The sequence below is a fragment of the Tachysurus fulvidraco genome, chromosome 6 (assembly GCF_022655615.1).
Source record: "Tachysurus fulvidraco isolate hzauxx_2018 chromosome 6, HZAU_PFXX_2.0, whole genome shotgun sequence".
Classification (NCBI taxonomy): domain Eukaryota; kingdom Metazoa; phylum Chordata; class Actinopteri; order Siluriformes; family Bagridae; genus Tachysurus; species Tachysurus fulvidraco.
The window spans coordinates 29,889,345-29,956,130 of NC_062523.1; the positions used below are offsets into that span (position 1 = coordinate 29,889,345).

The window sequence follows — 66,786 nt, forward strand, 5'->3', positions numbered from 1 at the left end:
TACGCTGGCACTGGGATTTAACCGTGTTTGTTTGCGTTGGGTCGCCGCGTCTCAACTGCTCTTGTATCGGTAATGAAAGCGGGCCGTTTTATAATCTCCTGAAAAACTGAGCAAAACACAGATGGATTAAGGACTTGCAACATGCGCGTTTTATAAACGCTGGAGCTGGGCCGAGTCAAATTAGGGTTTACACAGGGCCAGGGCAACTGGTTTGTAAAAGAAGCTTGGATTATCTGTATGATTTAAGCTTTGACACAGTGTGTACTCTGTGTCTCACCCCTCTCTTTTTCGCTAAGCTTGTTTTTTTTTTTTCCTCTCTCATCACTTGCTTACAGATTGTTAATCTGTTTGTGGCCTGGTTAGGCGTTCATCCTGGGCCGGATTACAGCGCCGTCTAATTGCAGGCGCCGCCTGGGACCAATCAGATCAGAGATCTGCAGTGCAGGTGTCGATGAAACGACCGCCGAATCAAATCAAGGGTTAGCGAGGGACGAGCGATCACGACGCCAGGCTTAACTGTCAGAATCTGTTTGGGGTAAACAGAGACATAGTTGATGTTTCGTCAGCTTGATAGTCGATTGTGTAAAAGCTGCTTAGAAATGATTCTGACTTTTAGAACCTCTCACTTATCACTATGTATGACACGTTACAGTTCTTCTTGTTTATAGTCTGTAATGAATTCTCATATAAACGATTAAATGTGTTTCTTATAATAATGCATCTTCTGTCAGGCCCCATTACAGCCAGCCTTGCAGAATTTTAGAGCCGGTGCGAAGCGGATGTGTGTTCTGTCGGAGTTTGGGGAGAAGAACAAAAAAAAAAATTCTCCCTCACACACAGCTCTAAGAAATGTGGCACAGGGCTATAAACAATCCCGCGCTAATATCGTGATGGCAAAGGACTGAAACTCATTTCCGAAGCTGTATTGAAGCTCTCACTATTTAGTGATAAAACTGGACAGTTTGTGCTTCTGTAACATATCCAGCACAGCGGAGGTTCCAGCTCATGTCTGGATGTTTAATAAGCTCCTGCTTTCTTGCTTATTTAGCAAAATTAAAAAAAAATTCGAACAAAAATCACCAAACAAAACGGTAAAGGTAATGAGGAATCGATATTATTATAAAAAGTTAAAGTTATTATTATTATTATTAGTAGTAGTAGTATTAGTATTATTATTAAAATTATTATTTTATTATTATTAAAATTATTATTTTATTATTATTAAAATTATTATTTTATTATTATTAAAATTCTTATTTTATTATTATTAAAATTAGTATTAAAATTGTTATTATTATTATTTATTTTTTATTTAATTTGTTTGCACTTTTTATTTTACTTACTTCATTAGTTTTAAGTATTGAAAAGAGCCATTAACAAGACTTGAAGATTCCTGCTTGTGAAAATGCTTTTATACCTTTTTTTTTTCTCAGGTTAAACAATAATTAACACCGATAAAAGCAGCTCTATAAATAGTGTTTAGCAATTTTTTTGATATTTTAGATGATTATAAGCAGAAAAGGAAAAAAAAATCCACCTGGACCTGTGCTGTGTTCTTCCTACTGGGAATCCAGACATATTTGTGCATCACTCAGTTTTTCCTTTAAAAAAAAAATGTAAAAAAATATTTACCGCCCCCCCCAGTCCGCTCTCTAGGCGCTAATCAGCGAGTGTAAGAGACGTGGGCACTGACGCATCACCACACCACGCTGGCACTGCCCCTGAACGCTCCTCTGGCACCACCGTCTCCCCCGAGCTCACAGCCAAAACTCTGCCATTTCGGAGTGACTGCGCATCGAAGAGCATGACGCACACCAGACTAGCAGCTTCGACAGCACTTTCCCAAAAACCCAAATTAGAAAACGTTTTCCTTTCCGAAATACGTAACATATTAGACAACAGTCTGAGTCCAGTGTTCAGGGATGTGAAACAGATAAGAAAAGAGTTGACGTTCGCCGCTCGATCGGAAACGGCTCCATCCGGATCGAGTAGCCGAGGTAGAATCGGAAAAAATCCGAACGATACGTTGTTTACATCTTCCTCCTATCTGTTAGATATGCGCCGTATCTTCTGTATGGAATTCTAACGCATACAGAAATACTCTCACTTTGAGGACCATTCCCTCCTTCCCCCCCCTGTCTGTTTTATCAATCCCCTGATATCCTGCGCGTGGGCTTTCGAACATCAAACATTAATTTAGCACTTTTCACTTTCTCCCGATTCCAATCCTTTTAACGTTCGCTGTAAATATAGTTTGGGATTTTAAATTTTTTTTTTTCTTGGGTGCGACTTAAAGGGGAATATTTAATCATGGCTGTCTGAACGCGAGGTCGATCGTCTTTTAAGTGCTAAAGGACGCCGCTAATGAGGGTCCCCGCTGAACAAGCTTTTCTTGATTTGTTTTATTTGTGCTGCGTGTCGTAGCGCGGTTCGGCCGATCGAGCCGCGTACGGGCGAAGGCTGTTTACAGGAACGGTCGAAAAGGGAAACGAAACCAAAACAACAGGCTGCAGAAATCTCTGCCTTATATAATGCTCCTGATGTTTCTAAGTAACCGAGCAGCAGATATTTTGGTCTGGGTTCAGACTTAATGCTGCAAATGAAACCCTGATCTGCAGGACTGGCAGTAACATTCTGCTATGTTCTTTCGTCTGACTGACTCCCAAAGTGCCAGCAACACATCGAAGCCTCCAGCAATCCCGGAGCAGCGTAGCTGACATATTAATTAACCCTGGGCTTGGGTGTCAGTAGGGAATAAGGCTTCACGTCGTGTACAGATTACATTTTTATTTACTCCGCTGACAGGACGGGTAATAGGCGCCATGTCACCTCACCACGGGTCAACCGTGCTTAGACCGGAGGAGGTTTACATTCACATGTTCAATTCAAAGAAGATGTGAAATTAATGAGGGAATCAGCGCCGAGCCACAGGGGGACGTGGCAGCATAAAAGAAGCGGAAATGAGGATAAATAAGCTTTGTGCTAATACCTCATCTAAAGAGCTTCTGCCCAGGCGGGGTGGCATCTTTTGTCAAGCGCTTCAGTAATCTGCCTTCGACCTTCAACAAACGTCACTTTTGGAAAGGAAGGCCCTTTTTTTTTTTTTTTGTTTAAAAAACGGGCTCAAAGAAGGAAATGAGCTGCAAAATGAAAAGGCTTTGGCAGCACTCTTCGAGTGTGGAGCGTACCCCGTGTGCCAGGCCTTTGGCTCACTTCTGGACTGTGTTACAGGCAGAGATGGAAGGACCATTTGATATTTATTTCCAGCTCATGCGTTTCGATTGAAATTTTTGGGCGTGTGGCCTTAGCAGGAGATGGTTTGAGTTATTACTTTAAAGGACAGAGTGAGAGAGAGAGAGAGAGAGAGAGAGAGAGAGAGAGACAAACAGACAGACAGAGACAGATATATATAGAGAGGGTGAGAGAGAGAGAACGACAGTGAGACAGAGAGAGAAAGTGAGGGGGAGAGAGAGAGAACGACAGTGAGACAGAGAGAGAGAGAGAAAAAGTGAGGTAGAGAGAGAGAACGACAGTGAGAGAGAGAGAGAGAACGACAGTGAGACAGAGAGAGAGAGAACGACAGTGAGACAGAGAGAGAGAGAAAGTGAGGGAGAGCGAGAACGACAGTGAGACAGAGAGAGAGAGAGAGAGAAAGTGAGGTAGAGAGAGAGAACGACAGTGTGTGTGAGAGAGAGAGAGAGAGAGAGAGAGAGAGAGAGAAAGTGAGGGAGAGAGAGAGAACGACAGTGAGACAGAGAGAAAGTGAGGGGGGAGAGAGAGAGAGAAAGTGAGGTAGAGAGAGAGAACGACAGTGAGAGAGAGAGAGAGAGAGAGAGAAAGTGAGGGAGAGAGAGAGAACGACAGTGAGACAGAGAGAAAGTGGGGGGGGAGAGAGAAATTGAGAGAGAATGACAGTAAGACAGAGAGAGAGAACGACAGTGAGACAGAGAGAGAGAGAAAGTGAGGTAGTGAGAGAGAGAGAGAAAGTGAGGTAGAGAGAGAGAACGACAGTGAGACAGAGAGAGAACGACAGTGAGAGAGAGAAAGTGAGGGAGAGAGAGAGAGAGAACGACAGTGAGACGGAGAGAAAGTGAGGGGGGAGAGAGAGAGAGAGAGAAAGTGAGAGAGAGAGAATGACAGTAAGACAGAGAGAGAGAGAACGACAGTAAGACAGAGAGAGAGAAAGTGAGGGAGAGAGAACGACAGTGAGACAGAGAGAGAAAGTGAGGGAGAGCGCGAACGACACAGAGAGAGAAAGACAGAGAGAGAGAGACAGAGAGAGAGAGAGAGACACGTACTTATCTGTTTTCTGAACACTGCGTGTTTGTTGCTATTAATATTCATGGGTTTCTGAAATCTACAGCAAAAGCAGGTTTTATTTAGGTTCTCTTCCTGGCACAAGTTTAACCACGTCTTGTTTTAATTTTGCTCTCCTTTCATATTGTAGCACCAATGAGACATATTCATATTCGTTTTTTTTTCTTCCTTTGAAGGGAACATGACAAAGACCCCGAGCTGTTTTTCCAGACATTGCTAAAGCTGGCGGAGCGAGAGCTGAGCTTCGAAGTGTCCGTCCTCGGGGAAACGTTCACGGACGTACCAGGTACAGTACGCTGACCCCATGGAGATACGTAAAGGGGAGCTAGGAAGCAGGAGGAACTCGGTTTATCTTTAACTTAAGATCGAGAACGTTGCTTTCAAACTGCACGTGCAAAAGGATAACGAATCAGGAAGTAATACCTCGTTTGTGCGTCCTTCAGGCTTCATCTAAGCCGTCGCTAAACGGCGACTAATTTGTCAAACAGACAAAAACGTACGAAGGTCACAGATCATCCATTAGTCGTGTATGGCTTGTACTCGTACCGTTTTTATTAGCAAAACATGCTTCCATTAGCAGATGATTATGCTTTAATGTCTTTTGGACAGACTTGGATGTTTATAGTATTTCCTTAAGTTAATTTATACACACGTCCCAGCCTAACAGAATCACAGTCTCTTCTGTCGCGTTCGAAACTTTTATAATAGCGTAAAGAGCTAACGGGGGTGGGGGGTGGGGTGCTGGAGGACAAGGCACCGTAAACGTTACTCATATTTTGAAATAATGTTTACGGTTGCTCGGAAGGCAATCATGCTAAAAACTCTCTTAATCCATTTTGATTTCAGTAATAGGATCGCTATCGATTATTTTTGCCCTTTCCCGTTTTATGTACGTCCGAACGTTACGACCGCCCCTCGCGTCTTTTCCGTTCTCGAGTCGCAAACTTGCCTCTCTCTGTTAATTACCCCCGTGTTTGACGCTGAGCTCTCGAACTTTTCAGACGTCTTCGCGGAGGCTAAAGAACGCTTGGCTCGCCACATCCGCCACTGGGGTTTCATGCCCAGTAAGGAGGACTACCTCAGAACGCTGTGCCAAGCAGATGTTGTCGTTTCCACGGCCAAGCACGAGTTCTTCGGCGTGGCCATGTAAGTCTGCTAATGAAGGGCGTTTTCTCTCTTACAAACGCAGTGGCCCTACTGTGAAAATTCAGGAAACATCCAGAACAGCAAGACTCACCGAAACCGACTAACGTTAATGGATTTTTTTTTTTGTTTGTTTGTTTTCGGTCCGTTAACGAAGGGCGTTTACTCGACATTTAATAGTTTATTAACATTTACAGAACGCAGGGCCACGGTGTATCGGGGAAAAGATGTGCCAGTATCAATTCTAAACTGGGTAAGCTTCTTTAGACATGCACAGAGAATAAGCTCGAGTGGTTTGTGGTTGCATCAGGGAAGGCGGAGATGGAATGGGACATGTCTGGTTAGGGTGAAGTATAGTTTGTATCCAGAAAGTTCATGGGCCTGTTGGAGACTAGATTACTAGGAATATACTCTGAGGTATTTTTTGTGTAAGCCATACCTTTTTTTTTTTTTTTAGTGTAATACAGATCCATGGTTCAAACCTGAGCTTGAGTTTGTCACAGTGTCCATTTCCTCTGGTTTCCCAGCTCCTTCTTATTCACAATTTTTAAATGACCAGTCCAGTTTTGACATGAATAAGTGTGTGAATGTGTGTGCACGCTGCCAAACCCATCCGAGGTGTATCCCGGCATCATCCACTGTGACCCTGACCCATAAAACGCTTTCACGAGATTGATGAAGTTCACGCTCGATGATCGCTCTGTTTGTGAGTGCAGCTCTTCATCATGGGATCAGGGATGTGGTTAAGATGTTGGGCTACCAATAGGAAGGTTGTGAGTTCGATTCTTATGTCCACCAAACTGCCACTGATGGGCCTCTGATGTGCCATGCACGTCTGCTAGATGCTGTAAATGTAAATACATCACCGCCGCATCATAATCACAGTGTTAAGGAACGGTAATTAAATAAACTAATTATTTTTTAATAATGCAATGAAGCACCTGCAGATTTTATAGGTTTGAGACCCCGAGCTCCTGCTTTTACTTTGTCGAGCTGAACAACATACTTTATAAACCGAAGAACCGCAGCCGATCGGGTCACACGTAACTTTTCTCAGTGCCGCACCACATGAGGAAAAGCACCACACCCACACGAAGGGACTTTCTCTACCGCACTCTGTCTTCGTTATTGTGGAAATGAACCTAATCTAATTAATTGGCGGCAGACACCCATCCATGCCCGGCAGAAAAACAGCGAGGCCGCCGAGCAGAATGATCTGCTAATTATATTTGAGATGAAATGCCTGATAAGCATTTGTGCGCTCGCACATTAACTGCGTCGAAATGGAGCTGATCTTAATCGGTTGCCATGAGACCGAGGCCAAGCGCCTACAAGTTTCCACGCTCACGCGGCGGTAGATCAGCGACGGAAACGTCGTCGGTTGCACTCAGCGGTTATGTAGTTTAGAGTTCTGGTTTGCCGTCTAGCGCTCGATGGAAAACAGATCGGCCGCCTTGCGTAAGACTACGGTTTGACTCGTAGGGTGAAACCATCTTAGGTGTTTTCTTCCTATTCCTATGAGACTCATGGGGCGGTTTGTTAAAAAAAAAAAAACAAAAAAACAGAATCGATATATTTTCTTTTGCGTGCTGTGAGATTGTCAGCGTTCACGTGTCACTCCAAACCCCCTCCCAGGATCGACATTAAAACCGACGTTAAAAAAAAAAGTTTTCCGAGAAAGGCCCGTCCCGTCGCTCAGTCAAATCTACAAATTCCGAGCCGAACGTCAGCCAGCTAATCGGATATTAAAATATGCATGGCTTTAGCATGGGGAATGAGATGGTGATCTGATGGCGAGGCGAGTGATGCATGGACTCGTGAAATATTAACGCTCATTCTACAAAATATTTAAACAGCCAGTCATTTTCCTGCTGGCAGCTAACAGGGCGGGTTCGGATCAGGCGAGTCTGTCGGGAGCGAAGTTTGCCCCAGATTTAACTCTTCACTGAGGTTTTGTAGTTTTGTCTTGAAGTCTGAATTCCATCCGTTCCTGAGTTCGGCCAAAACTTTGACCGACCGAGCAGATCCACACAGAGGAGGAGTCCTCCGTTCTGGTATCGGCTCCTGTTCCTCGCGTCTGTTTACCGAGTGTTTTTTTTTATTCTCCTCCTTTCGCCGCAGTCACACTCGTCATGCTCGTTAGGAGCCGGATTATGGAATTGTGTAAAGGCGCTTTGTTACAGTGACCACCATGAAACAGATAGACTGTCAGATAAATTCCGAAAATACACATTTACAGTGTAAAAATATATACAAACTTTTGTTCCAACTTGAGGAAATCTTTTACTCAATATGTGTATATGTGTATATATGTGTGTGTGTGTGTGTGTGTGTGTGTGTGTGTGTGTGTGTGTGTGTGTGTGTGTGTGTATTTAGTAGTTTAAATATTTTCTGTATGTCACAGAATGAATGCCTCCTAACATGACCTGTTGTTACAGGTTAGAAGCAGTGCATTGTGGTTGTTACCCACTGTGTCCAAAGGCTCTTGTCTACCCAGAAATATTCCCTGGTAGGATCTCGATCTCTCTCTCTCTCTCTCTCTCTCTCTCTCTCTCTCTCTCTCTCTCTCTCTGTCTGTCTGTCTGTCTGTCTGTCTGTCTCTCTCTCTGTGTCTGTCTGTCTCTCTCTTTCTCTCTCTCTGTGTCTGTCTGTCTCTCTCTCTCTGTCTCTCGCTGTCTGTCTGTCTGTCTCTCTCTCTCTCTCTCTCTCTCTGTCTGTCTCTCTCTCTCTCGTTCTCTCTGTCTGTCTGTCTGTCTCTCTCTGTCTCTCTCTCTCACTCTCTCTCTCTCTCTCGCCCTCTCTCGCTCTTTCTCTCTCTCGCGCGCCCTCTCTCTTGCTCTCTCTTGTGCCCTCTTTCTCTCTCTCTCTCTCTCTCTCTCTCTCTCTCTCTCGCGCTCTCTCTTTCTCCCTCTCTCTCTCTCACCCACTTTCTCTTTCTCTCTCTCTCTCCTTTCCCCTTTTGAAGAATTTGACATTAAAGATGACACGCTGACAAAATTACGTAGTCTTCCATACACCGTAAAATACTAATTGTCACAGACTAAAGCCACGAATTATGTCAGAGTAATAAGTAATTCCTCTTAAAGCCGAGAGCATCGGGCAGAAGACATTCTGGTGTGCTTTATATAAATAAAAAAAAAACTCCAAGCCCAGTTGAATAATGTAAAACACACCACAGCATGGAGTCGGGTCTGCTCTCTGCTCCATGCTCCAGGCTTTGACATTTATTGTTATTTATTTATTTTTTCTTTCTTTTCTTTGTTAAAATGTATTCCTTTTTATTCAACGTAGGTTCCTATCTGTACTCAACACCTGAGCAACTGTTTAAGAGACTTCAGGGTTTCTGTAAGCATCCACATTTAGTGAGACGACATGTCATTCAGGTAGGACTTGTACCTTATATCTACAGATAAGATAACGTCCCTATCATAATGACCCGTTATAATCGGATACGGAGGGTCCCAGAATTAATTTTTTTTTTCTTGATCACAATTTCCAACCTCCTTCGGTTAGAATTCGTTCTGCATCCCGATCACATCGTCATCTCTCTGTTTTAGGTGAACGTTGGAAGGTTTTCCTGGGACACTTTGGGACACGAGTACAGATCTCTGCTGGCGACGAGTTCCGGGAACACGTCGTGACGCTTATTCACAGTACAACACGAACCTCGCTCGGGATCGACACGCTTCAATTAAGTGAAGCGACGTGAAAGGACGATTTCAGCAGCACTTTACGAGCGGCGTCCCGTATTTCCGGATTTTAGCAAGTTTATTTTTTATAAACACTTAAAGCCGATTTCACCCAGTTCTATTATTAAACTAGAATCCCGGGTAACCATTAACAGGTAAGTTGCAAATTATAATAACGGCAAATAAAGAAAGTACAAAAGGAGGACAAGAATAACCAGGAATACAAGAAATCCCCCAAACGTGTCCTACAGTCAACTAAAATAAAGTGTTACTCATGACTCTCATAACAGACACAGCCACAAACCTACCTCGGCCTCACCACCTCTCCACTAAAACAACATCCACAGCACAAGGGCCTCAACACTGAGCACTTTTACATGCATAGTTTTAAGGCAGAGGAGAAAAAAAAACAAGAAGTAAAAAATAAACAACCTAGAAACCTGCGACCGCCGTCCGTGTTTTCCGCTTAGGCGGTGCCACCTCACATTTCGGTTCGGCTCCATTTTTATCCTTTTTGTGCCGGAGCTGAGCTGCACGGCTGGAATCTTCGCTTCCCACTCGGGCTGAGTGGCGGCCAAAGTTGTGGCTTGAAGCTCTTGTGGGCTCCACCTGGGGGTTGCCAGGTTGTGACAGAGTCCCCCGAGGCTCAGAAAAGGTTAATAGGAGGCCTTCACAGCACTGTGGTGGAGTCTAAATATATTCGTAGTGTTTGCGTTCGAAAATGAACCGCCGTATAATTAGGGGGCCCAGGAACTATGTATTTATAAGTAGTCAAGAAATGTAAAGGGGAAGATGAAAAGCCAGATTTCCCTACAAGTATGTTTGCTTGTCAACCCTACGTGAGTGCTTGGACCCTTTGATCGCTTCTCCCTTTTAATCTGTCATGCTGAAATCATTTAAGTCGCGCAATAGTAAAAAATGACTGCAATATATCCATTTCTATTCTGCTACCTCACCTCGGTGACTTGTTGTTAATACAAATGTATCGCTAATGCAGGTGCAGCAGATGTGAGATTGGAATTAAAGAAAGAAATGAAATCATTTTGTTATATAACTCCTTATTTCCTGAGAGCAAAACGAGGCCCATCGTTCTTGCTTTTGGCATCGGACCTGACCAACCTCCGTTTGAAAAATGGCTCCTAATATCTTCTATCAGCATTCCTCATGCGCAGCTATGATTTCCCTTCCTCCAGAAGAGGCAGAGACGTTAGCAGCTTGATATATGTGTTATTTCAGGGACGTTCCCACTCACGGATTCATGTCCGATGGTTACAGTATCATAACCGAGCATGTGCAGGATACTGAGCTTTAAGCGAGATAGTGTCGTTTATCGCATTTCAGTTTGGCGAAAACCGACACCGTGGCTTACCGTGGTACGTTAAGCCCGAAGACGGATTGCTTTGACCCCCGAGTGCCGTGACCGGTCTGCTGTCGTTTGAGGATCCTCTCCCGCAGAGTCAGACGAGTCTGGCCGACCCGAGGTCAGGACCTAATGACGCCGTAAAGCTTATAGCGCTGCCGTTTCACCACTTACAAAATGTCACCCCACAAATAAAAACTTAATAGCAACCTCTATAAAGCACAGTAGGCATTAAGCCCTTTTTCGCTGGCCTTTTTAATTGATGTTCCTGCTTCTTACTGACAGTGTCGGAGGAACCCGAAGTGACACAAGCAGACCTAATCTCAAAGCCTGGTCGTGTGAAATAGACATGTTTTTTTTTAGGGAATCATTACTAGTCTTTACTGCAGATTGCGTACAGTGATTCGTAAGAACTCTAGTTACTATATGCGGTTTCTTGATTGGTGCTCGAACCTCTAGCTGTCAATCCAGCATTCTGTGTGATGTGGCAGTTAAGAGCAAATGGGTAGCAACATTAAAACTGTGGACTAGAGGTCTTCTCGAGTCTAAGAAAGTGTACCCGACCCGAAGTGACCCAAATCACAATTTACCCGAACCCGATGTGCATATAATGTGTGTGTGTATATATGTGTGTGTGTGTATATATATATATATATATATATATATATGTATAATATTTTTTTTTTTTAAAGAAAGACCTGACCCGAGACAAACCCGAAAAAATTAGATCCGAGTCCGACCCGACCCGTTGGCATTTTTTTTAACCCGACTGGACCCGAATGTTAATTTAGTGTAACCGCTACAGGGTGGATTCAAAATTGATTGACAGGTCTGTTTCAACGAAAATTTGCTTACCGCCAGTCACACGATGTCGCAAGCGGTCTTGGCAAACAGAGGAGAGGTTGGAAAAGGACTCGAGTCGATGAACACACACGAGATACAGTAGTTCAGGTCTTCTCGGGTCCGTTCGGTAAAAACACAATCGTTTTAAATTACCCGAGACCCGACGCCGCTATTATTAAACCCGACCAGTGTCCGAGGTACATGTGAAACTTTTAGACCCGAACCTGCTCGGGCCTCGGGTCGGACCTCGGGTTTTCGGATCTAAGTGGACCCGTGAAGACCTCTACTGTGGATACGGCAAAAATAACTCACAAAAAATTCAGAAACAAGTCCAGCGATAACTGCCGTTCCTCCCACTACGCCGAACGTCTGCCAGTTTAATCCCTCATCCGTTCTCAGTCTTAACAAGAGATTTGCAGCTTTCGGTTAAAAATGTGTTTATCTCCGACATACCGGTTCACCTTTCGCAGGACACCGGATAAAGGGTTTTAATTTAAACTTTACTACAGCTGTGGGTTTTTTCCACAGTATCTAATAAAGTCGACTACTGTGTAAAAAATACAACAGCCAGCAACCCAGAGTTACACAGAAAGGTGTTGATTGAGAGCGTGAGGAGGTCCGGGGGGTGTTTTTAAATTGGTTTATCGACGAGAAACAGTGGCATTAATTTCACAGCCCAGCAGTGATCCTTCCTGTCTCTGTTTGGCTGTTGTTCTAAACCTGAAAGAGAAAATGCAAGAATGAAAATCTCTAAGCGATGAATACGTTGTGTGTGTGTGTGTGAGTGTGTGTGGGTGATGAAGTAATGTTCCTCTGAAATAAAGGAGTTCTGAGGCTAGATTGTACATTTAATTGTGATTAGCGGTGATTTTGTTTTCCCGAATGCAGCCGCCCTGTTTTGTCGGATATTAGTTCGAATATTCAGAACCTTTAAGTGCTACTGGGAATGCCAGGCACTTTATTAAGAGTTTCATGCTAATACCAGTTAGGACCTTATGTGCTTTCAGAACAAACTATTCTCTTGGTGACGTGGATTTCCCAAAATGTTTCAAAGATTCCGGTCCATGTCGGTGTGATTCCACGTCACGATTGCTGCAGATTCACACGTTCAGTCACACGTTCGTGCTGAGAATCTCCAGTTGGAACACGTCCCAAAGGTGCCATATAGGAGATCTGGTGATTGGGCCATTGAAGTACAGTAATCCTTCGCCACTTCGCGGTTCAAGTTTCTTCGGCCTCGGCGCATCGCTGATTTTTCAAAAATATTCAGAGAAAAATAAAAATAAAAATGGTTTCCCAGGATTCCAGACAAAGAGAGAAACTCTCTCAGAGGCTTTGTACATACCCACGGGCACTCAGACAAGGCACATGATTGGTTCCCGGCACGAGATCTGAGCTGATTGGCTGCGCATCATCGCATCCTCTACCAGCTTCTTCCCTTGTTGTATCTCGCCACTCTCGTTCACGCTGTCAACTCTGTCTCGCGTATCGTGTTTGAAATTAACTTTTCGTTAAGCCCTTACGATGCCTCCTAAGCACCGTGCCCCTGGGAAAGATTCCTCTAGTGAGCCCAAGAGGAAGAGAAAGATGATGACCATCAGTGAAAAGGTCAAACTTAGGGCCAATCCTACTTCGCGGATTTTCACCTATCGCGAGGGGTTCCGGCCCCCATTAACCACAATAAACGAGGGATCACTGTATATTGACTTCAGGCAAGCTGGGTCTGTGGAGTCATGCTGTGTACACCAAAATCCGACTTTACAGAATCTCACCAAGCCGTTGTGAGCTCTTCATGTGCCTGCTGTAGCCACAGATTAATGTGCTTGGTGGACAAGAACGGATCTCGATCTTATCTTCTGCCGTTGTTGCGATCACGCCTCACAGTTTGATACGTTGTACATTCTGAGATCTTCTTTTCTGCTCATCAATCGAGCGTATCGTGTAGTCATTAAAAATAACTCGCGCTTTTACCCTAAAAATTCTGAAATGGAAAAACAGAGATGACCAACTCACTCAGGTAACAAGAACTAAAACTTTTCAATTCTAGCGATGACTGCTTTTTCCACCCGCTACACTACTCCCACTTGTTTTTTGTTTTCCACACCAAATCTGTGTAATCTCTCGAACCTGTTGTGTGTGAAAATTGCAACTCATCAGTTTCTAAAATACTCACAACAGCTCATGTATCATCACCGTTCATGTCAAAGTCAGAGAACACACGATTTTTTTGCATTGTGTTATCGGATAAATGCACGAATGTTTACGTGTGTGGTTTTTTTTTTTTATTTTTTTTTTTTATAAAGTTATCTAAAACATGCAAATCCTATAACGCATATTCAGTGTACTTCTATTAAAGCCTTACAAGTAGTTAAGAGCTGAGGCTAAGCATGCCAGCGTTCCTAATGTAAAAACAAGCCCAAGACAGAGCCGCTGTCCTTGTGTGACACAGTCATATGCTATCAATATGCTGCCATGTTCTCTTGGAACATGCTCCACCTTTTAATAGGGTCTGGTGGTTAGAACATGGCAGGCGGTTCACAAGGACACAGCATTGTTATGCTTTCATTTACTTTTTTTGAGTCTTTCTTTTTTGTGAGAATTCAACTTTTCTTTCTTTTTTTTTTTTTTTTTTTTTTTTTTAGACCTTACAAAGACACCCATTTCCATGAAGCTTTGCCAAGAGGGATGGGAAAACAAAAGTGTGTGTTGAGTGCGAGGTGGGGGGGCGGGGGTTCTCCGTAGCGCAGTGGTCTTCGGTTAGAACATGAAATCGTTAGACGGAGAGTGCCTCAGCCCGCCTAGGGAAAACACGAAGCCCACAGATTCCATCTCGTCCTTCAAGTCTACACGGCGTCGGCCGGTCTTCCGCACGGCCCCGACGTTTACGGGACGCCGGGATGCGATCCGTGTTCTTATTGCTTTTGGGTGCATAAATTTTTATTCTTTTTTTTTTCTTAAATGTTGATTAGCATTTACAGTATTGTTTTTGGCCACAAATGAGCCATGTAATGCCAAGAGGAAGTATAAGACATGTATATATACTGTATATATTCATCGTTACATTCCGGATGTGGAAAAGACATGCTGAAAGACAGATTTACATATTTATTAAAGCTCCTTTTGAGGTGTTATTAATCCGCTATTAAGTCCGTCCAAAGAAACCTTTCCAGGAGAGAGAAACATTTAGTCAGCACTTCAAGCCTGTATAGTGTGTGTATGCACGTGTGAGAGAAACCAGAACATCATGCCGAATGTATACGGGATCAGCAGAGCACCTTTATTTGACATTTGCTTGACGTGCTCCGTAATATTTGGATAGAATCAGTTCATTTACATACTGTACAGTTTACTTGTGGTGAAGCAGTGGATGTCCCAGTGGCCCGTCCCAGAGATAACCCACCGTGCCAGGAAGGTCACTCCAAGCATCCAGAACATTTCTCTCTTTTTTTATTTCCACAATGGATTTTGTGAAACTTGCAAGCTGGCGTATCTGGTTTGTTTTGCCCATCCCCCCCTTCCTCGTTCTCCATTCCCCTTCATCGTTCCTCGACTCAATGCCAAAAAAATGAAGTGTCTGATTTAGAGCACTGGCTCTCCACGTAATTACAGACTCCGTCTTATCTCTGGGATGGAATAAAAAACACATTCATGCAGAGCGTCTCGGCGTCGGCTTGCGGAGAGCGAATAAAAAGACGCCGCTGTTGGGGAATTGGAGAGGACTTTTGGCAGTTTGATTAGAAACCGATGCGATTGTGGCCATCGCATGTTCACTGTGGCAGTTCTGAAGATCACTGGAACTATTTTTCACGACAGTATACCGGCTCGAAGCTGAATAGCGAGTGGGGTTTTGACTCGGGTTGACCAATATATGATTTCTAAACTCCAGCAAAAACATGTAATCCAAAATGTAAAAAAAAAAAAAAGGGGCACTTGTATTCAGTACATAAAATTGTTGAACCTGAAGAAATGTACAGCTAAGACTGCATTTAAACATAAAGTTTCCTTTTTATTTACAAGAGTACACAAGAAGACATGTCCGTATGACACGACGACAGTTACAAAAAATGCTATTTGACTAATACTATTATACTATTTTTTTTTTTACTATAAAAATCAAAAAAGGCACAGATCAGGAAGTCAAGTTAACCTTAATTGAGTAAAACTCACAAGAATTCCTAAATGTAAATTTATCCATTCAGGATCGCTTACCCCCTCCCCACAGAAATGTTTGGGGGTGCCAATAAAATGACAACATGGACTGGCCATTCTGAGATGATGATGATAATAATAATAATAATAATAATAATAATAATAATAATAATAATAATAATAATAATAAAAAATGGAATGCTATTTTTTTGACCTACAGTACAGACCAAAAGTTTGGACACCCCTACTTCTCATTCCAAGAGTTTTCTTTATTTTCATGACTATGAAAATTGTAGATTCACACTGAAGGCATCAAAACTATGAATGAACACGTGTGGAATTATATACGTACATAACAAAAAAGTGTGAAACGAATGAAAATATGTCATATTCTAGGTTCTTCAAAGTTCTCCACCTTTTGCTTTGATTACTGCTTTGCACACTCTTGGCATTCTCTTGATGAGCTTCAAGAGGTCGTCACCTGAAATGGTCTTCCGACAGTCTTGAAGGAGTTCCCAGAGATGCTTAGCACTTGTTGGCCCATTTGCCTTCACTCTGCGGTCCAGCTCACCCCAAACCGTCTCGATCGGGTTCAGGTCCGGTGACTGTGGAGGCCATGTCATCTGGTGCAGCACCCCATCACTCTCCTTCATGGTCAAATAGCCCTTACACAGCTTAGAGATGTGTTTGGGGTCATCGTCCTGTTGAAAAGGTGGTGTGTCCAAACTTTTGGAAGGTGTGTCCAAACTTTTGGTCTGTACTGTATATGTTAGCTTTTCAAGCCTGTACGATGGGTCAGGCATGTAGGCTGGTAAAGTTAATGTATGTTAATTAATGGAATTCATTTATATTGATGTTTGTGTATTATGTTATAATGTATCGTATATAATATTGTATATTACTATTATAATCCTAATGGTGTAATTAAGACAAGTGTCATAGCAAAGAAATTTTAAACATGTTTTCTGACTTTTCTGTCAGAACTTTGGCTCAGTTTTGGTCACAGTGATACTAAATTTGCCGGAGCTGATCATTTCACATCACAGGTTTTTTTAGACCACAGATTTCGTTTACATTGTACGATTTACGTATGCGACAGTAAACCCGAAGCAAAAATCGCACAAATCAAACCTGGCTCGAGACCTGAATATGAAGTGCAACAAGAGGAAATACATTTGCTCAAAGAGCAACAAGCAACATCCCACCAGTTCCTATTAGCTTTTCTTATTTTCATGTAAAAAAAAAATGCACATGTAGTCCTATCATAACATTTGGAGTCCTATCATATGTAGTCCTATCATTACATTTTTTTTTTGTTTGTTTTCTTTAAGATTTAAACACTTATTACTTGGATTCTGGTCCAAAGATCTCCACACATTCAGTAAGCATGAATTCCACAATCTGGTTCTGGTACAGCATGTTGACTGCCATGTTTCCTGCATCCAGCTCTGGCCACATAAGAGTCGGTCCAAAAACGATGCTGACGCCTTGGCTCGACATGCGGTTTTGCTGTGACTTTGTCAAAACTCTGCAAAAAGAAACAGACGAGTGGCACGTTAAAGCAATGGCACGTAGCAATGTCTTATCGGTATACGCGTATCGAGGTAGTTCTGAGCTGTTACCGATCTCGCCATTCGTGTGCTGTATAGACTGTCATGAAAAATGGGGATCTACGATGGCTGGAGGATATAGTCTAAGATAGCTGAGGTATGTGTAACATTAGCAGAAAGTGGTTTTAACATCGACATGGAGGATAAAAACAAAGAAAGAAAGAGAAGAAAGGCTTACGATAAGGCAAGAAGTAGGACGTGTTAATATAGGACCAGCTTTCCAGCGCTGGAGAGAACTGAAGGAGCAGGAAGTCGGCCACATATTCACAGGTTGGAGTTTCCCGAGTCAATAACTCCTGAGCTAAACGCTGTTACTACACAAATAACACCTCTTTTCTATCGTAGTAATGTAGAGAGGCAGCTACAACCGCGTTTTGTGTAGTAACAGCGTTTAGCTCAGGAGTTATCGACTCGGGAAACTCCGACCTGTGAATATGTGGCCGACTTTACTTAAGACGCCGAGGCGCTTTTTTCCTTCTCGATAGGTGAGTAACGTTGGTTTTGCTTTGTTACACAACTAATATATGCCTTTGTCCTTTACATCATTATGCTTGTGTGGCATTTTTGCTTGTTTGTTTATCTACTATCGTATTGTTCTTCCCTTCAGCTATGATAAAGACGCGTTTCTTTCTGTTAGTCGCCTGGGTTACATATGTATGTATATGTGGGCGGAGCTATCGATACAGGGGTGGGACCCATTTGGGTTAGGGGCGTGTTTGTTTTGGTGATTTCAAATGTCAACATTGGCTTTCAAATATCGGAGACCCCACCTTTATGCTTAGTATTTTGGAGGTATCTACCAAGAACTGAGGTTTGGCTGGAACACACAAAAACGCGACTAAGCTACCAGAGGCCTTTTAGGACGAATCAGGACAGAGCCTTAAAGCTCGGGAATGGGATGAAGCCTGGAAAAAGAGGGTGGAACTGTGGCTGAAGGCTATACTCCAAGTTGTCAATGGGACCATGACTAAGAGCTCTGAGGTGGACTGGAGGCTTTAACATTCTGAATAAAAAAAGTGTCTTGTGGCTTTTCAGTGGCAAAAAATGTTTTGCACTCTACACACTTGCATGTAGTTCTGATGATACCTTGAAGCTCAGTAGTGAGAAACCAACTGTCCACAGATTCACTCGTTTTTTTTTCCATCAGTTTGACAAACGTTCTGTGCGTTCTGCAAACAATGAGCCTAATGAGAGAGACAAGTAATGATATGGCTCTTCATGATTGTTTTGTTGTGTGTTCCTGCACTATAGAGACCCATTTAATCGGAGCAACATAACCTAAAAGGGCAGCCAGAGCACTTCCAATAATTCCCTCTTTTAATGCGTATAATTAACCTCGGCCATTTCGTTTCCCTTGTACATCATAGCCAGACACTCGTCCTGCCACCAGCATTTTAACCTAATTAGCACAGTGTGATGTAAGGATCTTGGCTGCCATTGCTAATGGCTTGCTAATGATCTTAAAGAGGGAAAGACTTCATTTCCGAAGTGATTTTTTAAAAGGTTTAATGTGAAGCATTTTTTTTTGCCTCGCTTCCTAATCCTGTAGTATATTGTTCTGTAATTATTTCATTATGTTATCCCTGTACCATCGTTGTCCCCTACATCATTTGAATTTGCATTCGTCGTAGCCGAATTAAATGAATACACTGACCCGAGCTTTGATCATGTTGCTTAGTTCGTTGGTGTTGGACGAGCACAATAAGAATTTATTGTACTCAATATAACGGACACCAGCAAGTATAAACGTTGTTTATTAAAAGAATTCGAAAGGCACCAAGATTCTATTAAATATTAAACTTTTGCTAATTCTTTAGTAAAATTACCCATTTTCTTTTTCTTGGTATAGGCTTCAAATCCCAGCACTGCAAAGTTGCCACCGTCGGCCCCTTGAGCAAGGCCCTTAACCATTTCTGCTCCCTAGCTGACCCTGCGCTCTTCCTAACAGAGATACGTGGGAGGGGGAAATAAAGAATTTCACTGTGCTGTAATGTATACGTGATGAATAACGGCGTCTTCTTCTGCTACTTCTATTAATATATATTAGCTTATAGCAGATTGCCCTCATTAGACTATTTCAGTTGACTGAAGCATGAAGAGAGTGGACCAGCTTGACCAGGGGGTGACTGCGCCGCGCTCGATCGAATCAGACCAATCAGAGATACCAGCACGAAGGGCAACAAGCACTGTTCAAGATGCCAATGGTTATTAATTAGCATCTTGTTTGGGAACAGTACTTGACATGAAATGGAGGACAGCACACAATTGCCCTCCAAACCCCACCACTCCCCAACCCCCATCCGCCTAGGAAGCTCATGCTAATTGGGTCAGCCTCGTTCGGTCCTTAAGGACGAGTAGAATAATAAATTAGGGGTGGGATGGGGCGCATGAGAGGAGGCATCACTCCGCGCTTTGAATGATGTCATTAGTAGAATGTGGACAGAACTGTATCACTGAGTAGGCTTAGTTTCTTTTTTTTTGGCTTGGTTGAATGCTAAATGTGCTTATCAGGAAGATTGATTTTTAGATTATCTACGGTATAAGCAGTACTGACTGGCCAGTTTATTAGGAACACAAAGTTTAAAGTTTGTATGGTGTTGGTAAGATTCCTTTGAGATTCTCTTCCATTGTCAAAGTGACTGGATCACATCGGTCGGGTCCATGGATTGATTTTGAACCCGTCCAACGTCAGCAAGACAGAGCTCGGTGTAGCCTCGGATTCCCGTTGTGCATTCCGACATGCTTTTCAGCACACCACAGCTGTAAAAGTGGATGTTTGAATTACCTCAGCCTTCCTGTCAGCTCCACCTAGTCTGGCCATCGTCCTCTGACCTCTCTCATCAACAAGGCAGCTGTAGAAATGCCGTGCACTGAATTTTTTGAAGCTCAAGAGTTTCTGAAATACTTCAACCAGCCCATCTGGCAGCAACAACCATGTCATGATCAAAGTCACTGAGCTCACATTTTTCCCCCCTTTCTAATGTTTGATGTGAACAATAAGCAAAGCTTTTGCTCTGTGTCTGCATGATGTACAGGTGCTCCTAATAAAGTGACCGGTGAGTGTATATCCCATTTCTTTTTTTTCCCCATACACACACATGATGACTGAATTTCATCTGAATATCTTTGTAGAAACTGACTTTTTAACCGATGTGAAGAAAAAATGCATTCACCAACCTGCCGTCTCAGATCGGGGGACCTGACATATGCAACCCGCACAAACTTTATCACTTGAGCCAAAAAAAAGGGCATGTTCCATTTGGAGATCTTGGAGACAGGGGAGGCTCATCAATCTGAGATGAGTCCTCCAGCCCTCCTGTGCAGGGTGGTAAATATGCAGGAGGGTAAAATGGGATGGAACACCCCTTCTGGGTGATGAGGACTAGCCATATGGCCTATTGATTATTTTTTTTTTTTTTTGTAATATTCCTTCCGACTTTCTCCGATATCCTAAACGTCCGGCACGATTCAAGACGTGCATCTTTCTGCAAAAGAACTGGCTCTCTGGAGAAATCTGTTTGGTGCAAACAAGGCTGAATGATCACATGTATCCTCTAACAAACGTTGTTATTTTTTTTGGGCTATTCATTTGCTGACAGCATTCCTTCCCTGTTTGAGACATCAAACCCAGATGAGAGACAAACATTTTTGGGTATATATATATATTATTTAGATTGTTTTAATTTCAGCTTTCCTGATCAGCTTGCTCTGGCCACGAAGGTCAGTCCAGGTTTCTTCGGAAGAAAAAAAAAAATAACCTTGAATTACCAACAAAAATGCCAAAACCTACCATCTTTTAAATCACTTGCGGCAAATGGGAAATATGAGTGGCGGTGACAAAAACACCCACAAGAAGAGACGTAAATAGCATGGCTGAGCGAATGCAAGCTCGAGAGAGCCGGTTGCCTTGACCACATCATCACAATGCGAATACACAACTGCTTTATTGAACACAGGCCCCAATGGGCCAGAGGAAAACGGGAACATTGGTTCCACACGGGCATACCACGCACCCACAACAAAGGGTCCTCGACTTCATAAGGCTCTCCGCCGCTCCGCGAACGAGCCAAGCCAAGGAGAAAATGTAGCCCACAACACAGGCATAGCTGCAAGGGATTCTGGGTCACACTTAGCTGCTGCATACCTGTTTTGCTAAAGGAATAATTTCTCAAAAGTCCGACGTGATAAACAACGAAGGAAACAGAGATAATGCGAAGCAGTTTAGTTCAAACTTGTTCCTGTTGGCTTCAGCCTGGTATTTGAGGATTTTGGTTACGGCAGATTTGAAACTATGCCGAAATCACTATTACTTTGATTGGCGTTCGTAGATTTATAGATCGAGGAGGCTGTTTTTGTTTGTGTGTTTGCAGTTTCAGCCAAACCATTTAGCATTTAAGGTTTTACAAATGAAGGGAAATTTTGCATCTTTATTGACAGTTAGACTTGGAACGGTGACATGCCAACCGAATAAGTACAATGGAAACATGCATTCAGACTTCATTTGGTACTAAAAGTTTCCAAACAAGATTCAAATGTTACTTATTCACCCTACTGAATCATTCATTTAGCGCTAATACTTCCCTAGCGCTTCATCTGAATAAACAGATTTATTGTTATTGTTGTGCGCTTAACAGCCATTAGATTATCTGTCCTGTCTGAGATAACAAAAAGCCGAGCGAACATTCGACCGCACATTTTACGCTTACTCGACTAGGAGAGAGCTGTTCTCAGGGTGAGAGGTAAAGGAAAAGAAACAAAAGGAGTGAGAAGTATAAAACCTCCAAAGTGAGAGTTATGTAGGAACCACATCAGTCGCCCTGGGTGCGGCCCCACAGCGCAGAGAGGCCCGACGTTCCCCCACGTAACACTAATGCTACAAGAGACGGCTGGTAGCGTACAGCAAAGGGCAGAGGATAGACTTGGTGGCACTGCAGGGATTTTCAGCAAGACCACAAGTCCCACTATAACAGCAAGTCAGTCAGCAAAATAAAAGTTCAACGAATTAAGGTCTGCTTTCAAAGAATTAACGGCTTGCGCGCCTCGCTCGTGACTGCACCCGATCGGAATGCAAATTGTATTGTGCTAATAGTCTTTTTGGACCGTTCATTAACACATGAATTTTGGCTGCAAATATGGTGACTAACTGGCCATGTCTTGTGCTGCGATCATGCAGATCACGGGACAAATCTATTTTCATATTAGACCGTCTCGTCCGTCTGGTGTGTTACTCCGAGGCTCAATATGCTCATTAATATGCATTTTTTTAGTAAAGACAATAACGACAACTATAATGATGATAATATTAATAATAATAATAGTCAGGTATGATTAGTTAGTTGTGGAATTCTTTTCTGTACCGCTATAGGTTACGTGGGTTAAGATTCACCCCTCAGCTTACCTGCTCAATCTGACATATGCAACCCAACAAACTTTATCACTAGAGCCAAAAGGGAATGTTCCATTGGGAGAGCTTGGATGTGGTGGGGGGTGGGGGGGGGGAGCTCATCAATCTGATCTGAGTCCTCTAGCCCTCCTGTGCAGGGTGGTAAATGTGCAGAAGGGTAAAGTGGGATGGAACACCCCTTCTGGGAGATGGAGACTAGCCATATGGCCTAGTGACTGTGCCAGCTATGTTAGCATTGACAGGGACTTGAGTGCTCCAGTTTGCATTTTTCTGTGCACAGGGTTTTCTCTGTCCTGGGGTATTTAACCACACACCAAACGCTCATAGCTAACATTAACCGGTGGTCCTGTTCTGTTCGAACCTGGTGAAAGATCGATTACAGATGAATGTAAATATCATTGTGCAGTGTGACCAACCTCTGCAGGTGATGGAACAACAGTTTCATGGTGTTATGGTTGGGTTTAGGGAGTTGATGGACCAGCTTCTTCAGAGCCTGCACCTTCTGCTTTTGTTCCTTATTTTCTGTTCAGCAAAAAAAGAAGAGGAAAAGAAACAGGTTGAGACATGTTGAGTCTGGGTTTTATGATGATACAATATTGGTACTGTGAGATATCGTGATATCTTTTTCTAACTTGTAAAATGTGCGAATATCGTATAAGCTCTTTATCTTTCATCTCGTTCATATGAGTATTATTCAGAGTGGAATTCTGATTGTTCTGGTCTTTCAGGTGCTCGCTCATAAATCATTTCATTGATGCTGTGGTGGTTGGTTAATGGTGTAACAGACCTGTCGTCCTTTAAAAGCCCTCGTGATGTAACACTAGCCCTAAACTCTCACCTTTTGACCCTCATACTCCTGGCATGTCAGATGGCTCGGAAGCCTGGTGAAACTCCACAGAGAAGCCAACCTGCATGTTATCTACAACACACAACAGCCCTGTTGACCTGAAGAGGGTCCCCCCCCCCCCCCCCTTCTGTCATCTGTCAGGCTGATATTCTGTACCTTGGGAGCGTATATTGAATGACTGGAAATCACTTGTAAAAGGTTGATGGAGGTTAGCCGGCTCTTGCACAGGAGATACGTTGAACGTTAGGATCAATAACTGTACATGCATGTAATAATATCTCCTATCATGAGGAGAACAAGCCATCTGATCCCTAGGCAGATGTTTGGGAACAGCTTTTGCTTGCTGAGGAACACCACCTGCGCGTGTGTGTGTGTGTGTGTGTACACCGACATGCTGAGCCACTTATGGGCAGGTCAGATGCCTGCACCACATTAGCTATTTTCCAGCTTTTTTTTTTTTTTTTGCTTTTTCATCGAGGGTTTACACACACAGACGGACACACAATCAACATCTCCAGAGTAAGAACTTGAAGTGACCCTATGCATACTGGCCCACAAATTTTAAATATTAATGCTGCCGGCTGTAATAAAATGCGCTCGTTCTGATCCGTTATGGTTTCTATAGTAACAGCTGGTGACTGTCACGCACATTTAATCAAATGCGTTATTTAAAAATGTGGAATGTGGACTCATTAAAATTATGAAGCTTCCTGTAATTTAGTCTGTTTAACATTTTAAGAAAGGAGTCTCCAGTGTCAGTAAATTCTGTTGCTGGATTTCTTACTAGAAAGCTAATTTGTGACAAACGGCTGTTGTTAAATGGTATAAATAAAATTTGAATGAAAGAGCAAGATGCATTTTTATATCAGTAGAGAGAAAAAGAGGGAGTAGTGAGGCATACATGGATATACAATAATATTGTAGTATAATACAAATAAACTTCAAGATGTTCTATCTATCTATCTATCTATCTATCTATCTATCTATCTATCTATCTATCTATCTGTCTATCTATCTGTCTATCTATCTATCTATCTATCTATCTATCTATCTATCTATCTATCTATCTATCTATCTATCTATCTGTGTCTTTCTGTCTGTCTATCTCTCTGTCTCTCTGTCTGTGTCTGTCTCTATCTGTCTGTCTGTCTGTGTCTATCCATCTATCCATCCATCTGTCTGTCAATCTATCTGTCTGTCTCTCTGTCTGACTGTCTGTCTGTCTGTTTCTATCCATCCATCCATCTATCTATCTATCTATCTATCTATCTATCTATCTATCTATCTATCTATCTATCTATCTATCTATCTATCTATCTATCTATCTATCTATCTATCTATCTATCTATCTACATCTCACATTTCCCTATGTATGTATGTATATAATTTTATTCTTCCTGCTTTGCAGTGTAAAAGAGCTGGCAGTAATCATGGCCCTGGTCTACTGTACTACCCGGGATGCCCCCTGGGCACTAATGGAGCAGATGTCTGCATGTATTCACCGTGCTGGCACGGCCCTTGCTAGCAGATGCCCCTGTCAGATGCCAGGTTTTCCAATTAAGCACAGACAGGGAACAAGTTTTAGGACTGAGAGTGGCCATGACCCAGTGCTATAAGTGCCAATAGTGCAGCATTTAGGTACAGATATAATGATGCAGCTCATAAGCAGAAAAAAATGTGATTAATAAAGTGTTGAGAGAGATGTAGGGGACTCGCTGTTTATCATCGTAAACCCCGAAAGACATGTTCTCATTCTTTAAAAAAAAAAAAACAAAAAAAAAAAGGGCATTTAGACCAATTTTCATCCTTTACCCAATCTGTGAAAGCCTCAACACTTATTTGGCTTTGACAACTGCATGGCAGTCGGCCTGTGAAATATTTAATCTAGTCATTATTGCTGGCATTATTGCTGTCATTAATTACTTTGCCTTTGGTGGTGAGCATATTGGAGATGGTCCCTCGTTCTGCATTGTGGACAGATGGTGCGGACAGTGTCATTAATATATAACAGAGTAAAAATGCCTGTATCTAAATCAGTGTGCACTTATACATCACGTCCTTTAACACAATCGTCCCTGGCTGTCAGTAAACGTATACGACTGAGCTACGGTAACCTTTTATTTGTCATACGTACAATTTATTTACAGTAGTGTCTCAACGTGCAACATCATAATTCAGCTCCTGATGTACGTATAAGGAAAGACAGATGACAATAACGATGTATGATCTATATAAAAGATCTATCGTAGCATCCTCGGTTTGTTTGCAGGAGCCGTGGATGTGTTAATCAGACTCGCGTTCAGTTCTAAACAACTGTGAAAGTAATCCACAAACACAGACGCCTACTTTGTTCAAATAAAGCTCGCTTCGGAGTCTAAGCTCATCTCGGGGCTTTTGTCTCCTGACTTCTGTAAGCCCTGTCAAGGCAAATATTAGCACACTGCAAATAGTCCTGCAGGTTATGATTAAGATTTTAAATGTATCCCAATTGAATGCTTTGCTTTATGAATAACAAAGTCTTAGTGGATCGGCTTCTGTAATTTATTAAACATGAAAAACTCCTTGATGAAATATAGAGACTGGGAAGCATTTTATGCGTTTGAAAGTCTTTCTCTACACCAGCGTTGCATGCCAATGAGTTCACACCAGAGAAATTAGGCAGCCTTCGTAGAAGGCATCATTTTTAAGACTAAGTGAAAATCTGAATAATTCTAAAACATACCACGGCTCATATAGAGAGGTGTAGATTATACAGAATTCGGTAACGTATTCAGTATCGAGTGAATGGTGCCGCGTAGGCCGTCACGTTTGAACACATCACGCTGCCATATTTTTGTAGTATCTCCGTGCTAACATGGAACAAAGGGAACTTGGGAGCGTGCACACACACACACACACACACACACACACACACACACACTTTAGTCAGATTCTCTGCTTGTCAACTCAAAGAACAAAACCTCAATTTGTCACTGAGCACACATTCACTGGGAACAACAAGGCACGCTTGTGCACGAGACAGGTGGTGGGACAATGTCGCTAAGACACCAGGCAAGATGAATAATAGATTTGAAGCCATCATGAGCCAAGAACTGCTCGCTTGCCAACCTTTGCACTTCATGCACAGAATGAGGGAACGGAAAATAAGGCCGAGTGTCTACCTGAGGACAGGAAAGTCTAAATCGTGGACCAGGCATGACGGATTAATAACGACGTAAACGTGCGTGACGGGGGTGTGTTTCCAAAACGAGTGGGACGACGCATCGGTAAACAATCGAGCAAAGATGCATTTAGGTCATTGTACTGTACAAGGGCGTTCCATATTGTAACTATATATTCAGAAAGCTATGAGATGTAATGAGTAGGTCTATTATAAATAAAGTTATAGTTATACCGCAGCCTGTTCTAATCACAATGTGCTTTTGGGCATGGATCCTAATTGAACCGACTATGATCCAAAGCGCTCTTCCAAAGACCTTTAGCTAATGCCACCCATTTAAAGGGCAGTCATGAGTAGGAGTGAGCTTGTTTTAATGATGCACTCTGGCCAATGTCACTATGAGAAACATATCCTTGTTCTGTCGAATGATCTTCGGCTGCCAGGTGAAAAAATGTACATACTATTTTTTTATTTTTTTTACAGATCGAAAAAAGAATCTGGAAGAAAGAACGTCAGGGATCCAAACTCGGATGAGACGTGAAAGTCATACGAAAGCAAACGTTCCGCTTTCTCTCGTCAAAATTTGAGCTGGGATGATGAATCATGGCGCAGCTTGTGTGATTATTATTATTGTACTTATTCCCGACTGTTTATTCGTCTCTGGCCTCCTTTCCTTTCACTTCTGTCTTTCCCATTTCTCCCTCCAAAAGCTCCATTTATCACGAAGCGTGTTGCAGGTCGAGCTAATTATACCTCCTGCTGCGATGTGCCTTATACCGTATTAATTAGTTGTCTAAACATTATCTGTAAGCGATCAGGCGCCTTTACTCGTTAAGCGAAATTAGTGGTTAGCACTTTCGCCTCACACTTCCACTGCTTGTTCTCCCCGTGCCTCGGGGGTTTCCTCCGGGTACTCCGGTTTCCTCCCCCGGTCCAAAGACATGCATGGTAGGTTGATTGGCATCTCTGGAAAATTGTCCAGAGTGTGTGAGTGAATGAGAGTGTGTGTGTGTGCCCTGTGATGGGTTGGCACTCCGTCCAGGATGTATCCTGCCTCAATGCCCGATGACGCCTGAGATAGGCACAGGCTCCCCGTGACCCGAGAAGTTCGGATAAGCGGTAGAAAATGAATAAATGAATGAAAAAGTTTCCAGGACTCATATTTGCAGTTTGATTATGAACTAATATTTTCTGGTTGCCTTTCAGATCGTGATTAGAGAGAGACATCCAGCAGCAAGACCACCACCAAAATCAGACAGAAAAAGTGGACCGGGGTCTCGTGAGTTGGCCGTACGTAATCTTTCCTTCGTCGATCACGGTTACACTCGCTGCGAGCATCTGTGAGCTCATGTATGTAGAAGAAGGTAGATAACATTCTTCTACAGAGTTTTTTTTTTTTCTCATTTAAGCATGTCAGCTTTCAGCCTCAGGAGTCGGTCGCCTTCAAGCGATACATGAGTAGGAATTGGCCAGGATGAAATTAAAGAAGTCGATGGAATGAAAAAACAATATGCGTTGCCAGATGTAGAAAAATGTAATCTATAAGCAGGAGATCATTTTACAATGAAAAAAAAAAGATAATAAAAATAAACATCTAATAGAAATGAAGTATATTACCAGTCTATTGCTGCTTGAATAACTTATTCATGTAGAAAAAATAATCTTTCCCTAGATATCCGAACAGCTGAGTCTTTAAACGACGGGTAAAGACCTTTCTCATCCTGAAGCACTTAAGCTAGCACTTACTTTCCCTGTTTGTTTTATATATTTAAAATGGTATCCTACGTCTGTGACAAAGTGAACCAGTGGTGATGTTTCATCAATAATGGCTTAATAAAGCATAAGCGTTTCTGCCAAATGCCATAAACGTAAATAACCAGAATATGAATGATCTCATTACCTCGTACCTCGTATTACTTTGTGAGTTGATTTTATGTCATGTCATACACCAACGAAACCATGAGATACTAAGTTGAGGTCATGACTTCATCATTTGTGTGTAGCATATAATCGTGCTTTTCTTTTTCTTTGAAGCATCTTCTACAATATTTTATTAAATTAAATAGCTACGTATTTACAGATCCTTATAGATAGACGCTATTAGAAATTGTATTATAAAAGATACGTCCTGACGATGAAATAGTTCTAGCAAGCATGAATGGAGGTTAGCAGCCACACGTTGTATGTCACACGTGGCGGCTAAACGGTTTCATTTACTGTTAACTGTTGGCACTTCAGTCTGGACTGTTCTTTTAAAGTGGAAAAAAAACAATCCATTATAAACATTTAGCACCCATTGAGGCACGCTGAAATAAGAACATGCCACCTTATGAGGTAGAGTGCCCAAGAGGACCAGCATGGCGTCAGTTGGCCTGCTGATATGGGGCCCAGTGTTCCCTCTGCATTGGTGTTGGTGTGATATTAAAGCTGATCTGGTGACAGCTTCAGTCTGCAGTTCAGGCTTTGGCTTTGCCCCCTGGCCTAAGGAATTCCTCTGCTCCCTAGAGAACGGTTTAGGAAAACCAACCTCCCTGTCAAAGAGTGCCCCCTTTTGGCTGGCAGGTGTGTCAGAAACGGCCATGAAGTGTGGTCAGTTTGAACAATCCTATTTCTACATGGCTTTAGGCCAAGCATTTAAGTGAAAAGTTTCCAGAATCAGACACTATTAGAAATGACAAAACGGTTCTCAGGTTTCAGAAACTCACAACCGCTGGTCATTGTCTTTAAGTTTACTGTTGAAAGTTTATTTTTAATGGCTACATGCGTGGAATAAGGCGCCACTAGGAATCTATCCTAAATGTTTCAATATGTGCTTGCAGCTTCAACGAGAGAATTGTAATATATGTTTTAAAGGGAAAGGTTCCAGGGAAGTAATTATGCTCTTTAAAAACTTCCAGAATGGTGACCAGATTTCCCCAGAATTGTTATTTAACAGAACAGCACTGGCTTCCAATGAGAGAAATGTGATAGAATGCAGTGTCACTTACTTATGGCATCTACGAACATATCGAAAAAGCGAAAGGGAAACAGAGGCTCTGGCAGTTCACGGAAAAACAGCTTCAGCGCACCGGTGATGACATGAATGTCCTCCCATTGGCTGTCACCCAAATTCAGCTCCTCCTCTGTGGGGGGGGGGGCAAACAGAAGGCGGAGGCAGGAAACAATTACAACATCAGTCTTTTGATGAGCAAATTAGAGAATGCTAATCATGATGTCAGTGTTCTTTTGTTCCTGCGATAGGACGCGAACCTGTTAATTTGCCCCTTGAGAACTCAGAGACGTTGTTCTTTGTGTCTTTCAAATGTACTGAGAATATCTTTGAATATCATTGACGGCAAAATACAATGAAAAATGAGCCTCTGGCAGAAAGACACGATTGTAAATAGAAAAGACTTGTGCGAATCGTGCATAAACTTTCCATTAAAAAAAGAAAAAGAAAAGCTGTTTAAGTGAAGGGTACCTTGGTCAACTAGGAAGCGTAGTTTCTGAACAGTGGCCAGGTTGGCACTCACCCTGTATATCCCATCAACCTCAAGCCCTGAGAGAAACAGATTTAAAAAAAAAAAAAAAAAGAAATGATTTGTTTATTATGGTGAGCTATTAATAATTGCAGCACTATAATTATTGACTTTTCTCCAAAAGCTACATACCTCGTTTTTCCACTTCCTTGACACACAGCTGGACAAATCTGGGAACCGTGGTCCCTTCACGCTGACACAAATTCAACATGTGACATCCAAAGACGCAATCTGCAAGAGGACTTTTCTTTTAATCATTTCCATTGAAATTGGCATGGTGGGTTTAAAAAAAAAAGTCAAGCATTTTAATTTCTCGCACGTCATTTTTTTTTTTTTTTTTTAAATTTGAGCACATTTCTGAAGCCGCCATCAGACGTAGACGACCCGCGGTCCTGTGACACAGTTCTATCAAACTGCGACTGTCAATATGGAGTTACTCACAGTCTATTAACTTCCTCATCATTCGCCGTTTGAACTAATACGCGGCCAGCCAAGCGCTCCCCGAGGCTTATGGAACATCAAAGATGGCCTGCTCTCGTTTGAGCACTTGGCAAAGGGTGGGGGGTGGAAGAGGAGCAAGAGGAAGAGGATGGGAGGCTGCGCTGAATGCAAAAATGACTGCAAGCAAGCCACCTTTGCATGTGAATTTCTATTTGCGCCACTTAGTGGAGAGATATACCGAGGTACGGTCTTTTTATTAAATAAATTACCCTGTAATGGTGCGTCTGCGAGAAGAAGGGAACTGAAGAGGAATATGGTAAGAGATCTTCTTCTAAATAGCTTGCCTTGGAGCTCTGCCAGCGCTGTGAGTTCAAGGGCCACCTGTGCTATTTCTTACTCCAATCCAAGACTACTTTTATTTATCTCCTCATCATCGAACACTTCGATCATTAAAAAGCATGTCGAGGAAATTACAATTTTCATTATCTTCAGCTAAGAATTCTAAATATGTGCTTATAATTTGTCCTAGGCTCAAGAAAGGTTTCTCTCTGCTGGCTTGATTTGTTCTGTCTAAAAATGGGAAAATACCTGGAAAATGACATGAAGTAAAAACCCGGAATTCCACCTGGATTATTACTAATGGCTTTAACCGGGATATTATGGTGGAAATCCTACTAAATGTTGTAAACCCCTGACACTGGAGAGTTTCACCATATCATATCAACAGTTTATGATACAATATGGCCAAAAGTATGTGAACACCCAATCAGACCATCCGTCCATCCATCTACCGCTTATCCGGGGGCCGGGTCGTGGGGGCAGCAGTCTAAGCAGGGATGCCCAGGCTTCCCTCTCCACAGACACTTCCTCCAGCTCTTTCGGGGGAAAACCGAGGCGTTCCCAGGCCAGCCGAGAGACATAGTCCCTCCAGCGTGTCCTAGGTCTTCCTCGGGGCTTCCCCCGGTTGAACATACCATTCCAAAGCCATGGTCTCCTTTACTTTTTTGGGAAGTGTTTACACTAGATTTTGCATTGTGTTTGTTGGTGTTTGCATTCAGTTCCATACAGGATACTCCAGATCCAGGTCTTTGTGGAGATTTGACATTGGCATTAACACATATGGATGCGATGGTCAGGTGTCTACATACCTTTAGCCATACAGTGTATATAAGTGTATACACATCCCTGTGAACGGGTTGTCAGACTGATATAAACCTGGGACTCAAATTACAGCTAAAATGATGAAATTGAATTAGTATCGTCTGAGTTAAAAAATTGTATTAGATGTTTTTGAACTTCACCTTTAATGAGGCCTTTCTCCTGTAGTGTTTTCATGGAGGGCCTTCTGGAGATGAACTTCTTCAGGCGATTCTTCACGCCGTTCTTATCCGCGCTGTCTGAGGCACTGTAGTTCAGCTTGAACACTGCCAAGGTTATAGGAAACAAACCCGTGTTATTAACCGTGTATGACTATGATTGTTAGTTTGTGTGTTTTCTTTCTTTATGAAAACATCTTGGAAATTTCAATTGATGATCTTTTAGAAATTATTTGGATTTGGAACTTCTCCAGAAAGCAAATTATCGCCGATCGTTTGATCAAGTGCAAATCCGAGGTTAGCGAGTTTGAAGGTCCTCTAGGACTTCTTTTTTTCCTCAGGAAAGCTTTTGACCTTTTGCAATTCTGGGTAATGAATAACGTATAAAAAAGTTCATTCATTCATTTTCTACCGCTTATCCGAACTTCTCGGGTCACGGGGAGCCTGTGCCTATCTCAGGCGTCATCGGGCATCGAGGCAGGATACACCCTGGACGGAGTGCCAACCCATCACAGGGCACACACACACTCTCATTCACTCACACACTCACACACTACGGACAATTTTCCAGAGATGCCAATCAACCTACCATGCATGTCTTTGGACCGGGGAAGGAAACCGGAGTACCCGGAGGAAACCCCCGAGGCACAGGGAGAACATGCAAACTCCATACACACAAGGCGGAGGCGGGAATCGAATCCCCAACCCTGGAGGTGTGAGGCGAACGTGCTAACCCGTATAAAAAAAAGTTGAACAACTTTAAAGCAACAATAATAAGGCTGAATACCAAGAGGTTTTTAGAGGCCTTCGAATTTTTTTTTGTTTGTTTAGTGTTCTGTCACTGACACACATTACTCACTGAGAGATCGTCTGTTCTCTGATTTCGGCTCTTTGGCTTTGGATTTTGTTGAGTCATGGGATCGTCTGGCCAGACACTCTGTGCTGCTGGACCTATGTAATGTGGCCTTTCCCCCGCCGGTCCCCGTGCTTGTACTGGACTGTTAAAAGAAGGCAAGCAGAAACAAAGTCAGAAGTGATTCAGAGGTATAGTTTACTGTCTCTCTCTCTCTCTCTCTCTCTCTCTCTCTCTCTCTCTCTCTCTCTCTCTCAAAACTTCACACTACTTTTGAAAAACTCTTTCTCTACACTCATTTTCCTGTTTCAGCATTCGTCAGAGGTTTCATTAAGACAGCGGTTACTGTGATATAGTTCGTGGTGGCAGAACCACTGTTGCGCTCTTAAGCTATGTTTATACTCACTGGCCACTTTATTAGGAACACTTTAATTTGCCCCTTCTGATCAGCCAATCATGTGACACCAGCACAATACATAACATCATCCAGGTGGAACACAAAAGCGAATGTTGAAGGTATGACTGTTCGCTTTAAAGATGTAATATCAGAGACTTTAAGCATGGCATGGTTGTTGGTGCCAGATGGGCTGGATTAGAAGCTGCAGATCGCCTGTGATTTTTCACACACAACATTCTATAGAGTTTATGCAGAGTGGTCAAAATATCCTTTCAGTGAGCGGCAGTTCTGTGGGTGGAAATGACTTGTGTCAGCCAAGAACAGGAATCTGAGACTAGGCACTGAAACTGGACAGATTTTAAATATATCTGCCTCAAGGTTTGACTTGTTGCGTGTCTCACTTGCTTTTCTGTTTACCACAGTCACTAAGAGTGGTTATTTGCGTAAGCTCGGATCAGGGTGGACATTCTCTTCTGACCTCTCTCATTAACAAAACATTTCTATCTTCAGAACGTCCGTTTACTGAAGGTTTTTTATTTTTCACACCATTCCGTGTAAATCGTTGAGCATGAAAATCAACAGTTTATGAAATATCTCACAAGTAGGAAGCGTTCGAGTTGAAAATCCGGGCCAGTAAGCTCTGCCAAGCGTGCATACGGTATATCTGAATTATGTCTTGGGAGTAACTTAGACTCGCTCGAAAGTGTTCACTCACTTGCTCACTGAATGAATGTAGGAATGATTAATGCATAGCGCAGAGTCCTGTAATGAAGTTGCAGTTTCAGTCACTAAGAGCACCTACTGAAACTCCCTAGAAATTCCTGAGCCACACTGCAATAAAATGACTCACCAATTTGTCTGCTATTTTTTTGATGGCATCATGCCATTTACTGATGGTAGGGTAGTCGTCTGATTGCAGAAGCAGCTCCTCGCCCGACCTTGTGGTTATCTGTGGATAACGAAGAGTAAATATTATCAATTGAAATCATTCATTCATTCATTCATTCATTTTCTACCGCTTATTCGAACTACCTCGGGTCACGGGGAGCCTGTGCCTATCTCAGGCGTCATCGGGCATCGAGGCAGGATACACCCTGGACGGAGTGCCAACCCAACACAGGGCACACAAACTCTCATTCACTCACGCAATCACACACTATCAACAATTTTCCAGAGATGCCAATCAATCTACCATGCATGTCTTTGGTGGACCGGGGGAGGAAACCGGAGTACCTGGAGGAAACCCCCGAGGCACGGGGAGAACATGCAAACTCCACACACACAAGGCGGCAGCGGGAATCGAACCCCCAACCCTGGAGGTGAGGCAAACGTGCTAACCACTAAGCCACCATGCCCCCCAATTGAAATCAATACATTAATAAATGTTTCCATAGCTTAATGAGCAGATATATTATATATGGCATCTCATGGAAATTTTAATCAAGCACTAGAAGGTCAAGACGAATAAGATTGTATTATGGTCACATGACTATTGTTAATGTCTGGAGGTGTGAATTGGCGTCAGGGTGCCAGGGTAAGGATGTTATGACAGGATTGTTAGTAGCTGATAAGTGGGGACTTTGAGCTATACACAAATGACCCCTTGGAGGCTTTAGTCTAGTTTAGGTGTTAATTAGTCTTTAAATGGTGGTGAATACTTATTCTGGACTCAAAGAATCAGTTCTCTTGAGTCAGGTTGTACAGTAAATTTAAAGAAGACTACATTTTTGCTCACATACTGTACATAGCCAGGGAATTATTGGCATATCTTTATTGGTGGTGTTCAGGCTTTCCATCATTCATAATTGCTATGAAAACCTACGAGGCCAAAAGTTTGCGGCACCTGACAAGCACAACGATAGGTGCTTACTGAACATCATTCCGTTGCAGATTGGGTTTCTTTTTGCTCTTATAAATCAGCTTTGCTCTTCTGGGAGGCTTTCTACTAGATTTACGAGAATGGCTGTGGAGAATTTTGGCTTCTTAGACTAGCAAAGGGAAATAAATTATGTGTTTCCAGCTTTGCTTAAGGAACACATTCGGTTGTGATGGTCAAGCATCCACAGTCTCTTGACCATATCATGTAGCATGAATAGAAAACAATTAGTTCCTCTTTTTTGTTTCACCTTGAACCGCGCAGGCTTTGATGTAAAGTCGGCTATCGATAAACGGATGACTAAATAGAAGGTTGTTGAGTTCAGACACATCATTGCTCATATCTGCTCTGTGCCTTCATTGTAAAGGCTGAATAGGATGTAAGAAACGAACAGAATGTCCTCCTTCAGGCTCTTCGCTGTTCGCATGATACCTTACTAAATGCTGCCCTTGTTTTCCCACAGAGACGTAACTGCACATGGCACCGTCACACAGCATAAGTGCCTTTCATCGAAAATCCTAGCAAACACCCTTGCTAAGGTCAACGTTGTCACATACTCTTGGAATTTCCTGATGCTCGATGCTTGACACTGCAAGTGTACAAAGGCGAGAATTGTTTTAGCATCGCTAGTATCTAAAAATACCAGATGGTATCACAGGGCATCTTGTTCTGTAGATAGTCTATAAAGACATGTAGACTTTGTGCCTTTTGGAATGAGGCTTTTCTGACTTTGAGAGAGAATGGCAGATGGGATCGGAGCAGTCTCCTTGGGGACACTAGGCATAAACAGGGAATGATTTGGGGCAAAATGTCAGAACGGGTTTGCTAGATCTCCATTTTTAGATGTAGATCATGTGAGTGAGTGTTTGTTCTAGATCTCGGGATGCCTATGGACACGAACATAGTTTGTGAACTGCAGTCTTTCGAATTGATAAGAAGAAATAAATAGGCTAGTGAACCATGCACAAAAGAAACTGAAACCTTTATTTCTTTTGTTTAATGAAATTTCCAGCTGTATTCAATCTTTAGTACACATCTGAGACTAATGACCAAAGAAGTCATGAATCCAGCATAAAAAAATGAACATTATGCTAGCTAAGTCGTCCTGACGTGAGAGTTCGTTCATTGTTAGCATTTTGGGTAAACGATTCCTTTAACAAATTAAAGGCTAAACTTCTATTAACTTCTCTTTAATGGCCAGTCAGTTTCCTGGCAGAAACCGTTCTTTAAAGAAATAGGAAAATTTCTTTAAACATCAAAGCGTCTCATTTTAGATTATTGACCTCGGGCAGATTAGCAGAGGAATTGAAAGATGAAGCTTCCATTTCTCATAAAAGCAGTGCACATTTTTCAATCTGATTTTAATCTTCTAAATATTCATACACATATTCATATCTTATCGCTCAACTAACGCTCATAATCCCAGTCCTTTAATTCTTTTTGAAATATCTGGTTGTAGTTTGTCTCTGGTTTGGTCCACATTACATTACATCGGGGTGGACGAGGTGGTTTGAGGTGTAGCTGGAATTTCTGTGCGTTTTTTAAAAAGTGAATAGAATGGATGAACTCGACGAACGCCGCGTAAATACATCCTGTAGAGTTGGTGCTTCCAGGCTTGTGGCAACAGAATGGAGTTTCTGTGTGTGATCGCCAGGTGTCCACAAACTTATGGACATATAAAGGTGATTTTCTAGACAGGGTTTAAATTAAGCCTTAAAGGTGCGGTGCACGATTTTTGAGAAATGCTTCAGAAAACCGAGTCGGGCCGACTAACAAAACAAATGTGTAGCCAATTAGCAGGAAGGGGCGTGTCTTGTCATTATGCGTTGGAGGGTGTTCAGTGCGCATGTCTGACATTAGCAGAAAGCGATTGAAACACTGACATGGCGGATACCTGCCTTTACCTCTGCCTCGGGTTCCAGGTGTCGAACGTCGTCTTCCGCGTGAAACGGAGCTAAAGCTTTTAACGGTACAACACACAATGCTACAAAAACACATTTGTATTACCATAGTGTTACTCATTGAGTTTATTTATTGATAAAAATACCCCCTCGGCCAGCTGCCCCAACAGGTTCCGTCATAATAGCCGCATGGGTTGCGTATGTATGTGTGGGGCGGAGCTATCAATGTAGCTATGGGGTGACACCCATTTGGGTTAGGGGCGTGTTTGTTTTGTGATTTCAAATGTCAACATTGGCTTTCAAACATCGTGCACCTCACCTTTAAATTAGACCTTATTCTAGAATAATTAACCAAACAACAGTTTGTCGGTGATTTTAAACAGCACCGACAAACATCTGAAGTTAATCCCGCCTCCAATCTTCCTCCGGGTAATCAGCTAATCAGTAAATTCAGGACTAGGCTACATCTTCAGACTATTTATGTCCATCACTGTGGAAGCAAATTCTCAGCCAGTGCCCACATTTTCTTTATGCGCTAACCAAAAAAGAAAACACTATGAGGAAAACATTCGGCTGTATGTAATATTCTACATCTGTCTCGTAAGAGTAATAAAAACATCATTTTAAGGCACTTGATGGTTTTTACGATGTATACCAGTCTTTAGCTCAGGAAAAAAAAAATATTGTGGCTAACATCAGATACCATTAGCATTAAATATTACAGACATTAGCAAACCACATGCAACAAGCTTAATACACCTTCTAGAGGACCAGGAGACTGAATTTAACAGATTGTGTACGGATTATTTTTGTGACAAATCATATAAGAGATACATATATAATTTAAATATATATTGCCACTGTCATTTAGAGATACTCTAATAATCCTCTGAAACAGAGCTGAAATGACATCATTTGCCTCTATGACATTTCTGCTCTGTGTCTGAGATGTTAACATTTACATTTATTACCTTTATAACATACAGATGTTAGAACATCTCTAATACGATCGGTCACCAGCGTAATCCCTACACCATATAGTCTCAGATATTTTAACACAGAGACAAAGTGAAGGTTTCTAATAGACCGGATTTTAAAAACGCTCCTTTTTTTTATTAAACTGATCACAGTCTTCTACAGAACGTGTCACCTAGTAACAGGTTAAGCCCCGCCTCCTCTCTAAGATAAAAGTTGTCGTGTTTTCCTTGTTCAGAGTCGCTCTGAGATCGATCCTGAATCACACCGAAGATAAGATTCACGGTTAGAGATTTTTAAGCTCTAAATCAGGAGCTCTCTGAGATCATTCATAGTCTTTGTGAGACTAAGACTATTAGTTAGTGAGACTAAGACTTATTAAAGACCAGTGTTGGGCAATAACGCGTTACTGTAACTCAGTTACTTTTGACAGTAACTAATACTTTAACGCATTACTTTTTAAATAAAGTCATTTCGTTATCGTTACCATATGGTGCATTTGTCTGTTACTCTTTTAAATGAATTAATTTAGGCTGAAGTGTAGCCTACATGACAGCGACACATTGTAGGATTGGTGGATGCCAACCTGTAAACACAAAGACGCCGCACTGTGGGCGTGTTTCCATTTATTCAAGTATGTGCGGCAGTTATGGTGAGTCGAGGCGAGAGCAAGACGAGTTTCTCAAAGTGGAAATATGCTCATTATTTCAATTTAGTTGAGCATAGTTTTAGTCAAATGTAAGCCGTGTATTTCTGGTACGAAGGTCCTATCTACTGCGATAAACAGCAACTCCAATCTGCAGGTAGAAACTACACGCTTCGACGAAGCTAGAATCTAACCCGGTGTCGGTGGACACACTCGAAGTGAGTCAAACAACAGCGACTAGATTTTAACCGGACTGTTAGCCAGGGACAGATTAACAAACTGTGTTGTGTTTGTATAGAACATAACGCATAAAATGGGAACATTACTGTAAAGATCGTTCTTTAAACAAGTAACTAAAAAGTTACTTTTAACATTAATGCGTAACTTTTTGGGGTAAGTAATCAACAAAGTTATTGAGTTACTTTTTGAATGAAGTAACTAGTAACTGTAACTAGTTACTATTTCTTAGTAACTAGCACAACACTGTTAAAGACTATTCTCTGAGTCTTTATGTATCATATAAGGGTCCAGCTACAGTATTTAACCGTTTACGGTATATTGCTTACGTCGCTTATGTTTTCTTTGTGCAAATCTACAAAACTCTTCCAAAGTTCCTTATTTTTGTGAGGAAATTAAAAGAGCATAACATGAATGTTTATGCCTATGTTTAATGAGGAGTCATTTTAATATCCAAGCTCATACTTGGTCTGTTAATTAATGTTTAATAAGGCAAAGCATCACAAAGAGCAGTATGTCACGTGTAACCTCACATTCGTGTTTTTCTATTAAATTAACCATTCGTTTGAGTGCTTCATAAAGACACGACTTTAAAGCACTTTAGATTTCGGGATTAATTATCCCCGGTTTTACACTGAACTATGAATGAGTCTGATTTAGAAGGCCATCAACTTTAATAAGCCAGAACACAAAGGATAAGTGGGGATGAGGTGCTTTTTTTCTTTTCTTTCCTTTCTGCATGATTAAATAATGCTTCAAGCTTGAGTTAAATATTTATCAAACAAAAACATGATGCATTGTAGTCATTTTTTTTTTTTTTTTGGAATACTCTCATCAACATAGGACATCCTGGATGGTAGGATTTTGAAAACAAAAAAAAAACAACATAACTGGCCTGGTAAGAAAAGCCTTAATCTCTCCCACTGATATACATGAGGTACAGCTAGTGCTAGTGTTAGCTAGTCATTACTCATGCTTCATATTATGAATATATACACCAGATTTCAATATGTAGTAAATTTCCTCCCCCAAAATAAACAGAAACCAGTAAATTCACCCTGGAATTCAATATAAACCACCTTTCTATTGGCTCATTCTTTACATCATTGCTTTAGTTTGTTGATGTTCGAAGGCATTTGTTTATACACAGCTTGAAGATCCCACCACAGCAGCATCTACACAGGGTTGAGGTCTGGACTTTGTCTTGAAAATTCCTACACCTTGAATTTTTTTCTTTAGCTCTTCAGATTGGGATTATTGTCCTGTTCCTTGTGCCAGTATCACTGCAGCATAGGCTGGTGGTGGACAGATGGCTGCACATTTGTCTCAAGAATATTCTGGTGTAAAGTGGAGTTACGGCAGTTATTGTCTCCGTGACTGCAAAACCAAGCCAAATTGAGGTGTTTGTGGTGATGGGCTATGTTTGGGTTTAATTTAGACCTGATGCCTAAACTAAACATTTCGACATTGATCTCATCAGTCCAAAAGACATCGTTCTAGGACTATTGAATGTCTTTATCTAATTGTCTTAAACATTTAATGTGTTTACAAGGGCCTGTATCACATGATGTAGTTCTTGGGAATTTCTGAACAGTCTGAACTCTGAATTTGAAGACTGAATGTGTTGGGACTCTCACTCTTGGCAATCTCGCACCAAATATTACTACTTATAACCATTCCCAGACTGATGAGAAGCACCTTCTCTGAAGTCATGGCTGATCTACTTTCTTTCTGTCTTGATGTAGACAGATCTGAGTGCCCCAGAAGACCAAACAGTTCTGCTTTAATATTACGGTGGAAGTCGGAAGCCGGTACTTATTTTCTTGGGTACTTAAAGTATCTGTTCTTGGGAGTTTTTAAGAGTGTTAATGCAACAGTAATTTTATTATATTATGAATATATAGTATAAATATAATGTATATTTTTTTGGGTTGATTTATTGATTTGGAATTTATAGGAGTTTTAACGCAACAGTAATTTTATTTTATTATAAATATACAGTATAAATATAATATAAAATATAAATATTACATATTTGTTATTGATTTGGGTTTTTTTTTTGGGGGGGGGGGTTGATTTATTGATTTGGAATTTATAGGAGTTTTAATGCAATAGTAATTTTATAATAATATAAATATATAAATATAATATAAATTATAATAATTATGCATTTGTTATTGATTTGGTTTCTTTTTTTTTTGGTTGATATTTTGATTGGTTGATTGATTTATTGATTTGGAATTTATTGGAGTTTTAATGCAATAGTACTTTTATAATATTATAAATATATAAATATAACGTGAATTGTAAATATTATGTATTTGTTATTGATTAGGAATTTATAGATTGAGGCAAATGTGTACACCTTTCGATTTTTTTTTTTTTATATAGGGAGGAACTTTCAAAATAATTATTAAACTATTATTCTTAAAGCTTAGGAATTAAGTTAGCTAGTGCGTTGAAATTATTTCACATGCTGGTAAATTTCCCGTGGCTTTATTTCAAAAATATCTGTCAGCAGTCCACACGCATAAACGGTGTCGATGGATCGGATGACAGAATATTTCGTTTTCTCTTTAGATAATCATCCTGATTAAAAACATAATTTGTGATCTTATTGTCTTGACAGTCATCAGTATGATTTATATTATAAATGACAACCTGAAAAGCATTTCATAATTACTCACGACAACACATCACGGAATTAGCTCGTATTAATAAGCTCTACGTTGGACTAGTTAGCAGCTCCGTCAGACACAGTTGCCATCAGAGCATCTCTGTGAGTGTGAGAGTCATGTAGTTGATCCTTAGAACCTTTAGATCACTGATAGTCATCTCTGTTGGTGATGAAGTTGGGGCGTTTTTCCTCAAGTCGAATACAATGACCCAATTTGTGTGTCTTAAATCAAAGCCCTGGAGTCCTTTTGGATGTCCTCGATCTTCCTAATGACTAATTACTTTCTTATACTCTTACACTGCCTGCTGTCCAGCTCTCGAATGAAATATGTCCATTAGGTTAAACACCGGATTCTTGTGTTTTTATTCATTTCATATCAACGAGTCATCTGTTCACAACCAATCTGACATACGGACATAGTCGAAGACCGTAGTTGTCAATAGATATGAACGAGAATCATTCGGACGTGAGTGTATACAAAAAACATACCAGAAAAATGTTCATATACTGCTGAATTTATGCATAAGATTATTTACTAAGGTATTTTTTTTTCCTTTTTTCTTTTTAAAACTATCTTTTAAAGTTTTTTTTTTTAAATTGCTTATTTTTAATATGTTAATTATTACATTATTATCTTTACAGTATTTAGCATCCACACATGTTTAGAAAGACTGATAGAAATGCTTTGGGGTTTTTATCGAAAGCATCTCCTCATGCTACAGAATGTATGTCGGGGACAGTTGTTTTTATATTATTGATATCATTTAAATATTAAAATCACACAAAATTGAACTTCAACACTCCCATAAACTAAGATATTAATCGATAAAGATTTAACACTTGTGTATTATTGATATTATTATATATTAATATATTTTTATTCGCTTATTAGGGAGTCAAAATTATTAATAATTCTGTTTAAAAATGAAGAAAAAAAAAACCCTTCTTGACCGTTCAAATGCTTAAAGCTGCGAAACGATTCCGAAAACGATTTCCGAAATTCCGCATTTCTGAAAAACGTCCATAAATTTAGTGGTTTATGCAAATGTAGACCTATTTTTACTAACAGATGTGGGCCTGTGGTCATTTATCGGTTCATTAATTTTAATGTGTGATGTTTTTGTTTGAAATTGTTTTTTGTTTGTTTGTTTGTTTTTTAAATAATTTATGAAATTTTTGTTTTTTTTGCAAATAATTTCACCTAAATGTATCTAAAACATTTTGGTTTTCTTTCGCTACGAACGATTAGACTTTGAGCAAATCGTTGTTATAAAGACTCGGACATGAGTCCAATCGATTCGGTCCGTCGTCTGACTCTACACAATATGCACATGATCATTTCTCCACTGACGATTTATAAACTGTATAAATTGTCGTATACCACACCATCACCACCCCACACACATTTTTTACTATTTTTTTTTTCAACAGAGGATGAGTTAGTATCTTATTCTGAGAGACAAAAACATCTCTTCATCCTTCTTCCTGAAATCCATCGGTTTCAAATTTCTAAGCTGTGTTGTTTCCATGTGAACCGATATCGCTCTCAGGATGCACATTTCTCGGTGGAGAGTGGGTGTTGCTTTTTAACAGATGATCAAATTTGTCAAAATAGAAAGAAAAAAAAAAACTTGGAATGGAAACAGGTTCTCAAGAGTTAAACTGTATGTATTACAACGTTGAGTCATTTCCTGTTTGCTTTATACCGTATGATCCGCTCTTTCCTACTGATCCGTGGTGCGATCGAAGGATTTGTCAGCATCGTAGTGCTGATAAAATATTGTCTCTTTTGAAACGATGAGTCAAGCGATTCGTGTAGAGACAGGCGTTAACCTTAATACCAGCTACAGTGTTGTTTCAGCGGTAGGAAAAGCCTTCCTGTAGGAAAAGTGTGCTGTTGCCTCAACGTCTAGCGTTACCGATGTCCATGTGGGAAAACAGGTTGGGTTTTTGACAAGGCTTTGAAAGTGATACCTGAATATGGTTCCCTGCTCCACGACCTCAGATTTATCCATTAAGCCTGTATGGGTTGGATCACTAAGAGCAGTTGTGGTGAAAGTCTTCTAGCTGAACACGGGAGGTTGCTGACTTTAACACTCGGCTTCATATTTCACCAGTTGCAAGCACGTTGTAGGTTCTTGTGCTGTCCGGATTCAATATCTCGATTAGTTCATAACATAAGTATAATTTATGGCGAGTTTTTTTTTTTGTTGATGCTTTCTCTTTTCAGTGTGATTTTTTTTTTTTTTTTTGATGTGCCATTTGCAAAGTGACAAAATCATCAAGCCTAATATTAAAGCTTAAGTAGGAATGCTATTAGCGTAATCCTTAAAAATACCAGGAATAAAAAAATCTAGTCCAGACCGTGAAACGAGAACATCTAAAAGAGCGAAAGGAGCTAAAAGTCGTCCGTGAACGCTTAAAAAGCGATCATGAAAAAAAGGGAACTTATCCTAAATCTGAACTGTATTTCATCTGACAGCAATCTTAATTGTCCTCTAAGTTGACCAGAAGTTTCCACGCTTCTTTCTAATCCGCAGAGTTTGATCGACGGCCTTATCGGACCACAAAATAGCTTGCTGTTATCGTTACAAGTTCTTGTTTCTATATATCAAGTTTAGGACTACTTAAGCTTACAGTGTAATGCCTTTTTAATCTTCTGTGGAGAAAAAGATTTTTTTTTTTTGGGACCAGTGATGAAGCGCTTGGCTATGATAAGATGAGATGAGATGAGATCGTGAATCTGTGCTTCATTTTCCTTTGGCTTCATTATGTGCTTCAGCGCATCTGACCATGTATTGATAAATATTCGACTTTTTCTAAAGCGCTCTTTCCGAAGATTAGCTCTCTTCAGATGCTGCTTGAACACTGTGTCAGTGCACACTTAACACCCTGGGTGTAATCTACGGACTATGCTTCGTGCAGATAATAAATACCCCTTGGTTTTACACACAGAAGTCTAAAATTTTTTGCTTTGATTCTCTGGAGCAAAGCTGCTTGTAAATTGATTAAGTGGTTCGCGAGGTATAACCAAATGGACAGCAACAAAGGGAACTATGTGAGGCTGATGTTTATAAGCTCTAGGCCCACACAGGAACCACATGCTGAGCTTAAGAACCTTGGACTTCATACCCCGCTGTCTGTGACTGGGTCTTGGTCTTTCTCACCCCTAGGTAGTGAGAATGGATTTACCTCTAACACCATTACCCTAAACACCGGAGCCCACAAGTTTGGGTCCTGATCCCCTTGCTCCTCTCTCTTTCTACACACAAGTCCTCCGACAGCTCCACGTCTGTCGTCATGTTTGCCGGTGACACAGTGGTTATGGGTCTCAATTCCAATGCCGATTTGGCAGCCTACCTCGATGAGGTAAAGAAATGAGCAGCATGGTGCAAGGCTAACACTGTCTTTCTGAAAATCATCCAAATCAAAGAGCTGGTTGTGGATTATAAACTATATTTCACTAAGGACAGGCAATGGTGGTTTCCTGTAACTTGGAGCAAACAACTCAAGAAACTGACCCAAGGACCTGAGATTTGTAATCCAAGGTACCTGAAGCTGTTCACGGTTTCCACATGGGTCCTGCCTTTCTGAAGTCATCACATCTAAGCTCAGGTGAACAAAGCCAGACAAGGACCTGACCTGGAGGCATCACATCTAAGCTCAGGTGAACAAAGCCAGACAAGGACCTGACCTGGAGGCATCACATCTAAGCTCAGGTGAACAAATCCAGACAAAAATTGTACCATCTGAGACTTTTGAGGAAATTCAGGGATCTCTCCAGGATCCTCAAAACGATCTACACTGAGGCTTTAGAAAGTTGACTAACTTTTTTTTGCATCTCAGCACCATACATACAGAGAACCTCAGAAAATAACAAATATCTTCACTTCACTTCACATCTCTTTCGTATGCATGTCTTCACAACACAGTGAGATGATTAGTTCATTCTGGACTTTCCACAGCTGTAATTTTATACTCTCTCGCTCTCTTCATAATCAGTACTGAAGGCACAAACCAGCTGGACCCTGATGTAGATCTGGTGATGTATAGTAATTGCCTCTGTTTGGCCTCCAATGAAACAAAGCCGTCTCCATTATTATTATTTTTTTTAAATAGTTAGCAGAATGCGTCCAACCTGAATCACGTTCTTCCGACTCGACTTCTCCGTTGTCCAGTCTACGACGGCGCCGCAGAGGTCCACTCCTTCTGGTTTAAGTCCTGGTTTCTGTTTAGAAGAAAGCGCAGAGTCCACAATTGTGAACAATGTAAACCTGAGGCTGTATCAGATCAAATCTCAAATGCAGACTGGTGATGAAAGAAGAAATGTCCCGGCCCTGGACTGCTGGTTGCTAGTTCTGTGATCGCGTAACTCGAGATGGTTGTGCCTGAACTACAGTCAGAATTAAGGAATGCATATACAATCTCTCTGCTTTATTAACATTTCTCCCAGGCTCTTTTTTTTTTTTTATTTTATTGATTTGTATTTCTATTTTTAGAAATCATTTCCAGTACGTCATAATCGCATAGAGAATAAGGTAAAGAAGTAGAGACTTCTCAGTACCAGAGCCAGTAAGGTAATATAAGAGAACAGTGAGTGTGGGTGAGAGATTCCATGTGGGTGAACAGAGTGGGTTCTGTTTTAAATCACCTATTTTATCCAACATCCATTGCAAGTTTTCGATCTATACGAAGAGACAAGCTTTCTGGCAACAATTAAAGAGTACAGTCTGAGGACTGAAAGACGAAACACGCACATCGAACATGTGCGTTAGAATTATATTACTATTCAGCTTAGCTTCATCAAGGTCGAAACATTTGGTAGACTAGTGATTAAGGTATTGGTCTACCAAACGGAAGGTTGCGAGTTTGAATCCCGGCTCCACTAAGCCTCCACAGCTGGGCCCCTGATCATTCCCTTAACCCTCAATTGCTCTGGATAAAGTTCGTCTGCTAAATACCATAAATGTAAGTTGTTGTTGTGTTATGTTGTGTTTACTGAATGTAGCAGTGTTGCTTTGTGTGTCGGGGTCTGTGCGTCATGATGCAAATACTTTACCAAACTGGCCATTGCTTCTTGCTTGCTCTCCTTGTAAAAGTGCAGCTCATTCGATGACAGGACGACCCAAACTAAATTCCAGTTTTTCCTGCAGAGGAAATAATGTGTTAATAATCAGTGCTCACTCTTAAACAAAAGGATTAATCGTTACACAGACAGCAGCTACATACTAGATAAAGGTATAAATAAAGGAAGTGTCTAGATTGTACTTATCGCACTGTTAGGGTTTAATTAAGTCGGTGAATGAGGCAGGTCTAAGTTACGTGTCATATGAAACTTCAGCATGTTTATATTAGTGATATTAACTCCAAAGTCCACATATATGGGGGGGGGGGGGGGGGGATTTTTCCCAGTAAATCTACATGAGATAGATAGATAGATAGATAGATAGATAGATAGATAGATAGATATACAGTGATCCCTCGTTTATCGCGGTTAATGGGGACCGGAACCCCTCGCGATAGGTGAAAATCCGCGAAGTAGGATTGGCCCTAAGTTTGACCTTTTCACTGATGGTCATCATCTTTCTCTTCCTCTTTGCTCACTAGAGGAATCTTTCCCAGGGGCACGGCGCTTAGGAGGCATCGTAAGGGCTTAACGAAAAGTTAATTTCGAACACGATACGCGAGACAGAGTTGACAGCGTGAACGAGAGTGGCGAGATACAACAAGGGAAGAAGCTGGGAGAGGATGCGATGATGCACAGCCAATCAGCTCAGATCTCACGGCGGGAACCAATCATGTGCCTTGTCTGAGTGCCCGTGGGTATGTACAAAGCCTCTGAGAGAGTTTCTCTCTTTGTCTGACATCCTGAAACCGTTTTTATTTTTATTTTTCTATGAATATTTTTGAAAAATCAGCGATGCGCCAAGGCCACGAAACTTGAACCGCGAAACTTGAACCGTGAAGTGGCGAGGGATTACTGTACATATATTTAGATTTGACGCTTCAGACTAGGACTATTCATTCAGAAATATACAGGCAATATTCCTGTATTTTTTTACCATCTCCGTATCTTATCATGTTATTGATATTACATTCTATTATATGTTATATTCCATCTGAATTTTCTCTCTCTGATTTTTTTAGGGCTTAAAGGTAAGTTCTTGTATTTTAGGATGCCGACAGATGTTAAGGATGCTTCTCTGCCCGACCAGCAGATGGCAACCCTGCATGCGTGAGTTAGTCTTCTTTGGTTGTATTTCATTTCACTTTCCTCAATGTGCTCACCTCTTCTGTGTTTAGTGATAAGTCACCTTCCTGTTTTTTTTTTTTTTTTTTTTTACTTTGCTTCTCTTTGTAATCCGTGTTTTTTGGAAAAAGCCCTGATCTAGTTTTTAAGTATTTCTTTTTGCTTTGTTCCTCAGTTCCTGGTAGTAGTTTTTTCATCACTATAAATAAGTAAAATTTGCCTCGTGCCAGATGCTTCCACTCACGACCAAGCTAGCGGCCATTGAGGTGTGACCTAAACGCAGGTCATGCTAATAATCTGAATGATCTGCTCTGAATGATCTGCCCCATGTAAATATTGACTCAAGGCACCAGCTTTGAATATGGCTCTAAAAGTCTATATAATCAGAATCTATACATCACCTCAGAGTGAATAAACATGACAGAAATATATCCAGGAACAAAATGACAGGTTTACGTACTTGAATTTTTTTCCTCCTTCAGCGATCTTGGTTTTGTTCAGATAAACTCCATGCAAAGAAGGCTGTAACTGTAATAAAGTTAATAACAAGTCAGTAGAAATAGACACGAAGTAGCAGCTTAGATAGATATCTAGGCAAAAGTCCTGATGTATGTTGTGCTGCTGATACATGGTTGTTAAATGTGATGAAATAAGTAGACACACCTGCTGTACACCTTGACTGCTGTTGTGCTGGGACTGATTCCTGCGATGTCGGTTAAGCTGCAGAAAAAGGAGGGAATTTCAATTGCAGTGATTTTAGAACGGAACCCGTTTTTACCGGTACGCCGGATTTCCGTTCGGCCGACAGAACGGATATTTTCAATCGGTAGAATCAAATGACTTATTTTATTGCTGCAAGTCTGATATAAAATAAAATAAGTCAGGACACCGTTGACTTCTGTGGAGATGATAAGCGTAGACAGAATTTTGGCGGTTAAAAAATAACAACTTCAGATACGTTTGGTATTTACTTTGAAATTAGGAACATTTGTATGAATTTATTGCCCCTGAATTTGAATTCTTAAAGCCCTGAGTGTCTAATTTCAAATGAGCCATAAAGCACCACTGTGGAGTGAGACATAACAAATACATTCGATGCTGAACATAGACACAACAAAACGACTTGCAAACAGACAACATAAGCCTTTGTTTATTTGAAAATAATGAGCATAAGATTTGCCACTGATTTCTGTCATTATTATTCAATCATTCATTCATTTTCTACTGCTTATCCGAACTTCTCGGGTCACGGGGAGCGGCATCGAGGCAGGATACACCCTGGACAGAGTGCCAACCCATCACAGGGCACACACACACTCTCATTCACTCACACACTATGGAGAATTTTCCAGAGATGCCAATCAACCTACCATGCGTGTCTTTGGACGGGGGGAGGAAACCAGAGTACCCGGAGGAAACCCCCGAGGCACAGGGAGAACATGCGGGAATCGAACCCCGACCCTGGAGGTGTGAGGTGAATGTGCTAACCACTAAGCCACCGTGCCCGACTTTACAACAGCATCAGATCCCACAAACTACCAATTTCACCAATGGCCATTAAAATGTCTAAGCAGAAAATTGTCTAATATAACACTATTAACATTAACATTATTGACTGAATGATGTTTAAAGTCAAGTTCACGTCGTTTTTTTTCCGTCTCGGTTTAGGATTTCACGTAGTCTGAGCCGTAACCTGGCAGCCAGTGAGTGATGTTAAAGTCTTGTGAAAGCAGCAGACAATCTAGGTTCAGTAACACAGAGCTCGTCTGCCCTCTACTGTCTTTATCATATCGTCAAGTCTCGGGTTTATCTCTCTGCACATATTCCTGAATTTCTAGTAAAGACTTGTGAGTGGATCAGCTTCAGGATGTCCTATTAATGGAAACAGTATCCGTAGGTGTTTGGTGATACGGATCCGATTTAAATTATGACGTATTACATAACAAAAAGAAAGTGTGGTGGTGTAGAGTTTCTACACAAGGAATTGGCACAGGATTAAACTAAAAAAACAACAACACAACCTTCAATTAATTTGGTTATTGGAACTTTTTCAGAAATGAATATTAACTTATCCATGTGAAAGTTAATATCTGTAATTAATTAATTAATTACATGATCAATATATTTTGGATATATGACCTGATTGGGCAGATTATATTCCGTATAACGGGATGGATGCAAGTCGACGGAAAAAATCTGAAACACTCGACTGCTGATGGCTGAGAAGAAATCTGTAGATAAAATGTGTCCCAAAAAAACCCCCCAAAACTGTTTTATGACTAAAATCAATCCCCTTTTTTTTGAAGTGTAAAGGTCAATCCCATGTCTACTACATCTGAAATAATTACTCCTGCTCATTAAAGCAAAATAATATTAACATGGAATACATTTGAAGAGCTTCTAAGCATGAAACAGTGAAAAAAATGAAAGACATTAATTTTTCAAAAATGATCGAATAAAAGTCCCCTACAGAAAATGTCACTGCATTAATGTTATTTAAGAATTATTATTAAATAATAATAATAATAATTCAATGATAAATTAATGAACAATATATTTAATTTAATATTTATTTATAATATTTATTAGAATGTTTATAATGAATAATTTGAATTATTTAATTGATAATGATTGAATAAATCGCAGGGGGCATAATAATTAAATAAATCGCAGGGGGCATAATAATTTGTTAAGGTGAATGAGAGTGTGTGTGTGCCCTGCGATGGGTTGGCACTCCGTCCAGGGTGTATCCTGCCTCGATGCCCGATGACACCTGAGATAGGCACAGGCTCCCCGTGACCCGAGAAGTTCGGATAAGCGGTAGAAAATGAATGAAAGAATGAATGAATGAATGAATGAATGAATAATTAAATAAATCTCAATTAATGAAGAACAAAGACTTTGAATTATTTGCTGTTATAGAAATGTAACTCTAATTAATGCTGATTAAGGATGAACACGTGCAGACGACGAGTTAATATGAAGTTACAGATAGAGGGAAGGGATGACAGGGTTTAATGATGCACTGTAGTATTTTATATTTGTGTACTGTATGTGTGCAAAAAGAAGGCTGGCTCACTGGTTTCTGTGCTGCGTCCAGGTCAGGTATCACCATGGATTTGGTTTGACTCAGACGCTCACCGCTACCTGTGGAGCTTTTCATCCTCATGGATACGGCTCCTTGAGGCAGCACCAGAGGAGGCGGCGGCAGCTTCGACACATTCTGCATGGCGATATGCTGGAAGAGTAGACAAGTGCATGTAAGGTTAGATGTCCAGTGGGTTATTCTGTGTGTGTCAGCCACAGTGTAGAAGTGTGATTTCCATCGTACTCTTAACATTATTAAAGACTAATACAAAAATTATTGTATACAGTAATATAATACTCATTTAATTCTGCTTTGGTGTTAAACAAAAAAAAGGTTGTAGTAGGTGTATAACAAATACTGCATCGCAAAGAAAAACAAGTCAGATTTATAACGCTATAGTTAGTATAAAACCAATCTGGGTCCTGGATTCGTGTAAGTTAGTAGCTACTTTAAGCATTGTAAAATTACAGCGCAGTAACTTTATGCATAAACAAAAGCAAAACCTGTCAAAATCGGTCATCTGCGTCGACTTAGTATCACTGAGTAAATACACTTCCTCTACGGAAAGTGGGTGCGGTGTCAAGTTCATGACATCCTTATTTATTTACTTACTTTTTTCTCCAACGTTTCTTCCTTTTAATGACTTACAGTGAACTTTACATGTAAAAAAAAAATCAGGACAGTTTATATGTTTATCACTTTGTTCCTGTGTAAATGAAACTGGCCCTATGGTGAAAATACAGTAGTCCTTTGAGTCCCTTTGCTCTTCGGGGATTGTGAACGTCTTCTATGACAAGTTCCACTTTCTTGTTTGGTACGTGTTAAGGGGCATTTAAGTTAAGGTGGAAGTCGTAGCCTAATGGTTATGTAGTTTGACTCCTAACCCTAAGGTTGTGGGTTCGAGTCTCGGGCCGGCAATACCACGACTGAGGTGCCCTTGAGCAAGGCACTGAACCCCCCCAACTGCTCCCAGTGTGCCGCAGCATTAATGGCTGCCCACTGCTCCAGGTGTGTGTGTGTTCACTGCTGTGTGTGTTCACTGTTGTGTGTCTGAGTATGGGTCACCGTTCTTAGTCGTATGTCACGTCACTTTGTCACTTGGTCATTTTGTTCAGTCATGAAAAACACTTATTATTTTTGTGACAAATTGAGATACAGCATACAGGGAACAGCACCTGAATAAAATCCAGGGAATTTTAAGACGACCTCAAACCTAAGACTATATCAGTTACATTTGTCCTGAATAAAGGAACATCCAAAAGGACGTGGCTCAGTCTTAATTATGAAGCATTCGTATAAAGTCTAAACTCAAAGAAATATCACTGATTAAAAATTTCCTGCAAGTAATTCTGGGTCTTATATAGCATAGCACAGAATTTCTAGAGAATTAACCGTTTTCGGCTCGGTCAGCATTCTGTGGTGGTTAAGTATTAGTATTGAGATTAGTATGTCTTGACTCACTTCCCAATATCATGTGTTTACAATGTCAAGTCAGCTTCCTGAAATACAAGCTTGCATCATTGCACCACCAGGCTATGAAGACAGAGTAGATTCCTCTACTCGCGTTTCTGCTAGCATTTAGGTGACACAGAACAGCTCGGACTTTTTATTTGTGTTTTAAAATGATGAATCTATGATATTATAATCAAATCTTAGAATGAATTTTCACTTCTTTTAATTCACATCGTGTGTAGCATGAAGAAATATGACTAAATTTAATTTAATTTAAAAGTAATTAATGCTTTACTAGTTACTAAAGAAAAAGAAATAAATGCGCGTATCAATGTATGGTTATTCTATTGATACTGTGAATTAAGTACTGAATCAACAGCACTCGTTCAGGGAGGGTATTTAAAGGAAGTGATTTCTTAATACAGATAAATCAGGAACTTCAGCATTAATAAATTCTAAAGCAATAGTTGAGTAACCAGTAAAAAAAAAACTTACTTTTTTTAATCAGTACTACTGAAGCCCAGGTTTATTAATCATCTTCCAGTCAGTGTTGGCGAAGTTAACATCATACAACCTATAAGCTGCTCAACTATGATATAAATGTATCTAAGCAACAGAGAAACATATCCTAAAGCAGCTAGCTATGGTACAGTATACTAAGCAAAAGTATGCTTCCTATAATGAAGTTACTTCCTCACTGTGCACCAACTGTGCCATGTTCTCTTGCAGATTCATCTGTTGCACAAAATATAATGTAGGTGCTTTGTTCCGTTGACGTAACAGGGATTGTGCGTCTCTATTTGTAAAGCGGTCTTAGAAAGAAGCGTTATCATGATTTTTAAAAAATAATTAGCAAGCTTTATTACCAAGCTTTAAAAAAAATTTGATACAGAGTGGACTCACTTCCATCCATCCATACTGTCCACCTAGCTCGTCCCAAACGCTCCATCCATACTGTCCACCTAGCTCTTCCCAAACCCCCCATCCATACTGTTCCCAAACCCCCCATCCATACTGTCCACCTAGATAGTCCCAAACCCCCCATTTATACTGTCCCCATAGCTCGTCCCAAACCCCCCATCCATACTGTCCACCTAGCTCGTCACAAACCACCCATCCATACTGTCCCCATAGCTTGTCCCAAACTTCCCTTCTATACTGTCCACCTAGCTAGTCCCAAACCCCCCACCTATACTGTCCCCATAGCTAGTCCCAAACCCCCATCCATACTGTCCACCTAGCTAGTCCCAAACCACCCACCTATACTCTTCCCGTAGTTTGTCCCAAACCCCCATCCATACTGTCCACCTAGCTTGTCCCAAACCCCCATCCATACTGTCCACCTAGCTAGTCCCAAACCCCTTATCCATACTATCCACCTAGCTAGTCCCAACCCCCCACCTATACTGTTCCCATAGTTTGTCCCAAACCCCCATCCATACTGTCCATTTAGCTAGTCCCAAACCATCATCCATACTGTCCACCTAGCTAGTCCCAAACCCCTTATCCATACTGTCCACCTAGCTAGTCCCAAACCCCCATCCATACTGTCCACCTAGCTAGTCCCAAACCACCATCCATATTGTCCACCTAGCTAGTCCCAAACCCCTTATCCATACTGTCCACCTAGATAGTCCCAAACCCACCATTTATACTGTCCCCATAGCTTGTCCCAAACCCCCCATCCATACTGTCCCCATAGCTTGTCCCAAACCCCCCCCATCCATATTGTCCACCTAGCTAGTCCCAAAACCCTTATCCATACTGTCCACCTAGATAGTCCCAAACCCACCATTTATACTGTCCCCATAGCTTATCCCAAACCCCCCCATCCATACTGTCCACCTAGCTAGTCCCAAACCCCTTATCCATACAGTCCACCTAGATAGTCCCAAACCCACCATTTATACTGTCCCCATAGCTTGTCCCAAACCCCCCATCCATACTGTCCCCATAGCTTGTCCCAAACCCCCCATCCATACTGTCCACCTAGCTAGTCCCAAACCCCTTATCCATACAGTCCACCTAGATAGTCCCAAACCCACCATTTATACTGTCCCCATAGCTTGTCCCAAACCCCCCATCCATACTGTCCACCTAGCTAGTCCCAAACCCCCCCATCCATACTGTCCCCTTAGCTAGTCCCAAACCCCCCATCCATACTGTCCACCTAGCTAGTCCTAAACCCTCATCCATACTGTTCCCATAGTTTGTCCCAAACTGCCATTCATACTGTCCACCTAGCTAGTCCCAAACCCCCCATCCATACTGTCCCCATAGCTAGTCCCAAACCCCCATCCATACTGTCCACCTAGCTCATCCCAAACCCCCATCCATACTGTCCACCTAGCTCATCCCAAACCCCCCCATCCATACTGTCCACTTAGCTAATCCATAATTTGCATTAGGTTTCAACTGCTTGTTTCTGATTGGATGAGCCTCTTATCGGTTATTGTATAGACGATCTCCCAAAACATTTCGCTCCACCTTTATCTCAATGCTGTTCTGTTCAGGAGAAAAACATAATATGTCTAAAACCCCAGCACAGCCAGGTAATGTTCCTATGAGCAAAAGACATGTAATATAGTACCTGAATAAATGCTGGCAGCCATTGTGTAAGATTGAATGATTTATTTACCGATGGAGAAGCTGAGGCACTTTTATCCACACTCATAAACGATTATGAGCCGACATCAGCCTGCCCGATTATGATATTATAACCTGCCGTTCAAGCAGCTTGTATGTGAAGTCAAGGCCATCTTTGTTGATATCAGCTCAGTTAGCTTGCGGAAGAAAAGCTTATTGAATTTACTCAGGCAGTTCAGTCCGATCGAATCTTTGTTGGTTTTGTACGTACGACCTGAATGCAACACTTCCCCTTGTATCATTATAACACACTTTTAATGAATGAATATAAATATAAAGAATTACATTTATTATTAATATATATTTTGTTTTTCAAGTTTCAATGTAAAAAAAAAATGGTACAATTTTGGTGATGGTGATTACGTAGGTATGACTTTAAACAAATTAGCATATCGTGACATCATTGACTGGGTCTTCAACCTGTGCCTTCGGGCGCATCATCGCAAACCTTATTTTGAGGCTCAGTATTTCCAGAACTTCGTGCCAAGTTAAAGCGGTGTCAAGCTGTTTTAATGAATTTATTAGATGTATTATGGCGCCTGAACCCGTATGACTTTGAACGGTGACCGCGAACACTTTGTTTACTGCAGCCGCAGCCATCATTGCCGAGCGCGAACCATCGACTCTGACAGTGAATGAGAGAATGAGACGAAGCGAACGCAGAGGCCATAGTGTGACATCCGATAACCAATAGTGTGACATCCGGTAACCAATAGTGTAAACATAGATGATGTCACAGGTTTTTATTTAAAAAGAAAGAACGTAGCCTTCGTTTGTATGTAGGCCTAGGCAATTTATATTTACAATACTTACTAAAATATAATTAATATTATTTTATTGCTTTTGTATAAGTTGCTTGAAGAGTAAAGAGTCTGACTTTTTTAGTGCAGCTGAACTTCATTACTTAAGATCGGTGGGCGGAGCTTTGTGGTTTTACCCGAAAACTTGAATCTACCTACTTTACTGTCTGCAATTTTGACAAATCTTGAATATTTCTCTTTTAAACATTGATAATTACACACATTCAATGTTTTTTGGGTGTAAATGTTAAGAGCATGTTAAAACATGAGTTCGGATCGATGCGGACATTGTTAGCATGATCGTTGATTCTCAAATTTAGTTCAAAGATGTCTGCGTTAATGATATTCATGATATTTTCATGTTGTATTAGAGTTTCATAGTTGTGATTCATGTGAATTATTATTATTATTATTATTATTATTATTATTATTATTATTATTATTATCAAATTCATAGTTAGAAAACCTTTAAAGTTTGAAGATGAAGAGATATGAATATATGTATATTATTTAGAGTCGCTAACATTAAATAAGTTTAAACGTGTTGTGTTTTAAACATGATTTTTTTTCTACTTGCTAAATTAATCCGTTAACTGTTTTTAAAGTGACACATCGGGAGATGTTGCATTTAACGTATTCTAAATTATGAACATATAAATAATTTAACATTTGGTGCAGTTCAGACTTGTATCTCACGAGTCATTATTCGGTTAGTCGCTATTCCATTAACCGCTTTCTATTAGGTGTAGCTTTAGATCCACAGTAAATCTACCTAAGTTTTACTGACATCGACAAGTTAACAGTTCTGAACTCATCCTTTAACCAGTTCTAAGAGTTATCTGCAGGTACGTCCATGTTCGGTAGTGAACATTTTACACCCAGTGAACTTTCTCTGTTAGATCTACAGTAATCATAGAATCTGATGAATAATGTGGTGTAAGACGAAAGACTTTTTAAAGCGTGAACGTATATCATATAGTGTATCGATGCCGAAGGTAACGGTTTACTTTTGATAGCTTATCGCCAAAAATATATATATATAAATATTGGTTAACAACGCTCGGTTAGGAAAAGCTGGTCGACGAAGGTGACTAAATAAAACCATTGAGACATAAAACAGGGAAAAAACTTTACACAGAAACTTTCACACGTTCCTGCTGGTTTAAATACATCATAAGAGATGTTTACAACTCTGTGTATGGAAAGTCTGCAGTTTATCATGTGAGTAAACGCTAACTTTTACACCCACAGAGCACACGAGCAAACTGCCCTGTCGCTGCTTAGTAACAGTTCACACTGTGAAACAACAGGAAATAAATAAATCACTTGAAGAAAAAAAAAGGGGGTAACGGAAATCAAGTGCCAGCGGCGCACAGAGTCTTGTGTCTGTTTAAGTTAAACTTTCAGAAGCAGCGAATTCGAAGATGGCGTTATTATTATTATTATTGTAGTGTTTTTCACTCTTCAGCCCTTTTTAATATGTTTACATCTGATTTTAGTCATAACCCCCCAAAACCAAGCTTTATCAGATGAGCATTTTTTTTTATCAAGTTTTTATCACTTTTATTATTGCTTTGTAAATCCCTTTAAATACCTTCATCTCCTTTAGCATGATGTAAGTCTAAATAACACGCGTGTATTTCCTGGCCATTAAACAGCACTAAACACTCAGGAAGGCCTGCAAGGTAAAAAAAAAAAAAAAAATGGCCTTTTTTTTCACGAGATCCCTTCTTTATCAATTTTCCAGTGTCGGTCGTCTTCGTCATCATCATCGTCACCCAGCTGATAAGGTAACGCGAACGAAGGCATTAATAAGAAGAAATTAATTCAAATCCATTCTTACCTGCTCACCTGATGATACGGTCGCAGTGCTGTCTTTAGATAATCCCACAGTTAGAGATGGTGGGACAGTAAAGAGAAGAATGTGTGTGTGAGAGAGTGAGTGTCGTATAGAGGAAGTTCGATCGGCTCACGTGGTCGATGCAGACTTCTCATTGCCTGTAAGTCTGAGTGCAGGCATGATGCTTCACCACTTCCTGAGGTCTACACCAACTTCTCTCAAGATGGCTGCACACACAGATGAGCACTGGCACTGAGGTGGTTTTTATTATTAAGGGCCCTGTTTTACCCTGTTGATGATGAGTCGACGTTGGATTTGGATGTGTATAATGTTAATGGATAAAGGTTTTTTTTTTTTTTTCTTTCTTTCCTCTATAGCATTTCTTTAGCTAGTAGTCGGTACTGGACTTATGGTTAGACTTATACTAGTATCCTGTGTCTATTACAATACAGCGTTACTCATGTGTGTAATACTCAGTGTAGCTCATTCATCATTGAAGGATACACCCTGGACGGAGTGCCAACCCATCACAGGGGGCACACACACACACACACACTACGGACAATTTTCCAGGGATGCCAATCAACCTACCATGCATGTCTTTGGACCGGGGGAGGAAACCGGAGTACCCGGAGGAAACCCTCGAGGCACGGGGAGAACATGCAAACTCCACACACACAAGGCGGAGGCGGGAATCGAACCCCCAACCCTGGAGGTGTGAGGCGAACGTGCTAACCACTAAGCCGCCGTGCCAAGTCCCCCCAAGTCTATATTAATTATAACAAAATATAAAGTTATAGCAATTCAGAGACTATCACACTGTGTCGCAGCTTTGTGCTCAGATCTTCATCAGTGAACATTTGTAGACTTCGGCAGGAAGGAATTAGTGTTAAGTCTGTAATGAACTCCGACCTGTCGGTTCCTCGGGAGCTCTCGGAAACACGATTCCGCCGGACTACAAACTGTTGTAGAAAGGACGTTATTTACATTCACATCATTTCCTGTCCAGTGTCACCTAATTGAGGACGAGGTTCACTTCTGAGTCTGGTTCCTCTCAAGGTTTCTTCCTCATGTCATCTCAGGGAGGTTTTTCCTCACCACCGTCACCTCAGGCTTGATCATTAGATTGTAAAAAAAAAAGTGCCATAAAGATCGAATGATTTGAATTGAAACTCAACTTATTCAGGGATAAATAATATGCCTTTTGTGGTTGTTATAAATCTGTCTCAGGTCAGTATTATTGATATCACTGGATATTCAGTGGCAAATGTGAACTGAAACCAAAATAGCACCATGACAATCTTCTGTATTTAATTACCCTGATCTGACTTTTAAAACACACCATACTGTGCTTCAAGACCTTCGCTTCATTGGGTTTAAAAATATCAAAACTTGAACGTTCCACCGTCTCGTCTTGTGCCGATACAGGAAACAGTGGTGGAGTTGCCATGATTAGAAATGACATCATTTCCATTTTGAAGTGGTGGAGAGCGCAAATGTTTTCTTCCTTTCATCGTCTGAACTGGAAGCTTAGCTGAAAGTTAGTGGAAGTGTTTTGCATAGTTTACAGTTCAGCACATGCAGATTGCTTACTCGTGTTTAAAATAGAAGACGTGTTCCTTCTGAACAGCTTTTGGATCCTCTTTTTTTTTTTTTTTTTGTAATATTTACCCCAACCGAACACCTAGTATTGTAACCATACACCTCTCTTTCATTTTTCAGCTATATTTTACTCATGAACATAAAGTCTATACACTCGTGAAAATGGAAATGAATGGGCCTTTAACAGGACATGACGATCGACCAAATTCAAAGTGTATATAATATTAATGTTTTAGAAAAAAGAAATATCAAAAAACATTCAACACCCTGGCTGTACAAGTGCTATATAGTTATAATGTCGTGTGACTGTGTACAGAATCAACCAACCGCATTCAAGCTCGTGTTCAAAACTTCATATCATTCACCTGCCATCTACTATTATGAAGTGGTTCAGATTTAACCCCAACATGAAGATCATTCATTCATTCATCCGTCTTCTACCGCTTATCCGAACTTCTCGGGTCCCGGGGAGCCTGTGCCTATCTCAGGCGTCATCGGGCATCGGGGCAGGATACACCCTGGACGGAGTGCCAAACCATCACAGGGCACACACACACTCTCATTCACTCACACACACACACACACACACTACGGACAATTTTCCAGAGATGCCAAACAACCTACCATGCATGTCTTTGGACCGGGGGAGGAAACCGGAGTACCCGGAGGAAACCCCCGAGGCACGGGGAGAACATGCAAACTCCACACACACAAGGCGGAAGCAGGAATCGAACCCCCAACCCTGAAGGTGTGAGGCGAACGGGCTAACTAAGCCACCGTGCCCCCACATGAAGATCAGCTCTTTCTATTATCTTTTTAGTTTTATATGATTTGCCGAAGCTGTTCTTCACAAATATCTTGGAAAGCATGTACGTGAACTCGATGCTGAAAGAAATCGTTCAGGAAAGGGGTACAGATGAATTTCCAGAACACGAGATATTACGTGTAGCACGGAACCCAACGAAGTGGAGAACGGGACGTCCATCTAAACTAGGCGATAGGGCAGGACGGGCGAGATGTACTGTATGAGACAAGCTCTCGTATTGTAGCCTTTTCTCCCAAAAATGGAGATAAAATTAAATCTAAGTCAGAAAACATACTCACGGTGAAGCACGGTGGTGGTTGCATCATGCTATGGGGCTCTTTCTCTTCAGCTGGGACTTCTATGTGGCGCTCTAGTCAAATTATTTTGCCACAGATCCTACAGGCTTCTGCTAAACAGGTGAAGATGAAGAAAACGTGACCTTGCCACACTATAACAACCAAAGCACAAACTCCAACTGAACAAGAATCAGATTCAGAAGAAGGAGATTCTGACTCGGTTCACTCAAAGCTCGTATCTAAATTCTATCTAAAAGAGTTCTGCACTGGAGAGCTCCTCAAAATCCGATAGATCGGGATCAAGGAAGAGTAAAATGAATTTTACAAATGAAGATATGCTTTAATTGATAGACTCTTAGCAAAAAGACTGAAAGACAGAGATTCTCTGAATTCTACAAAATCTTAGAAAAATCCACCCTAAATGATGTTTATTCATTTTTATAATTAACATTTTCTTTAAAGGCATCCATGATTTATCTGGTAATAAAAGTCTCGGTTTACTTAAATTTTATTTATTTATTTATTTATTTATTTATTTATTTGCTTACTTACTTACTTACTTACTTACTTACTACTTTCAGTGATGTTGCTGTGTTTGCATTGTTGTTATTTTTTTCCTAAATGACCCACAATACCATTTGGGATTAAACCCTCGCATCATGTGACCCAGTGTATTGCTAATGAACATATGTATCTAAAATGCAGTGCAAGATCAGACCACCAGGTGGAGCCAAAGTCTAACAGTCATTTAAGGAGCCGTTTTTTGTGAGACGCAGTACCACACACGTCCACAAGATGGAGACAGAGACCTGGATGAAGAAAGAGACACAGGTCAGTAGTTTGTAAGGTTTAGAACGTTGCAAATTCAGATCCCATATAATGTGACAGACCCATGTAGGTAGCAAGTAAAGGGCAAAGGCTTGATGTTTAGGGGAATAAATAAAGTTTAAAGAGTTTAAAACAGGTTTATATTGCCAGTAACATAGTATTTTATGACCCTAGCATAATGCCGAGTAAATAAAAAGAAGGATCTGTATTTAACTGAATTATCCAGGAAGGGTGAAATATTTATATATCCACCGGAAATATAAGAAGTAATTTAGTGTTCACGTCTCCTTCTCTCAAGCTATTTCAACTCTTTGTTACTGGTTTACTGGTAAAAATGTCCAAATAAGCCCAATGATAAACAACACAATAATTACATGAAGTGAATTTCTGCTCATTTTCGAGTCTGGAATTTGTTTCCCCTGAATCCCGAAGCTCCATGTAGTTAATTAAGACTTAATTAATGGTGAGAAAATAATGCCGTTTGTGTAATCCCCAGATACTTGCTGAAGACGTTCATTAGAGAGTTGTAACTTAAACGTCCTTCATTATAATATATTGTGTGTGTATATATATATATATATATATATATATATATATATATATATATATATATATATATATATATATATATATATATAGCAGAGCTCCATTTTAAAATGTTACCCAAAATCTGGCCAAAGTGTGTGTGTGTGTGAGAGAGAGAAAGAGAGAGAGAGAGAGATTGAGGAGGAATGCTTCCATTTTGCAAACAGTGTCAGCTTCTATTACTCTGAAAGTGTGTCACCCAGGGTGGTGTGTGTGTGTGTGTGTGTGTGTGTGTGTGTGTGTGTGTGTGTGTGTGCGGTTAATCCTATGTTTATGAAACACACAGTGTGAATAGCCGGCGCTGCCAATGCCGCTACCTCTATGCCATGTGATGTATGTTTGCCCTGTCACTCTGCCTTAGAGGGTCGAGCGGCATGAAAAGATAAGAGAGAGAGAGAGAGGAGGTGAAGTAGTGGGGATTTTCTCATCCTCTCTGATGGAGAGAGGTGAACAGGGGCTCTGAGCCGCAAGACAAACAATCTACTAGAGAGAGAAAGACTTTGGCAAATAGATAGAGAAGGAGCTTCCGGGGAAATCCAGCACGCACGTACGCACACACACACACACACACACACACACACACACACACACACACACACACACACACACACACACACACACACACACAGACTCAACTCACTTTTGTCCTCAGGCCCCTTGCTCATGGTTCCCATGTCTCAGAAGAGGTTAAACTCTGAACCTTAGGTGTGTTAATCTCAAACGGCACCTCTGTGCTGACAGACCGGAGACTCACTTTGATCAGAGAGAGAGAGAGAGAGAGAGAGAGAGAGAGAGAGAGAGAGAGAGATAGAGAAAGAAAGAAAGAAAGAAACTGACAGAGAGAGATAGAGGGAGAGAGAGAGAGAAACTGACAGAGAGAGAGAGAGAGAGATAGAGAATCAGTCAACATAGTTCAAGGCGGCTTGTCACCTTTAGTTAAAAATGCTGGAACGCAGTTGTGGGGTGTGTGTGTGTGTGTGTGTGTGTGTGTGTGTGTGTGTGTGTGTGTGTGTTTATAGAGAATTGGTAAAGGTGTGTGTTAAACTCTCCTCTTCCTCCTTAGTACATGTTTTTTGAATAGTTTCTTGTCTAATGTAGATATTTTAAATTTGTGATTGTGTTTTTTTTTTATTATTAATGTAATGCTGCAATTATCCTCTGGATCGTATCTATCTGTCTGTCTGTCTGTCTGTCTGTCTGTCTGTCTGTCTGTCTGTCTGTCTGTCTGTCTGTCTGTCTATACATTCATATATTCAAATGTGGAAGTGTTTCTTTTTTCTAATATGCAAGTTATATCAAATTATTATTATTATTATTATTATTATTATTATTATTATTATTATTATTATTATTATTATTATTATTACTGTAATTTGTTTACCCCCAAAACTCACTCAATGAAGGTGTTGAATTCCGTCCAGTCGTCTTTATTCCTACAGGCATGAAAAATAAATAGTCTAAATAGTAGATCGTCATAAACTAATGAAGTAACTAATAAAGTTTAAAAAACACACAATAAAAAGCATTAAAAGACAAAAGACTCCATTCTCTAGACATTTTTAAATAGGATGTAAAACGTCTCCTTTTTAAACATCAGTGAACTGTTCCATAATCTCAGAGCTGCGACACAAAAGAACCCGATGATCTTTAAAGCCAGATCTAAGACCTTAATGTTGTGGGTGTAGAAGGAGCAGAAAGGACAGTGGAGATATTTGGCTGCTCTGATGTATAGAGATTAAAATGTATATAGGATCTAATCTTGAGCTGCTGTGTTCATGATTATTAACCAGGGATGGAGATCAGTACATGTCTGAAAATCTGTGACTCTATAACACAAATTTATCATCGAGTCAGAGTCAGAACTGTCTCTGACATCCTGAACTTTCTCTCTCTCTCTCTTTTTTTTTTAAGTTTCTTAAAATTCTTAATTTACAATACATTAAATCAAATAATTAAATGTAAAATAAATTTAAATAAAATTAATTATTTACATTTAAATTAAATCTAAAATAAATTTAAATTAAATAAAATTTAATTAAAATTTATTTATTTATTTATTTAAAGAAATGTTTATTGTTGCATTAACTTTCCTTAATAAAGCATCAACATTATTATGTTTTTGTAAAATATTATTTAAAAAATCTTGGAATACACTTGAAAAAATGTCCTTAATAGTATATTAATATTTTATTATAATATTATTACAGTATTATTATAACGGACAGACGGACGGACGGACTCTCTCTTTGTAGAAACGAGATATTTAGCTCAGTCCCTATGAGCAACATAATATTTACATTATATAAATAAAATGTAAAAATTTTATCAAAATCTTAATCATTGGTATTAGTTCATTATCAACAAACATTACAAACAATGTCAGTGGAAGGTCCTCATAAGGATGGTAAAACAAGGATGTGTGTGTGTGTGTGTGTGTGTGTGTGTGTGTGTGTGTGTGTGTGTGTGTGTGTGTGTGTGTGTGTGTGATGAGTAGATAAGGTAATGGGGAGGGGGACAAAGATTGTTATTTCAATAGCAGGAAACTGAGCTCACAGTGAACAGAGACATGACCGTAGAGTGCGGCGTGAGAAACAGGCAACACAATACAACACACACACACACACACACACACACACACACACACACACACAAAGGCTCTCAGACTGCACTCTATAAACTATATCCATGCCCACATGTGCACTGTGTTCTTGTTTTGGGAAAGTGGGACAGTTTTGCATTTGTAATCCTCTGACACTTTCAGACCAAGTCGTGTGTTCAGAGTCACTGTAGAATCACAGGTCCGTCGTCAGAGCGACCGGTCGTCGTGTTGTCGCTACGCTACTGTTATACATGTTATAGATGTTACAGATGTTATAGATGTTATAGATGTTATAGATGTAGTTATACGTGTTTCTGGTGAATGATTAAATGAATATTCTACAAGCAAAGATGTCTGTTTAAGAAGAGTCGATGGTACGTGTGTGTAAATAAACCTACGGCTTTGTAGCTTAATCAAGGGATTTGTGTGAGACGTTATTTACCTATTATTGTGTGATTTAATGGTAAATATTGTAACTGTGTAATGTTTCCTTCTCTCCACTAGAGGACAGAACAGCCTGATAGAGATGTAGATTTGTAAGGCAGATAGAGATGGATAAAAAAAATATATATATATTGTAATATTGTTTATAGATATATAAGTATCTATAGATATATAGATAGAATTTATTATTCTTTATGTTTTATATCATATTGATATATAAATATCTTATAATATCTTTATATATATCTCTGGATCACTCTATATACATATATTTATATTCTATATAAATAAATATATTTATATACTCTAGGTCATATCAGGATATATGGATAATTATATGATAGTAAATATATATATCGTATATTAGAGATCTATAGAGCGATAGAGAAGAGATAGTGGTGGAGGGGTGGGGGGGGTATATTGGATAGATATAATATAGTATGATTGGGTGTCATCTGTCTCATTATATATATATATGTGTTATTTATATAGATAAAGATATATATCAAGAATATAACTATCTATATATTGTCTATCTGTCTCTAGCTCTCATATATATCCATCTATGGTTGTCTCTCTTTATAATAATATTCCTCTCTATTATCTCTCTATCTCTTCTCTCTCTCTCTGTGTCTCTTTATATATTACGCCCTATCTATATCTCTATCTGTCCTATGTATCTACTCTCTCTATATCTGTGTGTATATCTATCTATCTATTCTGTGTGGGGTCCTCGCGCCTATATCATCTCTCAATCTCTCTACCTATCTCATAATATCATATTATTATTTATATCTATATAACAATATCTCTAGTGTGTGTGTGATGGTGTCTCTTCACTCTATCACTATCTCTAAATACGCCTATATCTTACTCTCTCACTCTATATCTATCTCTATCTATACCTCTCTCTATCTCTCTCTCTTTATGTGGTTGTGTATGTGAAGTCCAAATTCGCATCCACAAGGATGTAAAAGCCACAATAGAAGGCTGAGACCTTTTTAATTTGTGTGTTTGATATGAGAGTCGTGTTGAATATCCTTCTGCGGCTCTGTCAGCTCCAGTTTCACACCTCTACGGTCTGTCTTTCTATATTCCGCTGCGGTTCGAGACTCATTAAAGTTCTCTTGAGATGCGGAGTTGTGACGCAGGGATCGAATGGAGGGGGGTCTGTGTGTCACCGGGTCAAGCGCCCTGCCTTCTACCCCCCATTCCCCCAGGCTTCACCCTTTGACCCCCTGCTTTAGGAGAGCGACACGCTCCGTCCTCTTCTTGCGGAGAGAGACGAGAAAACAAGTTCTAGCCTGCCGCGTTCACATGATCCAAGAGAGAAAAAAAAACGTATTTATTTCATAAACAAATGCATTGTGTGTAATTTAATGATGTGCTTTTATTATGTATGATCGTGATATCGAGTTACGCTGTGTTGCATGGGATTGGTCGTTTTCTGGATTGTTCTGGGATGTTGTGATAAACACAACAATCAGTCACAACAATGGCCAGAACGGACTAGTGCGTCAAGAGACCAGACCAAACTTTTTTGTTTTCCACACAATCTCCGTGAGGACGTGATTAGGCTCGACTGTGGCTTTTCAAAACCCCAACCTGAGTGTGTTGTTTAGGGCTTAAAACGAGAGGTTAGACTCACATATGAGAAGCGCAAATCCGGGCGAGGCCAGAAGTGTAGAAGAAGTACAGAGTAGTCCTCAAAACAAAAATATTCAACATGTACACAATACGAAACACATAAAACAATACCAAACAAACCCCAACATGTTAAACATACACATGACAGGGCACATACCACCAGACACATAAACAACACATACACATACACCACATACCACAACAAGCCAACATTTACTATACACCTACACCATACCGGCACTACATACAGCACATACACCACATACACAACAAACACCATACAAACATAAAGGGCAAATAAAAAATTAAAAAAAAAGAAAATTTGTTGAGAAAACATACAGCACCAGACAAATGAAAAAATAAAGAAACATAAATTACCATAAAGGAACATACACATAAGCACCATTTACAACTTTACCACATACAGCAACAAATACACATACAGCACATAAACATACAGCACTACAACATACAGCACTACACTTAAAAGAAAATAAAATAAGAAAAATAAGAAAATAAAATACCGAAAATAAAAAGAAAAAGAA

General features: G+C 40.5%; 2 protein-coding genes across 6 annotated transcripts in view; one reads left to right on the plus strand and one right to left on the minus strand.

Annotated features, from left to right (window-relative positions):
• Positions 1–10,190, plus strand: part of gtdc1 (glycosyltransferase-like domain containing 1) — a 41,382-nt gene extending 31,192 nt beyond the window's left edge. For 2 of the 3 annotated variants that reach the window (XM_027152454.2, XM_027152457.2), the window contains 5 exons: positions 4,494–4,603; positions 5,319–5,463; positions 7,899–7,969; positions 8,752–8,843; positions 9,018–10,190. In XM_027152454.2, coding sequence (XP_027008255.2) covers positions 4,494–4,603; positions 5,319–5,463; positions 7,899–7,969; positions 8,752–8,843; positions 9,018–9,101 — 502 coding nt within the window. In that variant the 3' untranslated portion in view covers positions 9,102–10,190. The remainder of the gene's footprint in view (positions 1–4,493; positions 4,604–5,318; positions 5,464–7,898; positions 7,970–8,751; positions 8,844–9,017) is intronic. The other variant, XR_003441397.2, reaches the window with a different exon arrangement.
• A 6,335-nt stretch (positions 10,191–16,525) lies between these two features.
• On the minus strand, positions 16,526–60,300 carry arhgap15 (Rho GTPase activating protein 15). 3 transcript variants are annotated; one of them, XM_027152453.2, is made up of 15 exons: positions 60,142–60,252; positions 57,447–57,662; positions 50,689–50,847; positions 48,273–48,329; positions 48,070–48,137; positions 46,419–46,506; positions 45,498–45,587; positions 33,898–33,996; positions 32,657–32,795; positions 31,783–31,905; positions 30,173–30,271; positions 29,983–30,060; positions 29,510–29,644; positions 22,932–23,037; positions 16,526–17,029 (listed from the first exon to the last, which is right to left on the minus strand). In XM_027152453.2, exons 3-15 carry the CDS (start codon positions 50,836–50,838, stop codon positions 16,846–16,848), a joined length of 1,416 nt encoding a protein of 471 aa, XP_027008254.1. In that variant the 5' UTR covers positions 50,839–50,847; positions 57,447–57,662; positions 60,142–60,252; the 3' UTR covers positions 16,526–16,845. The 3 variants fall into 3 exon arrangements, with proteins under 3 accessions (XP_027008254.1, XP_027008253.1, XP_027008251.1); XM_027152452.2 differs by having other exon boundaries at positions 57,439–57,662; XM_027152450.2 differs by lacking the exon at positions 57,447–57,662 and having other exon boundaries at positions 60,142–60,300.
• Between the last annotated feature and the right edge of the window lie 6,486 nt (positions 60,301–66,786).

Excerpts from the sequence above, each read along its gene's own strand:
- arhgap15 (XM_027152450.2), bottom strand. The coding sequence starts at position 60,168 with ATGATGCAACCACCACCGTGCTTCACC. Across the intron at positions 30,272-31,782 it reads GGAGAAAGGCCTCATTAAAG|ATTGCGTCTTTGGATGTCAC; the intron begins GTGAAGTTCAAA and ends GTCCTCTTGCAG. Across the intron at positions 17,030-22,931 it reads TTGTTCCATCACCTGCAGAG|AGTTTTGACAAAGTCACAGC; the intron begins GTTGGTCACACT and ends TTCTTTTTGCAG.